Source organism: Ochotona princeps, chromosome 7, assembly GCF_030435755.1.
Source record: "Ochotona princeps isolate mOchPri1 chromosome 7, mOchPri1.hap1, whole genome shotgun sequence".
In the NCBI taxonomy this organism is placed as follows: Eukaryota; Metazoa; Chordata; class Mammalia; order Lagomorpha; family Ochotonidae; genus Ochotona; species Ochotona princeps.
In genome coordinates, this window is record NC_080838.1 from 74083107 (window position 1) to 74155195 (window position 72089).

The 72089-nt window shown below is 36.7% G+C and overlaps 1 long non-coding RNA gene across 1 annotated transcript; it reads right to left on the reverse strand.

Annotated features, from left to right (window-relative positions):
• Positions 1-10584: 10584 nt before the first annotated feature.
• Positions 10585-32703, reverse strand: LOC131480786 (uncharacterized). Its single transcript, XR_009245812.1, has 2 exons — positions 32589-32703; positions 10585-10942 (listed from the first exon to the last, which is right to left on the reverse strand). It is a non-coding gene; the product is annotated as an uncharacterized LOC131480786 (long non-coding RNA).
• Between the last annotated feature and the right edge of the window lie 39386 nt (positions 32704-72089).

Here is a 72089-nt window from a genome sequence, read left to right on the forward strand (position 1 = left end):
TATCAAGACTTGGAAGTCATACTCATAGAAATATGAGAGTACTGCTAAAAATGGGATCTTCTTGAGTTTTTTAATCACCCACGTATACACAGTGAACTGTGTACTATTGCTAATTGCTGTTGAAGTTCAGCTGCATTCATCCTGGTTCCCTGATTGAGTTCAGGGCATTCGTAGTTGGTATAATATTCTACCTCAGTGTGATTGATATATGAATTCCGGAGGCAACAAGTTACCTATTACCTTATTTCTGTGACAGATTTAGGGAAACTTGTTAATTTTTCTGGTGTGTTTTTCCTTAATACTTAATTTTAGGAATTCAAACATTATACATACTGTATTGGAAACTGGAAGTCTTTACTCATTTTTTGCAGAATCCATTGGGCAGAAAAAAAAAATAGAGCAATCTATTTGGCATATTCTTTGATACAATGCTTCCAATGCAGTCCAGGTGCATTCCCAAGGAGCTGGGTCAGAATTGAAGTGGCTAGAATTGAAACCAGCACCAAATGGGACAGCCTGCAGGGCTACAGTGTTGCACTCCCACCCATGATTTTTCACTACTTAGAGCATTTTTTTTGGTTTTAAGGAATTCATGAATATATTAGAGTCTCGTTGCCAGAAAAAAAAACTTCTTATTTGAATGGCATACTAATACTAAGAAAATAGAATAAATGTAGTTCATAAATATAACCATAAGAATATAATGATACTGGGCAGGCTGGTGATGGCTTAGTGGCTAAATCTTTGCTTAGCCTCACCAAGATCCCAGATGGGTAAAGCTTCATGTGCCAGCTGCTCCACTCCCCAGTAAGCTCCCTGGTTACATTCTGGGAAAGTAGCAGAGGATGGTCCAAAGCTTTGAGACCCTGCACTTATGTGGAAGATCCAAAGGATGTTCCTGGCTCCTGGCTTCTGGCTGCAGTTTGGCTCAGCTCCGAGCTTGGCAGCCAATTGGAGACTGATCCAGCAGATGAAAGATGGTTTTGTCTGTCTCTCCTTCTTTCTATAAACCTGCCCTTGCAATAAAATTAACTAAATCTTTAAAATTATATATAATATATAGTTTTAAAAATATCTAATATATAATTATACTTCCCTCTGTCCCTTCCTCTTTCATTTTGATATAACATTTTAACTTACATTATAATCAAGGAAATCATCAATCAAACCAAACTGGAGACATGGAAGCATCATATTACCAGATTTCCAAACGTAAAAACCATAGTGATTAAAGAGTCACAGTGCCATTATAAAAACCAGCACACAGACCACTGGAACAAAAGAAAAAGCCCCAAAACTAATACATGTACATACAGTTAATCTCTTCTTGACAAAATTCTCTGATCATATATTAGTAAAAAAATAATCCTTCAATAAATGTTGGTGGTATTTATTTAGAAGGAGATTAGATCCCCACCTCTCACAGATCTACTCAGAATGGATAAAAGATGTCAGTTGAAGACCTGAGACTATGAAGCTGCTGGAAGAATCTATGAGAGAAACATTTCAAGACAGTGTGGTGAGGAATGACTTCGTGGATAAGACCCACAAAGCACAGGAAACTTTTGCACAGACAATGGAAAGAATGCAGTGAAGAGATACCCAAAGGAGTTGGAAAAATTGTTTGCAGGCTACCTAACAAAGGATTAATATCAGAAATATGTTAGCAACTAAAAAAAAACAAACAACCTCAATAATAAAATTAACCAATCTGGTTAATGGCTAATAAATATATATATGTATAATATTTTATTGATGTATTATTATTTATAATCAACAATAAATAGATAATATTTATTTATTAGCAAATACACATGTTTAATTATGTATAATCAGTTCAGCCACTGTGGAAAACAGAATGGAGATTTCTTTTTGTTTTTAAAATATGGAGCACTTCACGTATAGACTTGTCATGATTCACAACCATATTTCTTGGTATTTACCCAGTACACATGAACTCTTTCTATCAAACAGAAGTTTGCACAGCTGTGCTTACAGCTGCACAGTCCATAACAGCTGGAATATGCAATTAAATGAGTTTACCAGCATCATATGAAAGAATAAATAAGTGGTGAAATTTGATATATATACGTATATAGGTGAGTCAAATTCTACCATTTGCATTAAAACAGATAAAAGTGGAGGACCTTATATTGAGTGACATAAGCTTTTGAGTGAAATAAGCTTGACACAGGAAGGCATATACTGTTTTTTTCTAATATGTCAGAGCTAAAATATGAAAAAGAAAAATAATAAGGAATGTCTACGTTTATTAGTATTGTTGCAAGTAGGATTTTGTCAAAAATTATTTCCTTTCTTTGCTAAATCAATGATTAAATTCTATCTTTGTTAAATCAGTTATAACTATAGTTATAGTTTTAAATCTCTGATTATTTTCAAATTTACTGTTTACCAATGAGAGGGAAATATTTTCATATGTTTTTCAGTTGCCAGTACTCCTGCTGAATTCTGGTCCTTTGAACCTTTTATTTGTTGAGCTCTTTATTTCCTGACCAGAATGTAAACCAACAAATTACCTTTCATATCCACAAAAAAACAAGGGGCGGGGGGAGGGTGATTAGGAGTTAGCTGTCTCTCCCCAAGCACAAAAATCAACTCAAAATGGATTGAAGACATAAATGGGAAATTTGAACCTTTGAAACAACTAGACAAAAAATGGGAAAACACTTCTAGACATCAGTGTAAGTGGAGATATTCTAAATTAGAGCCATAAAATGCAGGAAGTAAAAGCAAAAATGGAATCTCATCAAACTATACACTTTTGGCACAGCCAAAGCAATAATACGAAGCACACATGAACACACAGGTTATGTCTAATAGGTCAAAATGATTGCAAGTATGTATAAGGAACTTAGACAACTCAATAGCAAAAATCCATAAATACGTAAATTTAAAAATGGACAGTAAGTCTAAACAGACATTTATCAAAGAAAGGCATACAAATAGCCAAGAGTTACATGAAGAAGCAAATAAATAAAACATGCTCAACATTACCAATCATCAGGGAAATGCAAAGAAAGAAAAAGCACAAGACAACTGTTTGCTCCAATAGCAGTGGCTATGACAGAGAAAAGCACATAGAACACATGCTGGCAAAGACGTAGGACAAAGAATCCTTGTACACTATCGAAGGGGAATGCACAGCAGTTGTGGAAAACAGTTTTATTGGCATCCCTCAAAAAAGTAAAAGTAGAGCTGCTCTATGGTCTAGTAATCCAACCACTGGTTACAGAGTTAAGGGAAATGAAATTCATCAGCAAACAGTCACCTGACGTCCCATGTTAATTGCAAGACTATTCACAACACCCAAGACATGGAAACAACCTAACTAGTTGTCCACTAATGTATGGAAAAAGTAAACATGATACATATGCATAATGGAATACAACTAAGCCCACAAAAGATGAAATAGTTTATCAACAACAATAATGACATATGTATATACATGCATGGAAGTGTATATAATTATATATACATATGCATATACAAGATTATATAAGCACATATAAAAACATCATATAGTAACCTGTAAGTATCCAAAAAATTGTGTGTATATTAATATTTTCAAAATAAGCTCAAAAAAGTTAAAGGGTTATATATCATCATGAATTCAAAAAAAAAAATCACAAGATTGATGTGAAGTTCCTTAGAAATACCATCTGTCCTTGACTACAAAGAATGAATTCCAGTATTGCTCTTCAAAATTTTTGAAGAACAAATAATGTAACAAATTATGATTTCTACATGCCAACATATCACAGGCAGTTAAAACACAGAGAAAACAAGTAGTAATCAATGACTAATCCTGAAACTGAAGTTCAAAAGATAAGTCATGTGAAGAGCTATTAAGAGGGAAGAAAAAATGCAGACGCCAACTTTATTGAAAATGTTAGGCGTGCAGGGAATCTCATATTCTTATATTTGGAATGGTTCAGATGAATTGACCTGAAAACAATGCAAAGATACTACAGGAATATTTTTAAAATATAAGGAATCTAAGATGAAAAATGCAGGAAGAATGAAAAAAGAAACTTCCAGAGAAATTATGTTTTGAAATGTAGAGTAGATTTCTTTAAGTGGATATTTCTCCTCACAAACTCAACAAAAGTCAATTGAGCTGATAGTTTATATGTCTGAGTAAAAGGATAGTGAAACAATGTACATATTTAGAGCAAAATTATCTCATTATACAAATAATTGAATTAGCACTGTGAGAATTAAAAATACAAATATGGGAACCAAAACATCAATTCCATATTTATTTTTTAATTAATTTATTTATTTATTTTATGTTGCAGTTCCAAAGACTCTGGGACTTCCCCTCTCCCCTCTTGCCCACTGATTTTCCCTATTTTATCACAACAGTATAGTCCTTCAGGAAACAAATATAACAGACATAATCATTTTTCAAATTAATGTTTCTTTTTAAGTCTGAGGATAAGACTTCATTTTTACTTCAAATTCTTCGTATGTTATTGAAGATGAAAAATTCTGTGTGGGGCAAGTTATTTGGCCCACCAGCAAAAAACAAACAAACAAACAAACAAACAAAAAACCACGTGTTGAAACACCAGTGTAAGGCTGTGGCCTGCTGAGTAAGATGCCTCAAAGTGCTGTCAGGTTCCTGACTCCACCTTGCTGTTGCAGATACCCAAGGACAGCAGGGGATTTTGCTGTTGCTGAGTTCCTTCCAGTCCTGTGAGTGAGCTGAACTGAATTCACACCTCCTGGTTCTGGCAATGGGACAGACCCCGTCTTCGCGACCTGCTGGAGAGTTAATCATAACATGGAATAGTGTCCCTTTATCTTTCTCCTTCTTTGTCTCCCTTGCCCTGTCTCCTGAAAAAATAGATACATACACAAATTAATTTCTTATCAAAAAATCCCTTAAGTACTGTGGGTTAAAACTGATTGGGAATTATGTTTTAGAACACACAAGAATAGAGATTGAAAATATTTGTGATTCCTTTGAAAGCTCTTCTAAATGAATACACCTTTTTGAACAAATTTGTCTTATGCATTTTCTCACTATCTTTGAAACTTCTCTCAACAAATTTAAATGTTTTGAGAGGTTAACACACATATACCTATTTGGGATACAGAATATGCTTATTTTCTGAAAAACTGCCATTTTTGGCAGAATAATCTCTATGTCTTTAGTACTACTTAATTTGATTTGGCAATGTGAGAATATGCTCAAATGTTTTAGAAAGGTAGTTCGCACTTCTGTCCAAATCTACCTTTTATAATTAATGCTATGTTAAAAAATGGTCTGGTTATTTGGCTCACAAATAACACATTTTCACATTCATATGACAGGGGAAGATTTTTAATTAAATGGCATTTGTGGCAATCGCAGAAAAATGTGTAAATCCAGTACCATGTGTTACAGGCACATGCAATGACTTTCGAAAAGTTACTGAATTCAACAAGGCTCTAGAAATTTTGTGACCTGTGTTTGGCAGATTTTACCCCTAACATAAAAGCTACAAATGCAGGAAAGAAAGGAAATATACAGGATACCTTTAAGCATTTATTAGGAAAGTTTGGTGGGTTCTTTCCTCAGCTTAGTATATAATTCGAAATCCAGAAATCAGTTGTACATTGAGCAGTTTTATTTGCATCGTGAACATGAAAAGAAGGAAGGGAGAAGCACCTCCCAGGAGATACAAGAGATGGGACACCCCTTGGAAGGAAAGAGAGAAAGGCACCAAGGTTCCAGAAAATTCTTGGGCTTTTAAGCTTTCCCTGACTCCTCCTGGTTTGGACGAGAAGCTATGGAAAGACATTCCCATTGGTGCTCTTTCAATTAATTATGAAATGGCGGGGCGGTGCCTGTGCCATCCACTTGAAGGCAAGGTTTCTTGGTCAAGATTTTAGTGGGCATACATGTCTCAAGTGCAGCCAAATTTATAATGATTGGAGGACAAAAATGAGAAAGAGAAAAAAATACAAGAAGTGGTTTAGGAACAAAAATAACCTATGCATGCTGCATTTTTTTGTTGTTGCTGTGTATCCATGAAGATCAAATTACACACTTAAATATAAGCAAGCTTTTATTTGCCTAAATAATTTTCTCAAATTTATAAATTATGATGCTTATTTATTTATTTACAGTTTACTTGAAAGGCGAAGAAAGGGACAGAGGGAGGAAGAAACAGAGTATATCTACCTTCTTTCTATCAGATCATTATTCAGCTGCCCACAACCACTGCTGGAGGATAAGGAACCAACTCCTGGTTGACCTGCCCAAAGCTGACTACCTAGGTTGTATCACCTGCTGATTCTCAGTATATGTTTTAATATGAAACTTGTACTCTGATAAGAAATGCAGTAATGGGCCAAGCTAGATGGTGAAATAACTAATCTTCCCCCTTTAAGTGACAGGATCCCATATCAGTGCCAGTTTGTGTCCCAGGTGTTCCACTTTCTATCTAGCTCGCTGCTTATGGCCTGGGAAGCAATAGAGCATGGCCTGGCTTGGGGTACTACATTTGCATTTCTAGACCCAGAAGAAGCTCCAGGCTCCTGGCTTCGGATCAGCTAAGCCCCAGGCTTTGTGGCCACTTGAGATGTGAACCATGAATGGAGGATCTTTTCTCTTTCTCTCCTTTTCTCTATAAATCTGCCTTTCCAAGAAAAATAAACCTTTAAAAACAACAACAAAGGAATTTAGTCATCCCTAGAGTGTCCTAAGTATGGCACAAAATGCCTATAAACTGCAATGGTTTATTTTGTTTTGTTTTTTTGTTTTGCTTTTTGTTGCTTTTGCGCAAAGTGAGAGTTACTGAAGACAGAAACATTCCACCTCAGTATTCAGGGAAGGGCCTTTGAGAAGAAAGACCTACAGCAGTGGAGATGATGTCTTTCAAGCACTGTTCAGATGAGCAGAATCAACAAGAGGAAGGCTAGCAATCAACACCAGGAACCAGGAAATATCCTCAGAGGGCCAGAACTGTAACACGGTCTCCTCTGTTCATGATGCAACATGAACAGAAGTGTGTGTAGGTAACTTCTTCATATTCTCCTGGTAGAATTAGAAACTCAGAAGTTTGGGATGGGACTTCTGTCTTGTGAAAAACATCTTTTGGACAGAATCAAGCTTTTGGACACTTTTAAATAGCCTCCACATTTTCTCATCCCAACAGCGATGTGACAATAACTACCTATGAGCTGATATAATGGTCACTTTCCATCCCCACCCCAGAAGGGTGGAGCCTAACTGCTGTTGGGCTTGGGAGGGTGATGGCTGCTCTGGATGCTTCATGCTGAAAGGGTTCATCATTGGAGGACAGCAGTTGGACATTCTTCCAAAGGTTGACCTAAAGGCCCTTGGTGGAATGCAGATTTCCTCAGGGGCATCGTGTTATGACAAGGTACAACTGGGTGCTGACATCCCATAACAATGGACAAACATGACTCCAGTTTGGTTCCTTGACTAAGTTTCAAGCATAGCTGTTTCTGTAAACAGCTTACTAGCTGATTGATTTAAGGGGTGATCTAAACTAAAGTTGATTGGATACTTTCTTTCGTGGACCACCTTAGTTGTCTGGAAAACTATTGTGCACCGATGCAAGCTTAAAAACATCTGACTTCAACTCTGTGACCCAGTGATTCCTAAAGGATAAGCGGGAGCTGCCATTGATAAGCTTGGCTAATAAAGATTCCTCGTTATGTCCTATACTTCTGTCTGATGTGATCCCTCCTGCTCTCTGTAATACTCTGAAGTGCCATCTGGAGCTTGAAAAGTCTCATTATTTAGTACAGGTAACACAAGCCTAAGGACATTACTGTTTCTCCCAAATGAATATGTCATCTTTTAAGAGTTTCACAAGTTCAGCTGGAAGCCTTCATGTTGAAGACTTAGTTTTGGAACTTTAGGTGGAAAAGAATTCTCTGAAGTTTAAACTATTGTCAAACTAAAAGTGAGATCTGAGCACTTCAACCAAAACTATGGACTAGTTATAAAGTTTAAGCAGCTTTTGAATTTTCAAAGCATCTAAGTAGTTTTTGAATGCAGGTAGGAAATAGATGACTGATTTTTACACAATTATACTTTACCAGACTGTTGCAAGCCCAAGGAGTCTTAGAAAAGTGTTTAACCTAGAAGGTAAAACATTTAACAATGGTACCAACTGCTCTTTGCTAAAACATATCTTTTTAAGAATCACATTGTAGATGGTAACAGTTTTAGTGATGATTAAAAATCAGAAAAAAAATCCTGAATTGGGGAACAGAGACCTTTTTTATAATTTAGCAAGTGAGAAAACATTAATACTTTTGTCAGAACAATCAGGGTTCCCACCCTTGGCTAGAAAAAGGTTTTGAGGAAGATGAGAAAACACAGCCCTGCAGGTTTATGGTAAGTGGAAAAAAAATGTAGCTTAAAATCACTCCATCTAACATGATGGCTCAACTGGGTCATCCATCACTTTCAAGTGCCTGCACTCCATTTGGGTATTTATTCATATCCCAGCTGTTCTACTTCCCATCCAGCTCCCTATTTGTGACCCAGGAAATAAGTAGAGGCTGGCCCAAAGCCTTGGGTCCCTGCACCCACATGGGAGCAAGAGGCTCCTGGCTTCAGATCAGCTTTACTATATTGCAGGGGTAAATCTAAGAGACACACAGTGATCTCACAGAAAAAGAAAAAGCATTAATGGTGTGTTATATCTGTGAAAACAGACTACGTTGAAACTATGCTTTTGTAAACATTTAAAAACAAAACAGAAAGGAAGAAGGAGAAAGGAAGAACAAAAGGTAAATATGTTTAGTCTCTTCAAATTGTACCCAATTTCACTTTTCTATCCTTAAAAAACTTTTCTACACATTGTTTTCCAAAGCTTCCACTCAGGCGTCACTGATTCACAATTGTTTTGTTTGTTTGTTTGTTTTGTTTTCATTTCATTTAATCTATTATAGCATGTCTTTTCATCATGGAACTGGATTCAAACACCAAAGTTATCTGTACAGATGCAGAACTAACCCTGAATGTCCATCAGGAAAAAAAATGCATCCCGTTGTTTCTTTCTTAGTTGGAAGGCAGTATTACACAGAGTGAGTGAGAGACAGAACAAGAGATTTTCCATCTGTTGGTTCACTCCCCAGATGGTTGCAATGGCTGGGACTGTGCCCAGAATTCCATGTGAGACTCCTGCATACATGGCAGGAACCAAAGTCATCTTTTGTTGTCACCCAGGTATGTTAACAAAGAGCTCTGTCAGAAGTGCAACAGCTGGGCCTTGAACCAGAGATCATATGGAGTGCCAATACTGCTAGCAGTGGCTTTATCAACTCTACCAAAATGCCAATCCTCTATTATTTCTTAAAACTTTCAGAAGACCAAAGATTTTACCAATGAAATCTTCATTTCTTCTTCAACCATCTAATTTTATAATGTGTGTCTAATGTACATATTTTCTAGTAAAGCGGAATCACAATTTGTAGATAAGGGACTTATATCATTGTAATAATATGGGGAAAAACAGTTGGGGGGCAATAATTTTAAAAATTAAAAAGAAGAAAGCAAGAATCAGCACATTCAGAGACCGTATCATTCAAACTGACAGGAGTGGGGATGATTTCATTAAGCATTCAATGGCAAGGGACAAAGAAGGCTGAGGATACAGATAGACATATAGAAGCTCAACAAAATAAATATTGAGTAAAGGAAAGAATGACCATCTCAGTCCCTGACTGGATATTTAGAATGGAAGAGCAGTCAGAGACAAAACGGTGAACTGCAACTCTTAGCATTCAAGTTGAGGGTAACACAACTTTTCCTGTACCATGTTTTAATAACGATCCCTCTATTGTAACAGCATTCAGGAAAACACCACTACATAGAGCACTGCATCAATGCTGTAAAGGATATATTTTGTAAAACTCCAAGTCCGGGTGCAGCATGATGGGTCAGTGCCTCAACTCCTCTCCTTGCATGAGTCCTCTCCATGTGTGAGCCGGGATCCTATCCAGCTCCCTGCTGTGGCATGGAAAGAAGTAGAGGATGGTCTAAAACCTTGGGACATTGAACCAGCATGGGAGAGCCTTGAGAAGGGCCTAGCTTTAGATTGTCCCTGCTCTAGCCTTTGTGGCCACATGGGGTGAGACAGTAGATGGATGATCTTTCTCTCTGTTTCCTCTTCTCTCTGTTAATCTGTTCGTTTGCCTTTCCAATAAAAATAAATAACTCTTGACAGAACTAAATGAAAACCAAAAATTCAACAGGTTCTTTTTTCAAACAATTGATTCAATAACAAAAGGGACAGAAGAAATTATCTCTCTGAATAATCACTCATACATGATGAAGCTTTTCCCAGATTTTATAAATGTGTGAGTACAGATATAATGTTTAGAAATTAGCACGTGCTTAACTGAGAGAGGACTCTTCTTGCATCTTGATGTTCTATGCGTAGAGGCTCCAAGAAAGTAAAAACGTGGATTTACCTGTGCTTTTAAAAAGTGTTTGATTTATTGACTTAATGTTGAAAACAGAAGAATTACATTAGAATATGAATTGACTGCTGTATTGGAAGGAATAAGCACAACCTGGAACAGAAAATGCTGTCCAGAGTTTATTATCACCTCACATACGGAGATTTATTTGACAGATTCTAATCAGGACGATCATCTCCTCCCGGCACTGCTGCTGAGACGGGAGGATGACATTTTATTAAATTCATGTGCTGGTGAATTGTCAGCATTTATTTTGCTTGTATGTTCTGCAGCCTTCAGCATTATTGATCATGAAATTTTAATATTTTGCTTGGAAACATATGCTCGCATTTCACCAGCCGCCTCAGATTGATTCAGGCCTTAGCTAACCCCAAGAGATGGCTCTGCCCTTTCATGGTCTTTCCTTTTCGCTGTCCATTTTTCTCTTTTTAGCTTTCTTCATCTGAGTCCTCTGAATTTTCTCTTCCTGCAAACAAATTGCATTAGTTAATTAAGAAATACTCAAGTCTGTTTTGGTTGTATTTACAATATCCAAACTACTATGAATAAATATGTATGAAAAGATTGATATAAGAGCCATTTATGAAGACTTATTAATACTTGTCTGTATTTAAGCTTCCTGGGATGCATATAACGGTAGCACTGTGATGAAAACACTAATAACTTGGGGCTGCTGTGGTGGCTCAACCAGCTAACCCTCTGTCTGCAATCACCAGCATCATGTACAGGTGCTGGTTCATACACCAGCTGCTCCACTATCCAGCCAGCTCCCTGCTTACAGCCTGAGAAAGCAGTGAAGGATGATTCAAAACCTTGGGACTCTGCAACACTGCATGTGGGAAGCATGGAAAATCTCCTGGTTCCCGGCTTTAAATCCACTCAGCTCTGGCCATTGAGGCCACCGAGAGAACGAACCAGCAGATGGAAGAACTTCTTTCTGCCTTTCCTTCTCTCAGTAAACCTGCCTTTCCAATTAAAACAATAACAGCAAAACAGCAACAACAACAGCAAAGGAAAGTACTTAAAATTTTACAGAAATATTTTTAACTCATTCTTAGTGACTTCGTAGTATTAATAATAACAATTTACAATTAAAACAAATGGATTTTCAACTCTTTAAATTGTATGATTTTAGGCCTTTTTGTTTGTTTGTTTTTCTACTCTGAATGGCATTCTGTATATCTTTCCCTTTGAGCTGCGAAGTCATTTTTCTTTTCTCTCCTCCTCCATATTCACATCAGTGCTCGCAGAGAAGGACCAATGCTTTTCTTCACTTGTGTTAGTCTAATAATAAGATGGAAAGTCTGTTTGGGACATTGATTTTTATTCCTGACAGCTTGATTACTGTAATTCCCAGTTAGCTGGATGCTTCTCAGTCACTATACTAAAATGCAATACATACAAAGCTGAACTCGAAAACTGGTGGTCTGCAAACATGCATTGGGGAAGACAGAATCAGCATTAATCCTTCCTTGAGTCACTCCTAGAAGGATTTTCACATGGATTCTTTCTTTTAGAAAACATTTTATATCTTTATAGTAAAAAGATAATTAATTTAAATATCGTGCCATGGTAATACATAGAAGTAACCTGGAAATAGCACACAGCATATGAAAATCTTCTCTTCAACTACCTAGTTGCCAGGGGTCTTGTGATCAACATAGCCTCACAAAAAGATGACTAACATTGCACAAGGAATATCCTGTGCAACAGGAACCTCTTTAAGTGATTAGCCAATGTCAGGGGCATTTGTATGAGCAACAAATTATTTTCTTCATTCAAATCAAATGAGTGAATACATGCGGAAAAGAACAAAATTGAGATAGTAATATAACATAGAGAACACAGAATTCTATTCTGAAGGAGACATCCAAAACTTGTTTTTATAATACTGACCTCTATGACTAGTCCTAATCTATTCATATTATATATATGTAATTTTAAAGTAATATGTTGAAAATAAAATGTGCTGAACACCAAAATAACAACAGAATTAGGAATACCCTATCTTAAAAGGTTTTCATTTAGTTTGTAGAAAACAATTTTAATTTTGAAGGGGAGCATAACTTTACTATTAATAAGCTGGAATGAACAATATTTAATGATCCTATAATTGACAAATGTAAAAGATAGTTCTTTCTGAACAACATACACAAAGTTAGAAACTTTGATGTGTACAAATAGGGAAGATATTTGATACATAAAAAAGTAGGTTATTGTATAATTCATAAGCATAAAGACCTACAGTTCTTAATTTACAACTCTGAAGTATAGAAATGCTAGAAATCAATTTTTCTTTTTAATTTTTATTTGCTTATTTGAGAATGCATTTGACATCCAGATGAATCTTATCGAAAATGTGATATCAGTTGTATGTCACTGTCTCTCGGTGTTTATCCTGATTTGGTAAGACTATGCAGTGGTGTATATCTACTCCGGTCAGTAGAAGCAGTCATGTTTTATGATCTGAAGAGGAGCATCCAGGACTAGAACTAGCAACCATATGGCATGCCGGCTCTGCAGGCAGGGGATTAGCCAGCTATCCATTGCGCAGACCCCCCCAAATATTGTAATATTAGCTCCATATTACTTTTATGAGTGCATGAATTCCGAAATGCTTATAATTGTAAAGGTTTCAGATGAAGACTTGTGAACCTGTGCAGTGCTAGTGGAACTGCACACTGTGCTTGCTAATTTATTCCTTCATTCACTTACTTTACAAGCATATATTGTGCACTGACTGCCCCAATACTTAATTCAGGCACTAGAATTATAGTTTATAAATAGTTTATATGCTAAATGCAAGCATACATCTAAACAAGAATGAATTTCACTATGGCAAACAATGCGAAAACAATGCAAGGATGAGTAAGACCTTAGAAAGAGGAATCTCAATGCAAGCAGAGAAGGCTTCTTGAAGAAGCTGAAATTCAGATTGCAACAGACGTGTTAATTGGATTTAGGAAGAGCAAAGACTATGTGTGGAGGGTCAGCTAACTGTAATCCATCAAGGGTTTATCTTGGATTTCCCCAGGCATCTGATTAAATTGGAAAATGAAGAGACATCAGTCAAGAGCAGAAATGTTTGATTTTTTTCAGAAAATTCCAGGAGACCTGCATAAGATTTTATGCAAAAGCTGACATAATGATTGTTAGTGGCAAAGGTTTTTTTGTTTTTCATTAAATACTTGACATGAATAAAGACAACAGATGACACAAAAACCACTTAATGGATTGCCGTCGAAATGCAGTCAACGAAGATGAAGGCTTTCGTTAACACAGTAATCTGAAACTGTAATTCTTTGAAAACTTCCAAATAATATTCTCCTTGTGAGAGGAAAAGATGATGTTTGCTTTTGATTGTTAAGTTTAAATCAATGCAATAGCTGAAGTCAGTTGTTATCATCAGGGTGATACAATATATATGGAAAGACAACAATTAAAGACACAGCTCAAAGTAACTATGTGCTGAAGAGGAAAAGGACCTATTGCTTTGGAAATGTCTTTGACTAGAGAGGGACATAAAGAAAGGGAATTAAGCTGTTGTGGTCTTCGTGCTTCATTTTTTTTCTCTTCAAAAATGAATCCAAGGCATACAGTAATTTTATTAAATATTCGTTTTTATAGACTAAACTAGATCTGACTGCCTAAATTTATGCAGAATTTTAAAGGAAAGATTTACTTATTTTTTACTGGAAAGAGATTTACAAAGAGGAGAAGCAGATAACTTCTGTCCACTGAATTGCTCCCCAAGTGGCCATAGTGGCTGGAACTGAGCCAATTCAAAGCCAGGAGCCCAGAGCTTCTTCCAGGGTCCCAAGGCTTTGGGGCATTGTCTGCTCCTTTCCCAGGCACAAACAAGGAGCTGGATAAGATGTGCCGCAGCTAGGACACAAGCCAGTGTGCCCATATCACATCCCGGTACCTGCATGGTGCGAACTTAGCTACAGAGCAGTAAGCGGCTGAGGCAGGAGTCATACAGGCATTTAAAACCCAAAGACTTACCTTAACAGCTGATGGATTAGGTGTTAATGTTAATGAGCAGGGGTGACAGTTGACTTTAACACAGTGGCTCCTGTGGGGTCTTTGGGAGGTGTTTAGGTCATTGAAGGCTTGCCTGGGAAGGCAGTTCTCCAGGTTGTTCAGCTTTGGCTTCTCATTGGCTAACCTTGTGTTTTGTTGTCTGCTGAAGTTCTCCATTCAGCATTCACCAGACATCAGACTAACCGAGCTGCTCTATATTAAACAGTGAACCTCCACCTGAAAGACTAAGTAAACCTGTCCGCTTTCCCCAGGCTTTTTTTTTTTAAGATTTATTTATTTTCATTGGAAAGTTAGATATACAGAGAGGAGGGGAGATAGGGAGGAACGTCTTCTGTCTGTTGATTCACTTCCCAAGCAGCTACAATGGCCAGAGCTGAGCCAATCCGAAGCCAAGGGCCAGGAGCCTTCTCCATATCTCCCACGCCAGTACAGCATCCCAAGGCTTTGCATCGTCCTCAACTGCTTTCCCAGGCCACAAGCAGGGAGCTGGCTGGGAAGCAGGGCTGCCGGAATTAGAACAGGCACCCATATGGGATCCCAGCAAGAACAAAATGAGGACTTCAAGGTCCACATAAAATCATAAAAAAAGTGTACATTTAATTTGTTTACTGACAAGTGGCAAGTATATACAGATAAAAGTTATAGAAACAGGGATTTTTCAAATATTTTCAAGAATTTTGTGAATGATAAAGTAAATAATCACTAAAGTCATTATGACAAGCAATTTATATCGTGCAAAGTGACATTAAATAATTTCTTTAAATCTATTACCTCAGGCCCCGGCGGTGTGACCTAGCGGCTTAAGTCCTCGCCTTGAAAGCCACGGGATCCCATATGAGCGCCGGTTCTGGTCCCGGCAGCTCCACTTCCCATCCAGCTCCCTGCTTGTGGCCTGGGAAAGCAGTCGAGGACGGCCCAAAGCTTTGGGACCCTGCACCCGCGTGGGAGACCCGGAAGAGGTTCCTGGTTCCTGGCATCGGATCGGCGCGCACCGGCCCGTTGCGGCTCACTTGGGGAGTGAAACATCGGATGGAAGATCTTCCTCTCTGTCTCTCCTCCTCTCTGTTTATCCGACTTTCCAATAATAATAAAATCTTTAAAAAACAAAAAAGAAAAAAAATCTATTACCTCAATAATACTCAAACCTTTGAGCTTCTATTTACCTTTCTCAATGTAAGGGCTTTTTATTTATTTTAATTACAGAATTTCAAAGTGAGAGGGAGAAAGAAGATCACGTATCTATTAGTTCACTCCTCAGATGGCCTCACACGTGGTTATTTATTTTGATACTTAACATGGAGACTTGGCATTTGGCACAATGATTCAACATCAGATGGCTGAGGCTCATGCAGAGCACACACCTTGCAGTCCCAGTTCATTTCCAGTTCTGGTTTTCTATTTACCCGTACATTTGGCGGCAGTTGATAACTCAAGTGGCTGAGAACAGAATTTTTGACTCCTGATTTGAGAATGGCCCAGATTCAGCCATTTTGGGCATTTGGGTAATGAACAAGTATGTGGAAAATATTTCTGTTTCTATATCTATTTCTAGTTAACTAATTAATGAATTGTACAAAATAAAAACGATTTGGTCAGAATTGCCACTTTGTCTTGACAACAGCCAATCCAAAGCTAAATCCGTCCCTGTCGTTTTCTAATTTAAATGCAAATCCTGTGAGGCTGTATGGACTCTGAGGGACAGGCACTGCAATGCAACGTGCATTCCTTATTATAAGACCAACTTTTTTCAGTATAGATGCATGTTCTATCTTCTGAGGTTCTTGGTATATACAAAAATTCAAACAACGTAGTATTGTCAATATGATACTACTTCGGTAGCTAGAGTTCACTGTGTGTTGACTCACAGCCATTTGTTGACAGCTGTGAATACTCATGTTTACTTTTACGATGTCCCCACATAGTAACTTTGTTCATCTCCTCTTATTCTCTTTATCTGCTTATCAAGAATGACACACGGTGTGGTTTCACTGTAGCTCTTCTTTCATAAAATATGAATGCTATCATAAAGCCCAGTGTTTTTATAGAATGTCTTTTTCTGCTGAAGGGCCAGCTAAACTATACTATAATCAGAATGCTATGATCATGACTTATGTAGATATTTTTCTTGGCAAAAAACAAATAAATAATAATAATGATAAAGAACAAAGCACTGAAAACAAAAGCCAAAGGCAATGAATTCAGTGGCAGGCTTGGGTTAATTATGTCCTCCAGAGTTCCACAAAGCAATTTCAAAATCCCAGAGTGAAAGGTTAGGGCCTTAAGTGTTGAATGTAAGCCATTTGGATATGCTCTCAGACCCTGCATTGTCAGGGGTCAGTCTCAGATTTGTCATAAATCACAAATACATTTGACACAATACCCACTCTCTCGGATCAGCAAATCTGCCTATCCACAATGCTCCGCCAAATTAAAAACAAAAAAAGAAAGAAAAATGAAAATATTTTTCTGCCAAAAACAATTATTATTTTACAGATCTCTGAAAGTTCAGAACAGAAAATGTTTTTGTCTAACATGTAGGTTCTACAGAGCAGCACTTGAGCCAAAGCCATTGCCAAAGGAATAAGTGATTCTCCACAGCATTTCACGGGGAAAGACCCTCTTGTCTTCATAGTAGTGGTTATGTTTAAAGGTTCACCTTGTGTCCTTTGCTTCTTCTTGAATAAACTTTGCCAATATCTTAGTCCAATACACGCTTGTGTCTTAGTTACCAATGATCAAGAAAAAAGGAGGGCCCAGCACGATAGCATAGTGGCTAAAGTCCTCACCTTGCACGCACCGGGATCCCATATGGGTGCTGGTTCTAATCCCGGTGGCCCTGCTTCCCATCCAGCTCCCTGCTTGTGGCCTGGGAAAGCAGTCGAGGATGGCCCAAAGCTTTGGGACCCTGTGCCCACATGGGAGACTTGGAAGAGCTCCTGGCTCCTGGCTTCAAATCGGCACAGCACCGGCCGTTGTGGCTCACTTGGGGAGTGAACCATTGGATGGGAGATCTTTCTCTCTGTCTTTCCTCCTCTCTGTATATCTGACTTTCCAATGAAAGTAAATAAACAAAAATTTTTGAAAAAAGAGAAAAGGAAAGCATAATGTTCTTACAAGCTTGTGGATTTCTTTTATATTCCTGCAAGTATATTAAGAATTTAATTTAAATATTTGCCTGGAGAAATAAAACTGAATGTTGAATTTGACAAATGTAATTATGCTAATTTTAGGGCTATTTAAAATGAATAGTAAAACTAAGTTTTCTTTTCTTTTTCCTGACAACTTTTATGGGTAGAGATATGGGAAAAACAAAGCTAGCATACATTCAGCTTCCCAAAGCCTTGGGATCCTGCACCCGTGTATGAGACCTGAAGGAATTTTATGGCTCCTGGCTTCGGAACAGCTAAGCTCCAGCCATTGTGGCCGCTTGGGGAATGAATCTTCCTCTGTCTCTCCTCCTCTCTGTATATCCACCTTTCTAATAGAAATAAATTTAAAAACAAAAAAAAACCTCTCCCCTATTGATAGGGGAAGACATAAACTCTCAAATCTCTTAAATGGAAAATAATGATAATAAACAAAAATTAAAGAACATTTGTCTTAATTTTTTCATAAATAGATACTTTTGTCTCATTGGCTGGATGTTAAATTACTGGATCTTTAATATATGCAAGACGGGGGAACAAATACAGTTTTGATTATTTAGGCAATATGTCCAACTAAGCACAATACACAAGATGGAGAGAACAAACTTTAGGTTAAGCAGCCAAAGCTTTCCACCAGAAGATAACATAAGGAGAAAAGATTGAAAGAGGTTCAGACACAGTCAGACACAGTCAGTGGAAACATTATACAGTTATTTAATATTAATTGTAGCACACAGCATACATTCATGACTCCAAAATTGTGTAGTCTTGGATTTATAGTAATGCCAAACAATTTTTACAACAGGACAATTAGAACAAAATTTATCTAAAATTAAAACTTTTAAAATTTCATCTGCTTATTCACATAAATAGATTTAACAAAGATACAAGACTTTTAGAGGAAACTACATCAGATGTCACCCTTGTTTATTTGAGGGGTTTTTGCCCACTTAGAAGAAACATTTTGCAAAACTCTCATTTATAGAATCTAATCATTTGGAAAGCAAATGCTATTTAGCATGATTCAAATTCAGATGAAATGGTTGCAGACTTCTAGATAAACTATATTTCCCAGTTTACTAAAGTTATAGGGATGTCACACATTCAAGAAATTGTTTAAAACAACAATTAGTTTGTCAAAAACTCTTATCAGTAAAAACAGCTTTCATCTTTTCTTCTTTTTATGACAACAGAAACTTCACCTTCGACGTTGGTATTAAATTTAAATATAATAAAAGATTAATTAATTGCGAGAGCACAATATGAAACATAGATTAAATAGACTAGTGGGAAACACACAACGGCCTAGTGAGAAGCCATATTCATCTCCGTCCAACCCTTTAAAAGCATGTTGCTGGCTTCATTGTCACAGCGTTCCATAACAATGCAGCAGAAGCTTCATCCCAGGATGTCGTGGGTGTATTCCATGCCCTCCTGACCTGCTTTCATTGCTGCCTGAAACATTTCAGGGTGAACTGTCATGATCAGGCATGCTTCCCTACCTACTCATACACCACAAGATGGGTTTTTGCAAATCTCTGAAAAATCATCAATATGCCAAGCTTAAAGCCAAGCCATATGCCAAATAGCAAGAAATGATAAATACTGACATGAATGTTGGACTTAATAGTTATGATTCATTTCATTGTGTTGATATCCTTAAGTGTTTGATTGATAAATACAGTCTAAAAAGTTGAATTGTCATATAATATATATGTAGTCAATCTCTCTTTCAAAATTTCAAAATTTACATGTTAAAGATCCACTCTGATGAACAGTGGCGGGTAGTTATCACTAGTTTTAAATAATCCTTTTAGAGTTAACTTATCTTATTTATTCTCTCTTGAATCTCTTACAGTGTATTTTAAAAAAAATTACAAGCATATATTCTTTGATAAATGATTCTTTTGTGTATAAGGACCAATAAGAAATGAAATATAATTTTTACATCAAATGAAACAATAACAGTTTTAAATAATATCTAAACACTAAGTCTAAAGGCAAGTTTTTTCTGGTTTTCAAATTTTAATTTATTCAAAATAGTGGCTAATTATACGTCACATGCATCATTTGGTTGATGTATTTAAGGTCCATGCTCTGAATTCTTCCTAACTATTACTAGGCCATTTATCAATATTTTTAATAGTAAATTTTTTTGTATTCTAAATCTAGCTTTTTCATGTTAATGCCTAAATTAACTTCCAGCTGTTGTATTTTCTCTAACCCAGTCGTTAGAACCGAAGACTTGATTTTAAGGTTTAAACTTTAGACAAAAATGCTCTATGTTGCATTCTGATGTCTGAACTAAACTTCAAATGAAGGCAATAATATTTATTTTTCCCAATTATAAAAATATTAGTTTCTATTAATAATTCTGATGTTTTCAGCCTCATTAGCAAAAAAGCTTCCTTAAGTCTTTTCTGAACAGTTTTAATCAGTTGACAGTTGTACTATAAATCTGTTATGACATTGCATAATGAAATAAATTCTCATAATATTAGTTATGCAATGTTTATTAGATATAAGTGTAATATAAAAACTTTTTAATCAAGTAATTATTAAGGAACCCAGTTAATCATATACAGCATTTCAGATGCATGGCATCATGAATGGAGTTTCCACAAAATAACAAAATATTCATATAAGTAATTAAATAATCTTGTTATCACCTGTCTCAGTGGTGAAAACAATATAGACAACTGAGGCTTAAGTAATTATTTTACTTTAAATTTTTTGGTTCATAAAAAGTTTGTGGTCGTTTTACTGAGAGAAAAATGTTTCAGACAGAATTTGAGAGTATATCAGGATTAAATTTTCTATTAGGAAAGCAGAGAAAAAATAATGCTTACATCTCTCATTTACTATTTAATTGTACCAAACACAGCACTAAGTATTTCATGTGTAGAATGCAGAGTTAATAAAAACAGGAGATAAAACAAATTGAAACCCAATTTAACCTTTTCTTGATGCTAACAGTGGTGTATACCACAACAGTAGCAGTTTAAGTGAATTTAAATTAAACTCACTTCCATTAAATATTATTTTTCTTACCATTTGTAAGTTTTATTATTAATTTAAATTGCCTTTTCATTTTTCTTATCTCCTCTTAGCTCTAACTCTCAGATTTCCCCATCTATACTCATCCTTAAGAACCTGACTCCTACTTACCAATTCTCTATTTTTAAAAGAAGATTTTATTTATTTGAAAGGGAGAGGTATAAATAGAAGGAGAAAAAGCAAGAGTGGGGCGGGGGTTCCTCCTGCTGCTGGTTCACTCACCAAATGAGGCTGGCACAGGCTGAAGCCAAGAATGAAGATTTTGATTGGGGTCTCCCTCACGGGCTGTAGGGGCCCAAGCACTTAGATCATCTTTTGTGGCTTTCACAGGGGCATTAGGATGGAGTTGAATTGGAACAGCAGACAGAACTTCGATCAGCACCATGTGTGATGCTGCCATTACAGGTGGCGGTTTCACCCACTCTGTCACAATGATGGCCTATTTAGTTCTTGAACCTATCCTGGTTATATTGCTCTTTCATGAAAACTTGTTTTGGCTACTTGACTACAAATTAAGATCCATTTGGACAAATATTTGTCAATGCTAGGGTACAAATAGAATTTCTGTATAATATGCAAGTTAGGTATGTTTGAAGACGGTGCTTCTCTTGTTCTGATTACCTGCCAATTACAGATTCTTTTACAGGGATACACGATTCCTGCATTTGTATTCAATACCTTTCATAATTTGTGTTTGCTTTATGCTTTATTTATCATCTTGCTTTTCAATGCAACTGTTTGATCTATGATGAATACAAAACCCAATTGTTTGTTCTTTTTTTTCTTAAACATTGTATTATATCTAGCTGATACGAGCAGATTTATATAGGGAGAACTTATGATATATATGAAGGGTATTAAGATTTTTCTATAAACAAAGATAAGTGTGCCTAATACAAATATAACAGAATCCCTTAGGTGAGTGATAACTTTTCAAAGAAATGCAAAGTCACTCTGTGGGAGCTATTCTGAAATATTTCATCCAAACAGAGTGATAAAAGATAAAAGCCATGACAGGTGAGGACCAGACCAACAGGAGCATAACCCCACCTAAAAATCATTGATGAAATTGGTAGGCATAGCATTCGTCAGCATCTGTGCATGCCTGCAAGTAGGAAATATTAAAATAGGGACATCTGCAATGTCCATAGACATGGATGGCACAGAGATCCTCTGTGTAGACCTTGTGCTGGGATTGGGTGAGAATTGTAGCAAGGCTGGGCTAACCCTGGGCATTGATCGGAGTGAAAAAGTGGAAGTGAGACCGTGAGTATACTGACAGTCATGATAAGTAGCTTCTCCCTCTGATAAACAATGAGTTCTCAACCTAATTTGGATGTCACCTTGGACTCTCATGCCACACCTGAGTACTAGTCAGAGTGCCCAAGCCTAACCCTGAACACATCTTTGTATTTCCATTGAAGGTGCAGTCACTTCACCAAGCCACAGAGGAACAATTTAAAAAAAAAAAAGAGCAGAAAACCAATACGCATTTCCACAAATGCCTAAAAGTAAACACAGAAACACACATCAGAAACACATTAAAACTCCCCACAAGAAACATACATTTCTTAAGCATCAGAATATGAAAGAAAAGATTGGTGTCTTACAATGAATGAAAAAAATCACTGGGTTATTCAAAATCACATAAAAATCATTGACATAAAGAAGTACATATGCGATATGGATGAAAGATTGTGCAGAGATTGAAAATATGAACAGAACCAAAACAAATATTAGAAATGAACAAAATAATATGGCAAATAGCAAATACACTGGAAAGCCTCGTCAACACACTTGGGGAATCAGAGGAAAAACTACCTGAGACAGAAAACAAATCAGCAGAAACAGGTCAATCTAACATAAGGAAGGCAAAGACAAAATCAGTAAGCTCAAAACAGACATCCAATATTTCTGGGATATTATCAGGGAACCAAACATGTGTATCTTAGGAGTCTCTGAAAGAGACAATGGAAAACAAGAGCTATTCCGGAAACTAAGAGCAGAAACCTTCCACTGTGTGGAGAAAGGGGGACGTTCGAATACAGGAGGCTGGTGGAATTGCTAACAGGCTTCATCAGAAGCAACTTTCACCTTGACTTACCATACAGAGTTAAATTGCCAATAGTAAGGCATAAAGCGATACTCTGTAGGAAACGCTATAGCAAAAAGACCTGGAAGTCTTGAAAAAGAGCCATAAAAGTGCACACAATTAATGAAAATATGAACAAGTGGAATTACATCAAGCTATAAAGTTTCTGCACTTCAAGGAATCGAAGCAAAGTGAAGACACAACCAGAAGACTGGGAGAAAATATTTGCAGATTACAAAACTGTCAAAGGATTAACATTCAGGATCTATAGAGAGCTCAAGCAACTCAGTAACAGCAAAACAGATTTCCAGTTAAAAATGGCCAGAGGACATGAGCAGTCAGTTTTCCAAGGATGAGATACAAATGCCCAATAGACACATGATAAAATGCTCAGTACCTTTTGTCATCAGGGAAATACAATAAAACCACAATGAGGATATACCTCACCCGAGTTAGAATGGCTGTCATCCCAAAACTGAAAACAATATACCTGGTGAGGGTATGGGGGAAAGTTTCCTTAATCCACTGTTGATGGAAATGTAAATTGGTATAGCTATTACGAAGGACAATTTGGAGATCCTTCAGAGAAAATAAATCTGCCATACAACACAGTCATCCCACGTCCAGATATTTACCCAAACAAAATGAAGTTGGCATACAAGAGAGTTAGTTGCACACCCATGTATGTGGCAGTACAATTGGCAGTAGCTAAGATATGAAATCAACTCAAATGTCCATCAATAGGTGACTGGATAAAGAAAATGTGATATATACACACACCATGGAACACTATTAAGCCTACTAAAAAAATTGAATCTTGTCTTTTGCAGCAAAAAGGATATAACTGTAAAGCCAGAACAATAAAGTAGGGATCAACTGCAATGAACTATGTGCATAAAATTATAGCATGAGAAACTAAAAAAGCAGCAATATCTATTAGTGATAGCTAAGAAAGAGTGTGTGGGAGAAAGCAGAGAGGAAATATTTTTTATGATACTTGAATGAGTTGAAAATAACATGATTATTAATTATTTAATAATTATTATTTAATAATTAATACATAATGTTTGTTGTTTAAGTGACATTAAACTGTATTAAACTTGGAATTTCAACAGGGCTAGCATGAGTTAGGGAGTCCATGACTTTTGTTTAATATGTCTTATATCTGAAGGCACTAGAAAAACCTTCACTTGGGCATGTTTTGTATATGGCTGAAAAGAAGGTGGAAGTCCAGGTGTGAAGGCTAATACGAGGATATAAATTGGGGAACTCACGCACTCAGAAGTAGGTGGAAACAAACGGGGAGATGCCCATATCAAGGCGGTAGGGCCAGGAAAGGGCAGTGACAGAAACGTCAGAGACTTTTCTGGAAGCTTTGGGAATTTTGTTTAGAAATGTAGAAAAAGTAAATCTCTAGATCACGGTTATTTGTAATTTAGACATTATGGTGGAAAGAAAACGAGAGAACCAAAAGAAATAAATGTAAACCAGATAATGTGGAGATTCAAAGAAATATTTATCAATGGAAATACATTGCAAATTCTAGCTAAAAAACTTGACAGAGAAAAAAATCATTGAATATGGCATGAAGACATAATCAATGATATTTGAAACCAGAGTGTGGACATATTCAAATGCAACAGAATAGCAAGCAATTATTAGATCCAGAATTTGCATCTGAAACTAACAATTATTCAATTATTTTCTTTTCCCATGTTCAATTTTTAAAAGGGAAGCATGTTAAAAACATTATTTTTTTTTAAAGATTTATTCATTTTATTACAGTCAGATATACACAGAGGAGGAGAGACAGAGAGGAAGATCTTCCGTCCGATGAGTCACTCCCCAAGTGAGCCACAACGGGCCGGTGCTGCGCCAATCCGATGCCGGGAACCTAGAACCTCTTCCAGGTCTCCCACGCGGGTGCAGGGTCCCAAAGCATTGGGCCGTCCTCTCCTGCTTTCCCAGGCCACAAGCAGGGAGCTGGATGGGAAGTGGAGCTGCCGGGACTAGAACCGGCGCCCATATGGGATCCCAGGGCGTTCAAGGCGAGGACTTTAGCCGCTAGACCACGCCGCTGGGCCCAAAAACATTATTTTTTTTTTATTGGAAAGTCAAATTTACAGAGAGAAGGAGAGACAAAATGAAAGCTCTTCCATTCGCCAGTCCATGGCCCAATTGGCCACAACAGCCAGAGTTGAGTTGAGCCTAAGCCAGGAGCCAGGAGCTTCTTCTGGGTTTCCCACATGGGTGCAGGTTCCCAAAGCTTTGGGCTATTCTCTACTGTTTTCCCAGGTCACTAGCAGGGAGCTTGAACAGTATGGGATCCTGGCACATGAATGGCTAGAACTTTAGCCAGTAGGCTACTGCGCAAGGCCCTGTGTTCATTCTTAATGTTTGCATGTCTTTATTTTAATCACAAAGAAACTGAACAGAGAGGGTATAGTTTACAAGCATAGGCTCAGAGGCCAGAATTTTAATTTTGGATTTCTAATCCTCAGATATGAAAATAAATTTCCTTGTATTGTCATTGAATTAAATATCTTCCCTTTGTGATGTGATCAGCTCATGCATGTAGGTAAATGGCATATGAACAACAATCAATTTGAACTAAATAATTCCATTTGTAGATGTAAAAACCACCAAGCAATTTCACATCACATAATTGTATAAATCACTGTAATTACATTATGTTCATATGGTGCTAAAAATTGATAGGCTGACATTGAAGCAAAATGATTAATTTGATATGAAAGGATAACGTTACTAATCATAATATCAGTCCCAAATTTTGAAATTCATTCTCCTAGAATTTTATGAGTTTTCCTGTAAACAATATTTAAAACCCTACTGGAAAAATCCCCAAGAGAAAATATGGTAACAAAATACTTATTTATTTGTCAAATATTTTAATTTCCTGGTTACAACTTGTTTATATCCATTACTGAGATTACAAGAATATTTGGCCACAAAAAGTAGCAATCCTTTTTTATAGTTAACCTTATCGTCAGTGATTTATTCAGCAATAAACTCAGCCAGACTCTGAAACGTCGGTCACTCCTTGGAGCCTGAGATCTAACATCATGAAAAGCTTCAAAAGTTTTAAAATGACAAAGTCCCAGCTCTCTTGATACTACATATCATAAAGGGAGTATCAGAGGGAGTTTTTTTTTTATCTAGTTATGACCCTAGATTTCTTTTTCCCATTATTATTATTATTAATTATTATTTTCCATTATTGTGTAGGTGTAAGAACCTCCCCTCCTCCTCATGCTCCCCTCTTGCCATTCCCCCCATAGTATCACAGTAGCGTTGTCCTTTAGTAACAGTTACAATTTGCTTATTTAAGTGTGTTATGACATTGTGAGTATTGACAAAGGTAGAAAATCTAGTATCACATTGTCAAGGGGAATCCACTTTTTATTCAGAAGTAAAGATGTGCACTTCAGCACACCTTCACTGCCTGGTATGCTGTCTCCAATATAAAGTTCTTCTTTGAGAACACACACACATTATAAGTGTTAACCTCTGTAAATATTTGCTTTGTAGCGTTGCCTTATATTAGAGCGAACATATTATATTTGTCATTTTGTGACTGGCTTATTTCACTGAGCATAATGGTCTCCATTTGGGACCATTTAGTTGCAAGTGGTAGAATTTTATTTTTTTTTTAAATGGTTGAGTTGTGCTCCATTGAGTAGATATACCAGTTTCTTTATCTATGTCTCTTTCAATGGGGAGTTGGGTTGTTTCTGTGTCTTCACTGTTGTGCATTTTGTTGTTACAAATATAAGGTTACAAGTTGCTTTCTCATATGTAGATTTCACTTCATTTGGATATATTCCCACAAGAGAGATAGCCAGGACGGACAGTAGACCAATTTTCAATTTGTCTAATCATTCTCCATACTGACTTCCCTACAGCTGCACCCGCCTGACTCCTACCAACAGCGGAGTGGCTGTGTTTTCCCCCACATCCTTGGCAGCAGTCACTGGTAGTTGTTTTCTATATGTATGCTGTGCTCTCTGAAGTTAGGTGGAGTATTAATGTGGTTTTTATTTGCCCTTTTCTAATTGCTTGGGAGTTTGTGTAGTTTTTCATCTATTAGCCACCTGAATTTTTCTTTTGCAAAATTCCTGCTCATTTCCTTTGCCCATTTCTTCACAAAATTACTTGTTCTGCTGTCATTTAGCTTCTGAAGCTCTTTGTATCATGGATATTAGTCCCTAATTGGTTGTGCAGTATGCAAAGATTTTCTTCCATTCTGTTGGGTGTCTGTTCAGTTTATTGATCGTTGCCCTTGCTGTACAGAAGCTTCTTAGGCTGATGTAATCCCCTTTGCTTATTTTGACTTAGACTGTGTGTGCTTATGGAGACTTTTTAAAGAAGTCTTTGCCTAGGCCTCTATCTTCAGAGTGTTTCCTATGTTTTCCTCTAATAGCTTGATGGTTCAGGGATGCAGAATTAGGCCCCCACCCCATTTAGAGATAATTTTTGTATTAGATGAAAGGTAATTTGTTCCTTACTGTGCCTAAGATTTCAATGTATCATTTATAAGTACTTTTATGGACCCATCTTTCTTTTCTGATAAATTATTTTAATGTCAAAGATCTCCAACTATCGCTTTTCAATACTGCATGCAACAAATTTGTTGAAATAAAACTGTTGTAAGCTCATGTGTGGGAATAATGAGATAATCAACCTCCCTGAGAAAGTAAAGGATGTGCCAGGTTGAGGTTTGTTCACAGAGAAAAGGAAGTGACAGGATCAGAGGAACTGGTAGACCTTTAGTCCACAGGGGAGCCAAGTGCCTTCCCTCCAGGATTGACACAAGGAAGCAAGACAAGCCTGAAACCTGCCAGGAGCTCCCACACCTACTAACAGCCACTTTTATCAAAAGATTTACATACAATTTGTCACACAAAATAAAATCATTTCATTATGCTGTTAAGTATGATTTTATACTGAAAAAAAATGAGTACTTGATTTCCTTTGTAGGATCTCTAAAAATTATATTTGCATGCATGATAAAATTCTCATGAAAGATTTATTTCTGAAATTCAAATATTTTGACTTTTTGAAAATAATCTGACCAATTTATAGCTCTGAAATTCACTGCTTTAAAAATGTGAGAGAGAGATAGATCAATTTTCATCTACTTATTTACTCCCAAATGGCCTCAACACCCAAGTGTGAGCCAGGATCCAGGAAGCCCATGCAGGTGTCCCAGGTGAGTGTCATGGCCCACCTTTCCCTCTTTCCCCTGATACTTTGGCAGGAAGCTGGATTTGAAGCAGAGTAGCTGAGCTGTGACTCACTTGTATTCAGGTATGAGATGCTACTGCTGCAATAAGTGGTCTAGCCTGTTTTACCACAAGATAGGTCCCTAAATGTCACTTGAAAAATATTCAAATATTCACAATAAGAGAAATAACATAAGTAAATAAACATGAAAGTGGCCTTTCTTTAGGAAGTAGAAATCAAAACACATAAACAGGAAAAAGCAATCATAGAAAACTGTGACAATTCCATTCTCCTGAAGTTAAGCTTCAGCACACATGCAAGAACCCAGAGAAAACCTGGGATATCTTTCTATTATCAGCTGGCTCCCACTATATAGCATATAAAATACAGGGAAGCAAAACCCCTGTGAATGCAATGGAAGTGCAAAATTCTTTCACTGTAAGTCAGACATCTACAAACAGCAAAATTGCAATTAAAAAATACTACAAAACTGTAATGGATCTGAATAACAATTTGAAAGTAATTTTTCCAGTAGTTGGAAATTCATATCAAAGAGTAACACTGCAGGAGTGAGATCTGTTGTGTTCTTCAAAAGCTCTCAGTCTTTTGTCCATACCACACTGGTGCAGCACAATGTGACAGCTTTTCTTTCACATGTAAATTAGTGAAATAAATATTTGGTTTGCCATAACAAATGTTGTTTATTTTCACTTTATTTCAGAAGCAAAGAGAGACAAAGGGAGACAATAAAGAGAAACAAACAGAAAAACAGCGTTGAGGGTCTGACAATACGGCACAGTGGTTAAACTATCAATTGCAGTGTCAGTATCCCATATTAGAGCAGTTGTTCAAATCCTGGCAGTTTTCTTGCCATCTAGCTGCTTTAACTGTGAAAGCAACATGAAATGGCCCAGGTGGCTTGGGTCTCTGCCGTTCACTTGGGAGACCGGGATGCAGTTCCAGACTCCTGGCCTCTGCCGCATGGATATTTGGGAGTGAACCAGCAGGTGTGAGCTGTATTTCTCCTTCCCTGTCTCTTCCTGTGTGTCACTATGTCTTTCAAATAAAGTGAATAGAGAGCAATATAGAGAAAGGTCTTCAGCCTGCTGTTTTTACTCCCTAAGTGCTCACTATAGGCTGGGCTGGGCCTCGCTGCAGCCAGGAGACGGAACTACAGTTCTGTCTCCACCACAGTGGCAAGGGTCCAGGTATGTGACCCATCAATGCGGTCAGCCATAGGCATGTTATCAGGAAGGTGGACAGCAAGAATCCAGAGGTCACACCATGCACTCCAGGAGGAAATATCCCATGTGGTGATGTAAGGGGCTGCAAAACATATCTGCCACTACTAACTCACCTTTAAGGGTTTTCCCCAACTTTTTTTGTGAGTAATTCACACTCAATAGTAAAACACTGATAATAATATAATTAACCCTGATAGATCATTTCATTTTGTATGTGTACTAACAGATTCTGCAACATTTTCACATTGTTTTCTAAATTAGTTTCAGGAAGCAGATTGTTTCATCCATGACTACTTCAGTATGTGCTGTTCTAAACACGACGTTTAAAAAAGAACAAAATTATAATGCTGATGACAATTTGGTTTTCTTATGACTTTTTTCTTCTTTGAATCTTTGTACAAATAAAAAATTGGGGATTATGAATTACAATTTACTCAACTTTTCTTCGTTATTTATTACTCTCAGTCTGTAATTTCTAGTTTCACATTCTTTTATGTCCTTCTTGTATTTTCCTATAATTAATGAGTGTATTATCAGACAGTCTAGATTTACAAATTTCATGTGAAAATAAATTATTCCGAGAAATATTGTGTATTTTCATTGATGTATGAATTAGGTCTAGTTAAACTTGCAGCGTGCATTCTTTAACTTAGTTTTGAGGGAAGTTTAAAACATATTATTTAGAGACTTTCTCACCAAATAAAAACTAGCTTAGCTCTCACAGAATGGGATCCTTCGTGATTTAGCCCTATATTATAAGCACAAATGTCTGGCAATAATAATGATCCCATCATACAGTCCTCCAAGATCTACTCACACAGTCCTTCATTTCTCCTCCTGTCTTGCAGTCATTTCTGAAAAGCCACAAATTATAATCTTGTAAGCTATGAAAGGGGATTAGAGTCCGCTGAAGCCATGAGGGGGCATGCATAGCTACAATTATAAAGAATATAGTTTGTGTTAGGCTCACTGCTGTCATATTGAAGGTTAAAGGTGCTGCTTGGCATACATTCCACTTCAGAATTCTGATTTAAGTTCCAGCTGATCCAGTTTTCATCCAGTTTCATCTGCTTTACAAGACAGTGGAGGGTGGGCACAAAAACTTTGGCCCTGACACTCATGTGGGAGAGTAGGGCAGAATTCTTTGGGTACTGGCTTTCGGCTGGAGGCTCTGGCCAATTAGAAAAAAAAAATCCGTAGATGGAATATCTCTATAGATACATACATATAGAGACACAGATATAGATATTTTTCTGTCCCTGCTACTTTGCCTTTTTAATTAGTAATCATTACTAAAACTAGTACTCATCTGGACTGTTTTTCTATTTTATTCAGAATACTTACTATAATCTCAAATACTAAACAAGGCATAAAATACAATTTTTGGAGGAGGACAAGATGTCATGATTTCAGAGAATTCAAAGGCTATGGTATTGTAAACTCCGGTTGGGCTGAAATTTTCATGCTGGATTCCATAACAGACAATTTCCTCTCCATTGCAGCCTTGCCATGTGTGCAATGATACAGAGATTTCTAACACACAACATAATTCACTCAGTGATTAAGTTGTTAAATCACTCTCATTGACTTAACAGTGATTTTTAAGTTATGTGTAGAACAATTCATGATGTTGTTGGCATTCCTCCTAATAGGGCTCAATAATTACACAAGCCAAAACAAACTTCTGTTTTTATTGCAATTATTGACCTACACAGGCTTCTGGAAATTGCCGTTTCCTAACACCACATTTTCCTCTTACAAATCTTGCGTTAATGCCACTCATAACTGCTAAGATGTTTATTGATCCTAAATATTTGCTAATATGCAAGCAGTGACCACTCCATCTTTGGAAATCTATCCATTTTGCTCTTGCAAAAAAACATGGGAGAGAATTCACTATAACTTCTGGTTGTGCTTTTTCAGCAAGGGATTGCAGTCCTTTGCCAGGCATGATCAAAGCTGTGGGATAATACAATAGATCTGCCTGGAGTGCTGATTTTATCCAGATAACACACTTAAGTTCTAACTCTCCTCAAATTCATCACAACAATGCCAGCTGGATTATTTATATATAATGAATTATATAAATATATTATATAATAGATTTATATATAAATATATGTATAACAGTGTAATATTTTATACAAAGTAACTTTTTCAATATTTACAGGGGTAGATCATTGAAAATTTAGATAATTTATTTTAACTATTAAATTTTTCTGATACATTTAAGCCAGAAAATATTGACAAATGATGAGGTTTCCTCCTCATGATAAGTCAGGAAGTCGTGATCTAGCCAGGTTCCTTCACTGCTTGTCTGTCTAGGCAATTGAAACATAGCACATGTAAAGTTTAAAACTGACTGAATTGACTGTGGAGTAAACACTGAATTTAATGAGATCAGCCAAGCTGCCTGGTCATTTTATTGGTCTTGGTCATATTTAAAATAATGGTCTCTGTGTCATATAGATATGTGACAGAATTGAATATCAAGCCAGTTGACAGAATATACATTCATCCAGGTACGGCAATTTTGTCAGCTATTAAACTAATTCGTGTAAAATAAGTATTTTGCATAAGCATGTTTTAAAAATCAAACAAAATTTGTCTCTTTGGGCTGAAAAAAAATTAACGTTGTAGTTAAATACAGCCCACCAGTGGTTAACGCTATCCTTGGAAAGCACTCTGACAGCAGCATTGCCTGGAGAGACCCCAGTGTGGATAAGGGGCCCGTCGCCCTCACAGCAAGAAAGCACAGTTTTTGAGATTTTCATCAAGTGTGTAACATGAAAGTGTACCCCATGCCAACTTTTTGGCATCATTCTGTGCTACTTTTCTAGGAAATTCTCTTGATATAGATCAAAAAGTAGTGAGTGAAGTTCTTGTCATTTGCGTCCACTTGTGGAGGGAGTGTTTTTTTTGAAATGTGAAACCAAGATTGAGAAATTCCCCAGGTGCAGAAGACAGTAGAATATCAATTCTTTGTAGTTGAAACAAGCATTCTAAAATCAATAAACATGACAAAAACAAACTTTAAACAAACGGGACAGAAAGGAGATTATTTTTCCAGCAGACTGACTAACTTAAAACGTATCATTTTGCCTTTGTGTCTGTGATATTACATTTTTATATTGCATTACCTTATAGTACCAGAACTATAGCACCAGAAGTTTCTGTGGTTTTAACAGAAAAAGAAGAGCCCTTCTAGGCTATTTCTTCAGAGTCCTCCTAGGTATAGATTCAGCTGCACATCATTAGTGAGCAATGATAGGAAACCACCTTTACCATGCTTCATGTTTTTACCATGGATGGGTGGCAGCTTTATGGAAAACATGGTTCTCTTATTAAACAGAATTTTTTTATTTAAAATTTCCAGCCTTCACTGGGCTCTGGTAGGCTCACTACAAGAATTAAGGCTTTATAGGTAAATAAAAATCATATATAATTCTAGAGCACATATGATCTTGATTTCTACAGAAATCAAATGAGGAATAATTTGTTTATACAGAATGTTGTTTATATGATGTTGTAGAACTACTTTTTCTCCAAACAATTGAACTATCTATCTAGTCACAAGTCCTTAATTACTAAGAATAAATGATGCTGTGTGTATCCACAGCAGTTGTGGAGCCTGGGAATCATTAAAGGGACTTTTGGAGTTAAAAGTAAAAAGTTTTGAAATACTACAGGGATATTATAGCATATTAGCTAAACACAGAAAGAAGTAAACACCACCACCAACTCCATCAGTCATCAGAATGGCAGACCTAGACACGTGGCATCAAACTCAGACACCTTAGCCACATTATCTAGATTTGGGTTCCCTCCTGGCCCCGCCCACTGCATCTGTGTGATTTTGCAAAATCTAGAGATCTCTAATTGATTTTTAAACAGTTGAAAGAAGACTCTGACAAGCTCTCTCTGCCTTTTTTCTATAAAAACATTTCCTAATCCTCATCTTGGACATTGCAGGTAGATTCTATGTGCAATATTTTGCTCATTTTTAATACATTTTAAATAAATTCATTATGTTAAAGATGCTATCTTTTTTGTTTGAAAGGCACAGGTATAGAGAGAGAGAGAAAAAGAATGATAAAGACAAATATCCGCACATTGGTTCACTTCCAAAATGGTCAGAATATCCAAGGCAGGGCCAGGTAGAAGCCAGGAGCCTAGAATTCCATCCAGGTCTCTCACCTGGTTCACTTATGGGAAGCAGGTGTCGCGGGCAGTTCCTTAACACACTGTGCCACTTTGCTATCTCTTGAAGTACAACTTAAATACTATAAGAGGAAACATGTGAATGGTTAAATACCTGAAGTTGCTTATACTGCTGGATTCCTTACACATTTCACATACAGAATAAATGCACTGCAGTGTTTTATGTCACTTTTTATTATAAAAACAGAACATTTCTGTATGTTCCCTTATTTCTAGTTCCACTGTAAACTGGAATTGCTCTTCTTCCAATTTATATTGAGTTACTTTTCATTATCTAGGTTAGAGTACATGTTTTCTTTCATTGCTTTATTGTGTTGGGTTGTGAAACAATACCTTAAAATACTGAAATATGGAGCTTATCACCTTTGAATGTATGACTCTACTTTTCCATAGATTGTAGATTATTTCAGCATGTATTAATAGTGAAAATTTTTTAGAAATACCTAAATTTTCTTATTTCCTACCGTGGTTCTAAAAAAAACTGACATCTTATTTTGAAGCAAAACTTCTAATACACAGTGTTTAGATGAATGAGTGCCGAGCACAATGCACGGTAATTTACAAAGAAACTTAGATCCATTACGTAAACTATTTACAGGAATACCTTGAATTAATCACATACAATGGTGCATTCCTCTGCTTCTTAACTAACACATGAATTTTTACTAGTATTGTGTTTTCTGATTTATAAAAAGCCTACAACCCTATGACAGGCACATAGAGTCTGCTGTGGGTTTTATTCTCCATGTCCTTCTAGGCACACCTGCTATGAGGTCTTCACAGAACTGATTCCTGAGCTGTAAGAAATTAATTTTTTACTAAATGATCCTAATTCTCATATGTTGAAATCCTCTCATGAATGATTTTCTCTGTCAGGGATACCAATTTACACTTAATCACTGGTGGTCATATCATTTCAGACCAAAGTAGTTCTCCCATAGCAATCTGTTTTTGGCTCCAGAAAATCAATCCTAGTCGAATTAAAAACATGACTGCCTGCCTCCTCTAATGACCATAGAACATGAAGGTGCAGAAATATTTCGACCACAGTAGAAATTATTTTTTTCTGTCTATTGGTAACACTGAGAAACTGTCTGCTTCACTCTGCATTATTTTCACATGGGTGGGGAGGAACCAAGGACAGTAATTACAGACGATGGAGTCAAGAGATGGCAAGTTATTTCCTGCAAGTGCAAAGCAAAGCAAAGCAAAGGATAATCCTTACTTCTACCACAGGAAAGGGAAAAACGGATTGCAGACATTCTTTGAAGACTGGCCGGATTATAGTGCTGCAGTGCTATGCAGCCTTGTTCATGGAATTCCAAGTGCAAAAGAGGAGAGGGTCAGACTAATTCATCTGGTGTTTTTAGCTGAATAATATTATTGCTATGAATTTTGTTCATGTGTGAGCTAAATGTTTATAAACATTTTTTCAATTTTTAATCGATCCGTCATTAATTTGCATCACTGTGAAAACTAAGTTATTGAAGCACAGAGTACTAGTACTGAAATAACAATTTGGAAAACTTACTAATAAACCAACTTCATTAAATATGCATAGTTTGTAACTTTACAAGACCGGAGATATACTGTGAATTTTCTAGGATGGGGAAAGCCATTAATTAATTTTACGTTAATTTAATCTACAACCACTAGCATACATGATAAAAATCTATGCATTTACTAAGTTCATCCTATGACCTTGTACCTGCAAAAATAGTTTTTTGTAACTTTTCATTTATTTAGTTTGACTTATTTGAAAGGGGGATACGCAAACACAAGGGGTGCTCATGCAAAGAGAGAAAGAGAGGTCTTCCATACTGTGCTTCACTGCCAACATGTCTGGTACTGTAAGGGCACTGCCAGGGCAAAGCTGGGAGTGTGGGACTCCATCGGGTTTCAGGGTTTCCAGGATGTACACCGGTGATCCTGGAATGGTAGACCTGAGCATTGCTATTCTTACGATTCTCCGTGAAGTATTTCTAATAACATTTGGAAGGGTAGTACAAAAGCACCAAAGCACCGCTCACTTGTGCAATTTATATCAGAAGAATGCTCATGGAAAACATCACTCTAGTCTAACGGCAAATTCTAATATTTCTTTTAATGCTAATATAATGTAATGGCCAAGACTTCTATTACTTTTATCTTTGGAGTTCCATGGGTATCACAAATTAAAGATTTCAAACCATTATTTCAAATACACATAAAATGAATAGATGTGTTTTCTCAATACAGTATGTGCTACAAATTTCTCTAAGTGCCTCTCTGAATCACTACTCCGGAACTTTGATTTAATTATAACCTGGGCTAGAATGTAACCACAGCAAAATACTAAGATTTTGTAGCCCAATGAGAATCATTGCTCATTGAAGACAATGATTAGAATAAATAAAATATCACAGTGACCTATTTCAGTCTGTTTGGAAACCACATGCAAGCTTTTTGGTTGGGTTTAATTTTTTTTTTTTTTTTAATGTAAAGGAATTCCCTTGGCCTAAAAGGGGTTGGGGTTGGGGTTTGGCTAAGAAGCCAAGGAAGTTCTGTGTCACCCTCCTGTGAGACCAACTGTTTATAGAAGCCTCTTGGAAGCTTCTGTATGCTGCTGCGTGCAGTGGGAGTCTTGGGACACTGGATCCCTCCCAGTTACTCTCATCACAGCATGATGTACAGTGAAGTGGATTTTATACACAGCCTTCCAAGTCCAAACTTCTCTGTATGCAGAGTATGGTTATTGGCTCTATGTTTCCTTACAGAGCTGCTTTGCGTGTTAATGAGATCATGACTACTGCTTTCTTTGAATTCTTTGAACTAAGGAACTCTATAAATAAAAGACCCTATTATTTCACCACTCTTGTTACTCACTAAGGAAACGCTCCCTGAAAATACAGCCTTTCACTTGCTCTGTGTGTAAAATCTCTACTGCCTGCAATGGGAAGGCTTTGTAGAGCATAATTACAGGAATCTGCCTCTTCCACGGGGCATTGTACAGCAGTGCTCCAAAGCATTTCTAAAGAAAAGAGATGCTAACATCCACCCACACCTCACCTAACACTATGGGTGCAAAACACGGACTCCAGATGTCCACAGCCTGCCTCCAAGAAAGCCTGCTCCTTTCTCTCTACGCTACAGTTGAAATGTTCAAAATCCTCCCTGAAGAGGGATATCAGGGTTTCATCAATAACTCTATGAGTACTTTGGGGATTCTTGATGCTATTTTCATCTGAATTTTGTTTTAGAAGCTTTCTTTTTGTACTCTTTTGAATAGAGAGAGATTAACAAGACTTGCAGTGCAATTAATCTTGACAGGCCTAAGAGCTTTCTCCCCCTTCCCTATTTTCTTCACTTCATAAAAGACTAACTTGGTGATGAATAGGGTCAAAACAATAACGCAAATTCATACACTTCTCTGCATCTCTAATACTATTATGTTACAGTGTGAATACATTTTATTGGAGTGATTTAAGTATAGCACCAGAGAATAATTAAGGAATGAGTAAATGCTATATAAAAAAGCATTTTTCTAAAATCTGAGCATAAGGACCTTGGTACCATATACAGGTGTTAGAAAGTCTGTAGCTTAATAATGTTTGTCTTCTTTATTACTAGTAACATGCCATGGTCTTGTTTTATTTTTTTGCCGTAAATTTTTAATTAAAATTTTAAACAGTATCACTCATTCTCTGTGTTCTTCTGGTTCCTGCACATTTGTGGCCAAAGTTTGTTAAAGCAGTTTTTTTTTTCTACAGCACCTATTGGATCATCTGTTCAAAGAATACCTTCTTCTATTTCAACAATTTCAATATTTCTTTCCTGTTACCCTTAATATTTTTATTGTGTTCTGGTTTTATCTTCTCTTTTGTTATGTGCAACCTTGTTAACTAGCTATAACTTCTATACACAAGGTTCATTATATCTGGGAATATTGGAAATTAGCAGGACTCCACTCTAACATCAGTTCCTAAAAGCAGATGAGAAGGCAGCTGACACTCGGGCCACCTGTCTCCTCTCAGTCAGCCAAAAAGCAGAGTTCCTGAAGGTGAGCTGCTCAGAAGTCACAGAAACCTTGGCAAAAGCTGATCCACTTTTCATGAATTTAAGAGGAATTTTCTTACCTTCTCCGTGTTCTATGAAAGTGCTAAACATTCATTTCTTACAGTCTATTTTTCTGTGTCTGTTTCCCCCACCTCTTCTTTTACACCAAGTATTGTAACTTATTTGAATGTTTTGATATTAACAGATTTTGGTAATGGAAAAAATCAATTAAACTTGTACTTGAGCTATATATATTAATATATATAATATGTGTGTGCATTGGGTTCATAGTTACAATAGCTACATTGTGCTTTTTGTGTATGTATATATACATATATATGTGTGTGTTGTATTTATATATGCACATATATACACATACATACACATATATAGTTACTGTTATTATTAATTTCCTCACTGACTTATAGATCATAGAGTTAGCATCGTTTTCCTCAAGAAGGTTCTTGATTTTCATTTCCATTTCTTCACCGACACTTTGGTCATTCAGTTGCATGCTATTTAAGTTCATGTTGTTGAAAATATTCAATTTTTTTCTTCCTGTGTTGATTTTGTTTTATGGCTTTTCATTTAAGGGGATGTAAGGTAACTATGTAATAGAGACTATCACATCCAGATGTGAAGATACAATAGATACAATGCACTATGCATCCCTACTTTCAAATTAAAGAGGGACTCCCAATGAAACAGTCAAATTTATCTTGACATTGAATATATCTCTGCCACTGTCCATGCCTACAGTGTCAGGGTACACTTAAATAGCAGAATGCTGGAGTTAGGATGATTGTGAAGAACTACGCTATTGCAATTATATAGGGAAAGTCAGTGGAAGGGGAGTTGGAATTTAAGGAGGGCTGATGGGAAGTCCCAGAGCCTGTGGAACAGCATCATAAAAACAATAAGATAAATACATTTAATATAAAATATCTTATCTATAGTATTGACTGCATATCTTTTAAAAAAGTGTCCTGTTATTTGCCACATAAGCAAAAATGTACATTAATGATGTAAAGTTTAATATGTTTTCAAAAATATATTAAAGAAAAACAAACATTTTAAAATATGTGCTAGCTTCTCAGACTAGGAGATTCGATTAAAAAGAAATATGAATTCAAGTTTATTAAATTAACTTTTCTTACATTGTGTACTTTGGATCGTGGAATGTTGAAATTCTAATATTAAAAATCTCATACTTGGAAACTATTTGTTTATATTGAAAAATGGGACTAATATCTAAGGTAATAAAAACTACTTCATATAAACATAAACAGCCATGACTCAATTGCATCTCAGTCTATATACCGAATAACTTTAAGTCTGTAAATCTAACTTAGTTATTTTAATTTGTTGGTCTTAATTATTTATCTGAAAATATAAACAACTATACATACAGGTACATGCAAACATACCAAAAGCTTACATGCAAATATGCTGATAGAAAAATTAGCCCACTAAAACTAGAGGCTTTGACTTCAACTCAGAAAACAAATACAATTGAAGCCCAAAATTCACTGAAATTTTATCTATAATTAACTTAATTAACTTTAATACATTCGTAAATTGGCTATGCCCTAGCCACATTGTGCCATAATATGTGAACTCCTGAAATTCTCCATGATGGCTTTCAACAATCTCTTGAATAAGCCTCAAGCTTCTGAATAAGCCTCAAGCCTTTCACATTGCAAAGACCCAAGCAATCTACCAGCACTGCCCTGTGGCTCACAAGGAGAAACTTGTAACCAACAAGACTACACAGGGTATCCTGGAATACAAATCCTCAGCTCAGCGTCTCAAACCAATAACCAGACAATATTATTATGGCCTAAAGAAGCTTTTCATGCATGATTTTAAAATAAATAAACAACAAAAATGAACATTTCTTAAATCACTTCAAATCTTAAATTCTGAATGATCACAGTAGGTAGAAACATTGTGCATCTTGGTTGCACCAATGTCTAACCTTTACTGATGGCTTACTGTATGCTAAATTCACTCCCGAGTTAGTGTGCAATGAAATAAAAAAAATATGAGCAGTCATAAAACAGCACTGGTAGGAAATACTCTAATTCATCTTTTAAGGAAAAAGGAAGAAAAGGAGGGAAGGAGGGAAGGAGGGAAGGAAGATGTAGCAGAGGTCACTGATCTGCCAGAAAGGGGGCTCCTGTGGTCTGACAGCTCGGTGTCTGCATGCAGAAGTCACACTCCTCTCTCCGCACTGCAAGACTTCCTCAGAACCATAGACTGCAGGCAAGTGCTTGCTGCTGCTTTAGATGTGGTATACCCTGTCCCACTCACCAGTCTCAGTGACTGTCATTGTTGGGGGCTGCCCACTATTCTTTCCTATACTTTTCATTTATTTATCGATTTTTCATCTGTCTAATTTTCCTTACATTCGCAAAGACTTGTGTTGGCTCAACCATGTGTACACATACACACATAAATACATGCATATATGTGCTGTGAAATACAGCGTCACAGTGTGCGTATGCAGTTTGTACACACAGATTGTATGACTACATCATATGCACAGAGACTAATTGACAGGGAAATACTTATGTACGTTTGCACACATATATACATAATGTTTGATACCAAAGTGCGTATGAAATGACTTCAAAATGCTTATGAAAAGCATATCTTTTGAAAATTGAAAATATTATCAATGGCTTTTCTATTTTTTTGCTCTGAAATAAATGTCCATCTTTTTTCACAAAATCTTTTATATGCACACATATGCATATACATACTTTGTGCATCATGTGTTACATGATTTCATGGTATCTACAGGCTGCACATACACACACACATCCCTACATGGGCCTGTCAAGAAAAGTGAGTGTGATTTTTTTTAAATAGTAGAAAACTTACATAGTTCTCTGTGGATTTAAACAACATAAATAGTAATAAAATAAGCAAAATCTTGTTTTATATTTATTATTAGAGTGTCTTCAGTTGGCATTTGGGTTGTTACCCACCTTTTTGTTTTCCTAATATTCCATTTTCTTTTGTAAAGAACTTGGTTCTCTTTTTTTTTGAGACCTCCATTTAAAAGATTTGTCTTTCAATCACAAATCTCTTGCGACATCCACATTGTCCTTTCTTTTAGCATTGTTTCTTTTTTTAAGATTTGTTTATTTTTATTGCAAAGTCAGATATACAGAGAGGAGGAGAGACAGAGAGGAAGATTTTCCATCTGATGGTTCACTCCCCAAGGGACAGCAAGGCCAGTGCAGGAGCCAAGAACTTCTTCCAGGTCTCACACGTGGGTGCAGGGTCCCAAGGCTTTGGGCTATCCTGGACCATTTTGCTAGGCCACAAGCAGGGAGCTGGATGGGAAGCAGGGCTGCCAAGATTAGGAACTGGCGCCCATGTGGGATTCCGGTGTGTGCAAGGTGAGGGCTTTAGGTGCTAAGCTACCGTGCCGGGCCTTTTACACTTTTTCAGCCTTTTATTTCTTCAAGTATTTCCTCTCAGGTACTTCATCATTCCAGTCCCAAGCACTTTTCTGTATATGAACTATTGAACATAAATATTGAAGCAATCCAAGATAAACTTTACCTTCAATGTCAGGACCCAAATCCATCTCCTTGCAAAATCCAGCCAATGACAGAGATTTATACTGTAATTTTTCATTGATCTTTATCATTGATTTTTATGATTTTTTCCATTGATTCCTTCTTTTTATCAAATCTTGCTTGAAGCTCTTCCCATCTCTCTAGCTACCTTGTCCTGAAGACTTGCATTTACCTCAACACTGCCTTTGATAACTCTGGATGCTACATATGCAGAATATCTAAGTCTGTATTCTTACTGTCTCCTACTTTTCTTTACATGTACACAGACTGATCTTTCAAAAACGAAAATCTGATCCTGCTGCCCACCAGCTCCCAACATTCTGATGCTATCGCTGGCCTAAAGAATGAAGGTCAAGCCTTTTAGCACTCATTTCATGTTCTGGGCTATCACTCAAGCGTGATTACTTTACAGCCTCGTCTTTGTGTGTAAAATTGATTAGAAAACAGAGACTCTGCCTCAAATTTGTAGAAATCCTTGACTTTCTAGTAGTTTGGGAGCACTGCTTCCTTGCATATACATCTGCGAAAATTCTAGAAACAATAAAATTACACAATTTTACAATATGTGTGTTGATTGTCCTGTAAGCATACTTTTTGAAAAGTTATCATAACTCCATTGGAAATCAAATATCAATGGATTCTATGTATTCAATGATAGTGGTTTTATGGATAAATAATATGTTTAACCTCAGCCTTATACGAAAACTCCCCTTTTCCTCAAAAGTACCTCATGTAAAGCATATATGTTTGCTGCTTTTCCTTAATTAAGCACTTGTGGGTCTTTAGAAATTGGAATTAGAACGCATTTTCTGGAGTAAGAAATGCTTTTCTACAAGAAAATGATGAATTGTATGCATGCATGCATGTTTCTGAGTAGCGGAAAAGGGATCTTAGGTTCAGTTCCTGTTGGAGGCATTTGCTCTTCAATTTTCTCACCTCTGGTCCTTTAATCATGATTGGTCTGCCATCATTCTCACAGCATGGGACAACAAACGAAAATGCCTCTGCTGGCATCTCTTACTCAGCCAGGAACATTGTTCCATTTACTCTTTGTTATCACTGTCTTTTACCTTTCTATTTCTGTGAATTTCTGGTTTCATATACCTGCCGATGAAAATCCACATAAGGCTTATCTCTGTGTTGAATCAGCAGGTGTGTACAATCAATGTTGGGCATTTTACCTTATTTTTCCCTCAACCCACTTTTTACTTTCCGTTCCGGCAAAAATGGTATGTTCATTTCCCAGGCTATCCTCTTTTAGCAAATACCAGCTACCAGTTAAATCTGCTTGAGTGAGTGGGCGAAAACAATTCCCATAACTCTGAATAGGATTTGTTCCTTCCTCAAACTTTGAGCTTCTGAAAAATGATTGCATGATCTCTTAACTTCCTCATAAGATTCGAGTTAACAAACATTTGTGTGTGGTGAAAGAGTACTCCATAATTGGTAATTCATTGGCACTGTTCCCACAGACATATAGAAGTGTCAAATGTCAACTGTATCACCATACAAGAAGATTCATACGAAAAATGTTCTTTTACTCACGAAATGCCTCTGGGCATGAGACAGTATCTGAAGCTAGGATCTCACTAGGGAAAGTCATTCTTGAACCTGAATGTTGTTGACACACGTTTCTCATGTGTGCACGAGGCTGTTAGGTAGATACGCTCTTGGGAAGCAAGGGCTTTTTTTTTTTTTTAAAGATTTTATTCATTTTATTACAGCCAGATATACAGAGAGGAGGAAAGACAGAGAGGAAGATCTTCCGTCCGATGATTTACTCCCCAGGCGAGCCGCAATGGGCCGATGCGCGCCGATCCGAAGCTGGGAACCTGGAACCTCTTCCGGGTCTCCCACGCGGGTGCAGTGTCTCAATGTATTGGGCCGTCCTCAACTGCTTTCCCAGGCCACAAGCAGGGAACTGGATGGGAAGTGGAGCTGCTGGGATTAGAACCGGCACCCATATGGGATCCCGGGGCGTTCAGGGCAAGGGCTTTAGCCGCTAGGCCACGCCGCCGGGCCCATGGGAAGCAAGGGCTTTTATACTGGGCAGATGATGAGTCCTGCTCCTGTGCCTGAGACATCTTTTGAGTGGCTGCTTAAGCGCTTCTGTGTAAGACACACACCTGGTATTGGTCTACAGTCAGATTAGATCTGTGGAGCAATGCGGTTCTTCATATGTGGCCTCAGAGAGTGTTGAGCGCCAAGCAAAGGATCTCAGGGGAACTGCAGATGAAAAGGATATCCTGAAAACAAGTTTTAAATAAATTTTGAAATGCATATTAGTTCAAATTGGAGAAATCAAATGGATGATTGAAAAGGTAAACACTTTGACAAAAACCACACAATGCATTTCATGAACATTGGAAATATCTGTTGAATCTATCATTTATATCATACAAGAACAAATTTTTACATTCTGTATCTCAGTAGTATAATATTATATGTAATATATTATGTCCGTAATATAAATAGGATTTGATACCACATGATTAATCTGTTAAACAGACATCCCAATACAATATAGTATCTGCCATCAGAAACTTTTCAAATTCTTTAACTGAATGCTTTATCTAATTGAGTGTACAACTCATATAACAATCTGATCTAGTAAGATTGCTATAAAAATCAATGGGATACTCAATATAAACAAGATTTACTGATTTTAAGTCATTAGATAAAATTAAAATATAATTTTAGATGGCTAACAATGGAACTTCATTAAAACCACACTCCAGAAACCACACTTACATCACTGATAAGAAATGATTTGCACTTATAACTGACAGTCATACATAACCTATTATGACGGTCCTTTATATTAGTAAAATCAAGTTGCTTTATTTTAGCATATCTCTAATTTACTTCGCCTGTTTTGTTTAATAACACAGTTTAAATGAATCTTAGAATGTGGATAACAGCCTGCACTGGGATTACTTTAACCCATTTTGCACATAATGCCAGTCATTCTCAAACACACACGCACACACACACACACACACACACACACACACATTCATCAGACAAAGGTAGTAAAACAATGATTTTCCTCTTTTTTATATGATACTCTTTCAAATATGATATCCAGAGTAAAAATATGCTATGAACAGAAATCATAGAGACAATAAATAAAAATCAGTTAGGATTACAAATACGCAATTTAGAAAGATTCTGAATTACCTGTCATAACATGTTTAAGATAACAAAAATCAGGTTTGAAAATGTTCATAAAATGTTTATTGCTTTAATCAGCTTTATAGCAGTCTTGATCAAAAATTGAAATTTTTTCTACTAAAAATATCAGTGGTATTTTGTTAAGGGCTGGTTTGATGAGTAGCTGAAAAGAGTATTAGGGAAAATTAGACATATGCCTCAAGCTGCTGATCAGAATTAACTGTAGAGCAAAGTGATCTGCAGAGGAAAGAGGGCAGAGTAAGACTGAGGACAGAAAAAAAGGTCATTACGCATCTGACTGAAGAGCTCACAGAATAGGGTGGGGTCATGTAAATGAATTCATGAATTTCAAGAAATCCTAGAGACCAGCTGACATGTTCAAGTAAAACGTCATAAATTTATAGGTCATGAGAAAAATTTTAAAGGTTGTCCACTACCAACTAAATCTTTGACAAACAGTTTGAAATTATTCCCTGAAGAAAGGATGGTCTCTTCAAAAAATGGTCCTGGGAAAATTAAACTTGCATACGCAGAAGCATAAAATAAGACCGCTACCTCACACATGGTACAAGAGTCAACTTACAATGGATCAAGAATCTGAACTTAGGACGTGAAAACATCAAATTCCTAGAGGAAACATTGAAGAAATGCTACAGGATATTGGCCTCAGGGAGAAAAGAAAAAAAAAAAAACTTTGTGACTAAAATACTATAAACACAGGTAACTAAGACAAATATAGATAAATGAGATTGCCTCAAGAAAAAGAGCTTCTATATAGCAAAGAAACTACTCCACAGGAAAGGGAGAAAATATTTTCAACTCACTTATTGAATAAAGAATTAACATCCTTGATATACAAGGAATTCAAGAGACAGCAACAATAATGAATGATTTAGTTAAGGAAGGGCAAAGAGCATCAGGTATTTTTCAGCGAAGAAAATAAAAATGACCAACAATCCCATGAAAAAAAATGTTCAGGATTACAAGACATCATGAAAATAAAAAATAAAAAAACCACTGAAGTTACAACATCATCCAACTTAGAATAACTCATTAAGAAATTAAAAATTGTAACACTAAAAGGGATGTGGGGAAAAGGTACCCAAATACACTGTTGGTGGGAATGTAAACCAGCATAACCATTTAGACAGTACAGAGACACAATAATGGAGCCATTTCTACTCCGGAAATACACCCAAATAAACTGTAATCAGCATATGGAAGTTTCCTATACTCCCATGTTTCCAGCAGTTCAAATCACATTGAAACAATCTAGATACCTATCAGCTGAAGACCTCATAAAGAATATGTGTTGTACATATATGATTGCATATAAAAGAATTCAATCCTGAACTTTCTTTCCACAGCATTCTTCCTTTGAATATAGAGTAATTTTAAAATATGCTGTCCTAATAGTTGAAAGAAAAATAGAAAAATCAAAGAAGTTTAATTATATTCCTAGTACTGTAATAGTAAAATACATTAAATTCATTGTATTGAGTTCATTCTATGTTAATAAAACATAAAAATAACTAATGATTTCAAAGATCTGCTGTTACATGGACAGCTAGATTTTCAACAACAAAATTTGAAGAGTTGTCAACATAAATGTATGCAAAGTGATACAGCCAAAATAGAACGTTAAAGCAAGAAAAATTATGCTCTAAGGTAACCGTAGAAACATGGTGACCTTCAGAGATGTTATAATGAATGACCAAATAAATATCAAATATGTAGACTAATCTCATTAACTGATTTTAAATAACAGCAATGCAGATGACATGATTCTTTATATGGAAGAGCCAAAAGGCTCAACACAGAGACTACTAGAACTTATACGAGAGTTCGGTAGAGTGGCAGGGTACAAAATTAATGAACAAAAATCAACAGCCATAGTGTATGCTAACAGCCCCAAGTTGGAAAAAGATCTAACCAGCAAGATACCATTCAAAGTAACAAAGGAAAGCATGAAGTATCTGGGAATTAACCTAACCAAAAATGTAGGAGACCTATTTGAAGAAAACTACAAACTACTTAAAAAAGAAATTGAACAAGATCTAGAAAGATGGAGTAACATCCCATGCTCCTGGATAGGTAAAATCAATATCATTAAAATGTCTATACTGCCAAGAGCATAAATTTATAATTATTTTGTTTCAGTTAAATGTTTTGATTTTGTAAGGTTTTTATAGGAAGCATATGGGATAGATAATATATCATACATAGATAACTTCCTAACTATAGTATGTATGAAAAAATCATTCATTAAAAGGGTATGGAAGGCAGTAAGTTACTCCAGGGTTTCTGGAGTGAGCATCTAACCTGCTTGCTAACACACTCACTCACGTTCCTCATTGGAGAGCCTGAATTTGAAAGACAGCAACAGCTCCTGATGCCAGCTACCTCCAAGGCCTCAGGGGGCAGTGAGGAGGGCCCAGTGATTGAGATCCTGCCGTTGAAGCTTGAGTTGAGTTCCTTACTCCTGAATTTGGCTTCAGTTCATTCCAAGCTGCTACAAACACGTAGGGAGTGAATCAATAAATGAGAGTTCTATATGTTCCTAAAATAAAAATTTTAAAAATTATTGTGATTCCACACTGTTACCTTGCCCATTGAATAAAGCAAATGTACCAAGTAACCTTGAAGTTAGAAAACCAAGGATATATGCATAAGAAATATGGGAGAATACATGTAAAGAGAAGAAAGTGAAAGTAGGTGAATAGCTTTCATCGAGAAAGAGAACAGAAAGGGGAAAATCTACTATTACCCAACAGATAGATGGTGGGTGATTAAAAAAAAAAAAACACCTTGTAAACAGAAAACAAAATGAATTAAGTGAACCAAAAAAGAAACACGTGGGAGTGCCTTCACCTGTTCGAGCCAATGTCTCCTGGCACGCTAGCATCTTACATCAAAGCAGTATCTCTTTCTCCCAAGTTTGACTTTCTGCCCATGCAGTCCCACAAGGCAGCCTCTTTCTAATCTAAGCCCAGTTTCTTTCCAAAATCTCAAGGAGCTTCATCCTTTACTGAAAAATTGTCAACCGACAACAACAGCTTTTCCTCCGCTTAACAAACTTCCCGTAGATGGAGACCCAATAACCTTTAGAGAAGTTACTACACGTCAAAGAGTGAATGTTCTGATTTTTCCTACATGAGTAATCAGGTGGAGGGGGGAGAGGAAATTTCTGGGCCCATGGAACAGTATCATAAAACAAGAAAAATTTACACAGTCTTTCTATTGCTGCCCTCCTTGGAAAAATGTGTGACAAGCGTCTGATTTCCCTTTTTCATATAGCACAGTAATTTTCACCATCTGGAGCAAAGAAAAGGTAGATGTCTTCCGTTGTCTAAACGCTTGTCTGTTAACATGTTCTATAGAGACATTCTGAGTTGACAGGGATGTATATAGAGTTGAATCATGAGGTTATCTGAGAGCCAGTCCATTCTCATTTCTAAGTTGTCATAAATAATCCATTTGGAACAGGCTATACAGTTACTGCCACACATATGTTCAAGACACTTAAATTTTTCCTAGAGTTTAATAGTTTAAATATTAACTATGCACATATTATTCATAGTATACATTAATATAACTATGCACATAACATTAAATACACATAACAATTATCTCTATGTTGAAACACATTATTTCAAAATTATAAAATCTTATTCCGAGGGTACCGCTACGCTGCCAGTCAGCCTTGCCACCTTGTCAGGGCTGTGTCTATCCTCTTGTACACTTGCAAGTGTCTAGTGCTGGAAGAGACATAAGCACTTATGCAATCAATGTCACAACATTAATTTTATGCAGATGTTGAAAATTTTATGTTATGATAATACTAATGCTTAAGGGATTTATTATGCAACTACTGACAAGAGTATGCGATTTTTCTGAAGGATTCATTGCTTAGAAGTTGAGGCAAGAGGGCCCGGCACTATAGCGTAGTGGTTAAAGTCCTCGCCTTAAACGCACCGGGATCCCATATGGGCGCCAGATCTAATCCTGGCGGCCCCATTCCCATCCAGCTCCCTGCTTGTGGCCTGGGAAAGCAGTCGAGGATGGCCCAAGACCTTGGGACCCTGCACCTGCATGGGACACCCAGAAGAAGCTCCTTGCTCCTGGTCTCAGGTTGGCTCAGCTCCAGCCATTGTGGCCACTTGGGGCATGAACCATCGGATGGAAGATCTTCTTCTCTGTCTCTCCTCCTCTCTATATATCTGCCTTTCCAATAAAAACGAATAAAATATTTTTTAAAAGAAAAAAAGAAAAAAATTGAGGCAAGAAAACAAGCAATTCTAAGACAATATGGCAAGTGACACTCTATTGGTAAATACAGGCCTGAGTAGCCATACCTGATACATTTCATTGCGCCTTAAAGAGTGAAGTAATAGCATTCCTATGGAAATAACGTGAAACAAAGCCGAGGTGAATAAGAGCCATCTGAAGAGAAAGGAATTTCAAGCTGATAGGGAAATTGGAGATAAGAAGGGATTTTTTTTTTTGAGATTGCACATCTATAAAATAAAGAAAAACATGGAAATTAGAAGATTGAATATTCATATAGAGGCTAAAAATAAAGAATTTTCACATTATTTTAACAAGTGAAATCTACCAGCTGGATGAGACAGTCATTGAAATTTCTCCAGTATTAGTGTCACACAGTATGTTGATATTTTGAATGGTCAGTCTGCTATGTTGTAAAAACCCCTGGACCAGGAGATAGGCTGTGGCAGAGAAGAGCAGGTAAGTTCATGGTACTATTCAGGTCACATATGATGACGGAACAGAAATGGAAAAGTGTGTGTGTGAAAGAGAGACCTAAGTAGACAGAGAGATGACCAGAACGGTGAGAGACATCTTTTTGTAAAGTACGCAGGATAGATCAGATCACGGAGTTCGATGTAGTCAAGACCACCATGTGAAGCAGATGTTAAAATCACAACACCCCACCTCACAGATGCAACGTGTTCCACTTGTTTGTGTGGAGAACCTGACAAAATGGACAAATACAAAAGTGCACAATACAGTTAATCGGCCAAATGTCAGCCCTGAGGAGGGGCCGTCATTCAGATGGCTGACGGGACCAGAAGTGAGCCTTGTTCCGTCAGAATCTTACCGTTCCCATGAGACACTCTCAGGCAGTTACCAAACCCTATTGCCGCGGCTGGCCTGGAGTTCTCCGTCCTCTGATCACTGTGACAGGGAACGGAAGCCTGGAGAGACCTCGTTGCGTGTTTGTTTCTCCTGTAATATCCAGGGGGACCAGCATGCTGCCTGATCCGCCTGTGAGTCATCCTTGTTTTAATCAGTATCCCTTACATAAGCTAAGAGAAATTAATTGAAGCTATTACTTCACTGAAGAGAATTTTTCTTTTATTTGTGAAAACAGGAGAAAAATCTCCTTCTGACATAGACTAGACACATGCATGCCAGTTACATTTGAAGGAGCTTTACCTTGTATCATTGCTTTCAACAGCACACCTCTGTCGGCCATGCAAATCACGCTTTACCTGGGGAAATTGAAAACTCTCTGCACTTTAATTTTGAAGTGAAATAAATGCTCTCATATTTCTCTTTCTCCACCCCTTCTCTCTCTTCTTGTAATAAACACACAGACACACTCATATATATGAGATGCATATGATATACGCACACACTTATATAGGTGAAAGGGCCTCAAATAGTTTACAGAAAAAATTTTATTTTCTTTTAATTTCATTTTGGAATAAATTTTTTTTATCATCTCACCTGTTTCGTGTGTGTGTGTGTGTGTGTGTGTGTGTGTGTGTGTATGTCCTGAAAAAGTTGGATACGTGTGTTTAATATGCCATAGATCAGAATACACACTACATTTCGATCTTGGACTATGATTAGCACAAAGACAGAAAGGAAGAAAAGAAAGACTTGACCTTAAGACAGGAAAAAAAAAATCAGGCAAAACAGCATATATGGAAAATAAATGGATTGAGGTCATTCCAGTTGTACCCATTTATACCTATAATATTGCATGACTCTTAGAATTCTTTTTATATTTAAATTTTTTAATGATTATTATTATCCTCATCATCGTCAGTTGATAATACAGTTCCATAGGCCCTGAGATTTCCCTTACCTCCTACTCAGTCCCCTCCCCACCCACCCACCAAGTTCCCCTATGTCATTACTAAAGTATATTCTTTATACACAGTCATATGTCCATTATGGTGGGCTTGGACAATGGCAGAGGGTCCAGCATCCCATTGTCATAGAGTAAACAGTTTCATCGGAAGCCCATCTTTGTCTGGAAGTAGAGATGCATACTACATTGTATCCTCACATCTGGATATGTTAGTCTGCATTTCAGTTACTGTACATCCCCCTATTCCACCATCTTGATTCTCCACTGACTCATAATTCTATAAGCAACAGAAGAAAACAACTTACAATGTCTTCCTGTAGAGCAGTTGATTGCTAGGTGATGCATTTTTTTATTTTAATGAGAAAAAGGTTTTCATTATATTTTCCTTCAAAATGGCTTTGTATATCATCACTAAAATAGCCTCTTGCTCTCCTAACAGAAACATTTGGTGCTGTATTTTATGTTGTTCCAATAAAGAACGATACAACATGTTAAATACATGATCACTGAAATTGTTTACATTTGTCTTTCATGTTCATGTCTTACATTTTTATCCCACTTCTTTTTCCTCATTAGCAACCAACTCATTGTTTCCTTGCTGTCAACATAGCCATCCTATTAAACTAACTTGAATTTGATAGAATTGATAGAACTACACCTATCATTAACATTTCTATAGCTAAATGTATTTAATACTCTTTTCCAAAATTTCCATCTTAAACTAAATGAATATTAAAGAAACATCCATCTTCAAAAATAGAAACTTATCAGAAAATGCATTATATAATTCAGTACAGATGTGGCTTTTCAGCATTTTAAGTCTCTGAGTCTGAAACTGTTAGCATTAGCTTTTCTATGACAGTGATGCATGCAGTACTTAACACGATGCATTATTCTACTAAAAGTTGACAAAATAATACAGGCTATGATCATTCCCAAACTCCAAATTTCTTATAAAGCTTTAAATAAGTTTTAGATGATGTATTTAAGTTTTAACAATACAGTTTTCTCTGGGACCATATTCATTTTGATGGTATCTTTATGAAATTTAAATGTTATTTTCCTTCTGATTTGAAAACATACTATTTTAAAATCTTCTTTTAGATTAGCACCTATAATTAAATATACATTCCAATAAATAATTTCAGATTAAAATTCCCAAGTTCTGGGCCCGGCGGCATGGCCTAGTGGCTAAAGTCCTCGCCTTGAACGCCCTGGGATTCCATAGGGGCGCCGGTTCTAATCCCGGCAGTTCCACTTCCCATCCAGCTCCCTGCTTGTGGCCTGCTTTGGGACCCTGCACCCGCGTGGGAGACCCGGAAGAGGTTCCTGGTTCCCGGCTTCGGATCGGCACACATCGGCCGTTGCGGCTCACTTGGGGAGTGAATCATCGGATGGAAGATCTTCCTCTCTGTCTCTCCTCTCTGTATATCCAGCTTTCCAATAATAATAATAAAATCTTTAAAAATTCCCAAGTTCTGTTTACCAGTGCTTTAAAAAAACTTCTAAAACGTAGTAATAACTTCTCAAACTATTCATAAACTTAAAAAAGAAAGTTCATACTCATATTAAAAGCCAAATATTTCAAAAGAAAATTAGCAAAAAAATTAACTGCTCTGTGTCGAAAAATAGAAGCACTTTTGCCTGTAGCTTGACAGTCATGCTAGCGCATTGAAAAAGAAAGGGTTAGGTTTGGGGACAATGCAATGGCCTCTTTGCTTTGGTAAGTGGACCATGGCTTGTGGCCTTGATTTTGGCCTTCGAGTTAGGGTTAGGAATAGAGTTAGGGTTCAATTAAGGTAAGGGTCAGGGCCTCAGTTAATTTCTAGAGAAGTGGACTAGAGTGGCTTAAACAACAGAAATGCATATTCTACAGTTCTGGAGGTCAGTATTTCCAAGATAAAAATCACAGATGGGTTGAGTTTCCTTTTCTCTGTATGCTCACATGACGGAAGACAGCAAGAGGGGAAAGGTGGGGGTGCGAGTGCACAAAACGATGGGGCAGGGAGGTAAGAAAATGAGGTAAGACTATGAGGTAGGGCTAAGGGAACAAGATGAAGGAATGTGAAGAGAAAGAAGTGAGCTAAAGATAAGACAAGAGGACAAAGAAGCTTTCTAGTATCTTTTTATAAGCGCAGAGTCCATTCATGAAGCTTCCAGTCTCCTAAGCTAATCATCCCCTAAAGACAGCTTCACTTTGGGGGTGTTAGTTTGAGCATATGCGTGTTAGCAGACACACATTTCCGTATCACAGCACTTAATAAACTCCTCTATCTTTTCAGTTCTCTCACGTGTTACGATTTCCCAGGAATAAGCCATATAAAATTTCTGTGTATGCTTAACAGTATTAGGAAGTTCCCTACCGTAAGTATTTAACAAATCAGCCACTACTGTGTGCATGGTCACAATGACATTTCATACACCAGGGAAGGGAGAGTGATCAAGACAGACTAGATGATTGTCTTTTTAAAGTATATATTATAGAGAATGAAAGGAAAACATGTACACCGGTAGTCTCAATAACTGTGCTAAATATTAGACTTGGAGCAGAAGAGCTGTTATAGAAAGAGAAAATTATCCCCCCTCCAAGAAAATGGTCATGAGAAGTATTCCCAAGCTTTCAGATTCCAGAAGGATCTAAAAATGGACCTAATGTACTTAACACACTATACAGTGTCTTTGAATGTTAAAAACAGAAGTGACTACGATTATTTTTAAGAAAAGAAACTGTGGAGGAACCCAGAGAACAGTATGTCAATTCAGACGTGATGATTATATTTGATGATCATATATCAAAAGGAGGGGGAAAAGTGAATGCAAGTAGAGAAAAACTGTTACAAATAGAAAAATACCGTTCTACAAAAATCTAGAAGTTCAAGGACACATAGGTTTCTCACATGCCATGGCCTTGCCAGCGAAATAAGAGTAAAACTTAGTTTGCCAAATGCCAGCATTCTGTTTGACAATATTTGCATGGAACTCACTTATACCTTTTGTTAACTGCCCTTTACTTCTTTAATTTTAACAACACTTCCAGCTACATCAAGGTCCTAAGTTAGATTGTCTTTCAGAGCCTGTGATCCACATGTATTTTCCTGGAGGGGAGAGATTCTTAATGAGAATAATTCAAATTATTTGTATTATAAACCACCTTTCTAAGACTCACAGGGCAGAGTTGGCATTTGGCCTGGTATCTATGGGGCAGAATGGAACACTCACATCCAATTTTATACGATCTGAAGAGAGACCAGAGTATCACACATCCAATTTTAAAGTGCCTGGCTTCAGGTCTCAGTTCTGATGTTGGTATTTGAGCCAGTTTCCTAGTAATACAACTCTAAGAGGCTGTAGGTGATGACAGGTGATGGAATCTCTGCCACCAAGAAGTGAGACTTGCATTGATTTCTAGGCACCTGGCTTGGTCCTGAAATAGCTCTTTTTTGGTCCATGAAAAAATGGTGCAGGAGATGAAATAGGTCTGTGACTTTATCTATATTAAATAAATAATATTTAAAATCTCAATTTAATCTTATTTCTTATTGTATTGCACTTCAACTTCATGTCATATATTCATTCAAGTAAAATGACAGTTTTGGATACAATGAGAAAGGAATACTCTCTGTCTTTCTGTCTCTCTATATATACATATGTGTGTGCATGTATGTATATATGTGTGTATGTATATATATAAATGCATATATATGATTTATTTATTTTACCATGATACAGTTTTACATGCATGGGGACTCATCACTTCTCCGTTTCTTTCCCACCTTCATCTTCCTCTTACTATTTGTTCCCAAGTTGTTACAATGTTACAAATATTCATTTCACCATACAGCATTAACTTACCAACATATAAGTGTGTCATGACATTACAAATACAGGAAAAGGAAGAAAAGAAAGTAATGTGTCAAAAGTATAGCTAAAAATAATAACTGGAATCCTACTATTATTCAAAAATAAAGATGCATGCTGTATGTATCTATATCTACTCTTAAAAGAATGATAAAGCAGTTTAACTAACATAATAACTGTGCAAGAGAATCTAGCTGAAGTGTCCATTGATTCTATTGTTGTGGAATTTAAGTTTTCCAAAGTTTCTGACCCTTGTACTTAGTAAAGTCCTTAAAAAAATGGACAGATGCACAGTTAAAGTATCAGAAAAACGTGGATTCCTCAGACGATAACACAGCATTTCACACTGAGGATGAAGAAAAGATCTAAATTAGAAAAGGTTCTCTTCATTAAAGAAGGCTCATTTTGTGGCATATGATAATAAGTGATCCTCCAATGATAAATGAGTGAATGCAAGGTATATTCAAGCTGCTCAAAGAATGTATGTGAAAACAAATCAAAACAAAATTCATGATTTGTATTTTCACACCAATATTAGTGAATATTTCATTTCCATTTCCCATAAATTTCTTTCTTTTTCCTTTCTCCATTTATTATGATGATGATGATGACTTTTTATGATTCAGTTCCACAGGCTCTGGGATTTCTCTTATCTCACTCCCCAAGTCACCATCTCTTACACACTGGTTTCCCCTATAATATTGTAGTAGTATAGTTCTTCATAAATAATCTTAAGTCCATAATTGTGGGCCTGAACAAAGAAGGAGAGTCCAGCATCCTATTGTCAACATATATTTAACATGTCCACCTTTGATCTGGAAGTAGAGATGCATACTGCATTGTGTCTTCACATCTGGACATGATAGTTTTCATTACACAGTTACTGTACATCCCCTTAAATGAAAAGACATAAAATAAAATAAAAAAAAAAACAGGAAGAAAAACAGAAACTTACAACACCATGAAGTTAAATAACATGCTACTGAATGACTAATATGTCGCTGAAGAAATAAAAAATAAAACCAAGAACCTTCTTGAAGAAAATGATGCTATTGTATGACCTATGAGTCAGAGGAGAGTTAAATATGAGGAAAAAAAACCTTTTTAGAAGAAACAAAAACATCAGCATCCGTGAGATATACTTGCCACGGATGTGTGTTGTGTGATGTGTCTCCTGTAGGCAAAAATAAATGGGTTTTGCTTTTTGATCCAGTCTACTAATTTATGTTTGATTGATGAATTTAAGCCATTCACATTCAGGGTTAACATGAATGGGTGGTAATTTGGTCTTGTCATTTTATTTTATATTATTATTTTTTTAAATCTGCATTTTTTTATTGATTACATTGTATTATGTGACACTGTCTCATAGACTCTGGGATTCTCCCAACCCCTCCCCATACCCTCCCCCCATGGTGGATTCCTCCACCTTGTTGCAGTATTACAGTTCAAATTCAGTCAAGATTCTTTCATTGCAAGCATAGAGTCCAGCATCTCATTGTCCAGATAAATTCAATGGTTTCTTGGGGAGACCATCTCTGGTCTGAAAGCAGAACTGGCAGAATATCATCCGGATCAATTAAAAGCCACAAGATAACATTAACATCAATTTACAACATTATGGAATTAATTGGCATGGTATTGAGTAACAAATATGTTTAAAAATGAAGTTCTTAATCACATTCGGTGACTACTTCATTGACATTTCAATTTTAGTTCATACTCAGAACTGGCTGCTATACACCCTAAAATGGCTATAGGGTACTATTCAGCTGTCTTGTGACTATTCTCATTTCAGCATTCAGCAGTTTATAGTGTTGAAGCTTAATTTTGCTGAACTTGGCAGATTTTCTTCCAGCTTTCTGATTGTTTCACCATTGTGGTGAAAACAATCTTCAGTTCTCAGAGTCTTTCTTCTGCTTCATTCATTCTATTATTGAGACTTTCCATTGTGTACTTCATTTCTTATAGTTCGGCTTGACTTTGTTTCAGTGTTGCTATTCATTGAACACCTGTATGTGCTTCTCATTGTTGATAAGAAGCTTAATAACAAGTGTTTTGAATTCTGTATCCCCCATTTCCTCAATGTATTCCTCAGTTAACTCTGAGGTTGGCAAAAGCTTTTGCTGCTTCGCAGCGGAGCCTTGAGTAATATTCATTGTACCTATGACTTCTTTTGCTTTTCACCATTGTACTTCTAGTTATCATAATCTTCTCCTAAAGTCTGGTTTCTAGGCTGTGTCACCCACAGATCTACCATTCAAATTTTACTTACTATGTTTGTATTCAGTTATTTGTTTACAGTCACTTGTATCACTCCCTCCAACCAGTTTCATGTCTGAATTCTTGTATTAGGCTTCCACCACAGTCTTTGTAGCCACAGAGTATGACTCATCACTCTCCTCCTCCCATGATATGATATGGTGATCCCATGATTTGGCTGCACCGTTGTCTGTACAACTTTTCTTCCACTGCTAATTGGGGCATCCCAAGATTAGGGAGACACCAGATGTCCTAAATAAGTAGGTTGCTGGTGGTGCTGATCTTGCCATAACCTGCTGGCTGTTAGGGGCACTCAGATGTATTTTGACCTGTAGGATCCCAAAGTTAGTATTATTTCCCTTTGGGACCAGTGCAATGCACTGAGCTGTAAGTGAATTCACTCTCAGCTCAACTCACTGTTTTCCCTCCAGTCTCAAAGCCTGTGCTACACTGTACAAAATGATGCCTATTATGCCATTAGTGGACTTCTTGATCTGCTGACTGTTAGGTCTGGAGATACACGGACCTATTTTGGGTGGAACTTGTAGGATACCACGTTGGTGCAGCGTCCTAAGTTAGAAATGAGTTTGCTCCCATCGCAATGCATGCACAATTCTATCCACAGCCTTTGCCTTGCTACATAAAACGGCAGATGCTGCTGCTTTGGTGGGAGTCTGGGTTGTTAGATCCACCATGTTCTTGCATTACCTTTTGGGGCATACTACTCAGTCTCTGTTTCTGGTCAAACCAAATAATCATGATGGTCAGTTCTTTGGTTTCTCCTATTGAGCTCCCAGTGAACTCCACTCCCCACCTGGCTGCTGGTGAAGCTCAGGCCACCGGTGTAGTTCAGTTCCCTGCTCATTGACTGCCACTGTGGTATCTGGTCACTGCCACACCATGTCATTGACTCTGCTGCTTTCCTGTTTCTGTCAGTCTCCAAGTGCCCCATAGATATCATCCTGTTCTCTTCTATTTTCTGGAATGTGTCTTCTCTGCTTCACCTTGTCTAATGTTTCTCCATCTATTTAAACATGTCCTTACCCTATTCTACCATCTTGATTTTCCTTTCTATGAATTTATTGAAGCATCTTTTTACAATTATGGTGTTACAGATGGAGATTTGGTTTAGAGAAAAAGAGACTCCCATGAAACAAAAGATAAAAAATTTTGACTTGCTCAAGCAAGAATACAGGTTCCATTCCCTGGAAATCTTGGTAAAGTTCACACAGTCAACTCTTTTAGATTCAGTTTCTATGTCTGGGATGAAGTAGGGTCTCCCAAACACCTCTAGCCATGCTTTCATTTTTGTCTGATGACTTGTGTACCTATGTAACAAAGTAAAGAATATTGTGTGCTCTTAAATGCCAATTTTCCTCATAGGCAGCTTTTGTAATATTTCAGAAGTGATACCATCAGTAATGCAATCAATTTCCCAAATGACTCAAAGACTATAAAACATGGCTAGATGTCCATTCTCACATGCTTTCAGATTAAAACACTGAATTGAAAATTTGTAACTACACAACTAAAGAAAGTCATATATGCAAGACTATCATTGTTTTACTCTCATGTTAATGGGAAATGACCTGTAACCGTCTAAAACCAAACTACTAAGGGTAGTTCATCTTCTCTAAATTCACATGAGACAATGGTTTATTCTCACTTGATCTTAGCCAAAAGGCCGAGAAGTGATTACACAATGGTTTATTCTCCAGTAGGGAAATTGATGTGTCTTAAATATAAAGTGTGCAGAGTTAAAACAAGCTTTGCTTTTTCTTTATTTTTTTTTACATTACATCTTTGTGGTCTTACAATGTTTTTCAAATTGTACCATATGAGAAGTGAGTGTATGTTTTTGTCTTCTTTGAATGAGTTCTAAGCATCTAGAGTTTTTACAAAGCAGTTATTAGTGAATATGTGTGTTCTTTGTAGCATAGTCATGTTAAGATGAGCTGATATTGATAAAGTGAATTCATTCATACTGACCAAACAAGAGCAGTATTTCTTCTACTAAAGCTATTGATATTTCAGTAATTCATGGGTTAGTAAACAAGATTTTAAAAAGCCATGTATTATACTATCTATAAGGAAAATTAGAAAATGCAAATTTAGTGTAAATCTGTTGTAAATATGAAAGTCCAATCCTTCTAGCTAAGTTGAACTACAGTAAGAGTCTGAGTTCAAAAGTCTTAATTTCAGTTTAACCTTAAATTTATTGTTTAACTTCTGAAAGAATGTTGGACTTCTAACTCAGCCCACCAGTATATGCAAAATGAAGATAATAACTACAGGTTATCAGAAAGGTTTTTGTATCATACAAAATAAAGTTCTTAATAGTACAAAAATAGGAACATATGCAGTAAAACTTATTATTTTAAAGACCAATGATAGTGTATTCAAGTCTCAACACCTAATGAGTGTTATTCCTCTTTCAAAGCCATATTACAAATGTCATGTCTATACACTTTATCTTACATTCTACAAGATGCCACTATTTCAAAAGAAATAGATAAGAACAAAATGCTGCCAGGTAAAATACGGCACAATTTGGCCACCATTTGGCAGAGCAGTTAAGATGTCTTTTGTAAACTCACAGGCCATGTCAGAGTGACTGATTTCCATCCTGGCCCCTCCACTACTGACCCAGTTTCATGCTAATGCATACCCTGGAAGGCAGCCACTGTTGGATCAAGTACTTGAGTCCTTGTTACCAAAGCGCAAGACCAGAATGAGTTCTGGAATCCTGACTTTAGTTCAGTCCAGCCCAGGCACTTGCAAGCATCTGGGAATAAGGCTGCCAAAGAAGATCTCTGCATGTCTTTCTGTCTCTTTTCCTCTGAGTATCAGAAAAAAGTGAAAATAAAGTGTGTTTAAAGTAATAATTATTTCTGATTACTTGATTTTAAAAATTTTGGCATTTTTGAGAGGATTTTACGCAAATTTTATTTTTATCATGATTTACCATTTCTTTTGTTCCAGAAACACCACAGAGACAATATATTTATTTCTTTGCTCAAGGAATTTTTAAGTTTTGAACGTATTTGTATTATGGAAAACTTTGAATGTGTGCAAGAACAGCCAGAGAAGTTAGTAAGTCTCAATGCAAACTTCCCTTAGTTTCAACATTTATGAAATAATTCTCTGTGGTGATTGGATCCAGTGAAATATATCTTAGCCAAATATCACAAAAATTATTTGTGGTATTATTAAATATATATATAGTGTGTCTAAGTTTTATCTGATATAATTAATGCAAAATCATGGAAACATTGTTAAAATATGAGTGCATCTTCAACATTATCAAATTTCTAGTGAGTGCAGAAAAATGCTTAAAGTTCAATGAAATTTTAAAAAGCCAAATATTGTAATAATGTATTCTATTTAAGTAGTGAGAAAATAAATATTTACATATAAATCTTTTTAAGTTTATGCACATGGAAAACACAAAGAATGAAAGGCTTATTTATCATTCAAGTTACTTTCATGAAATGTAGTTAAGCATGCCAATGCTATAGACATTGAAATGAAATAATGTGCTTAGTAAGGAGTAAAATATGATTTAAATACCAGAATCCTCCTATTATCTATGTAATGTATGACATTTGGAGATCATATAGATAATGATGTCTTTGTAATATATGAAAGTATGGATGCTTCAAGGATACTTTCATTCACTTAGCATTTGTAAACAGTGTAATTCCTGTTATCGGACATCCATATTACCAAAGATTGGTAAAAATTGAGGATCAAAACTAGCTGTTTATCATGGTGTACTGTGACACTCAAACATTGAACGGACTTTCTAAGTGATGAAGTTAATTATGTGCCTTCTGTGCTCAGTACACGCAATTCACGGCTATATGACTCACAGTTCCTGCTCACAGAGGCAGCTGCAAGATGACTTTCAGAGCCACATGCTTTGTTGTTTGGTTGTGGGGAGACTTTTTTTCAGATCCTGTCATTCTACTGACTCAGCACCTGTTCCAACCTTGTCTTGCTGTGCATTTCCACACATCAGAGGGGAGTTGCTACAATGCTTGACTCAGGTGTTAGCAATGTTTGAGGCTTTGCCTAGTAGAGTCACTCACAAAATATTTGGAGATCAGAAATAGAGCACCGTGGCATGAATGTCTAACATCAGATGCTTCTACTGGTACCTATGGCTAATACATTATTGACATTTGTAAATGGCCCCTGGCTTGCCCAGCAGCTATTTCAGGGGTCTTAGTTCCCATTCCTTGATTTTAAGACCTTCAGAAGGCAATGGTGTGAATGTGTGTTTTGCTGCTGGAAATTGAAGAAGCGAAGCCATACCTCCAGAGAGAGCAGTGCACCAGCACTCCGTTATCCCAGAGAAATGAGCACATTGATCTGGCAGTGGCTTCCTGCCTTGTTGGTTTCCTAAGATTTCTAGAGACCATCATAAGCATGTCATAACAGCACTGGAAAACAGTTCCATGCATCTTTTCTGGACAATCAGCTTAGTGTGTTTTTTTAGTTCATCCTGCTACATTTATAAGATGCACAATAGTCTCAGTTTGACACCTTTTGTTGAATAAATAAGAATATATTTTATATAAATGCTTATGATTATTGTTGAAGATGCCATGTAATAAATGTGTAGCATGACATTTGCACATTACTTATAGTTTAAAACAGTTTATTAGAGCATAACAAGAAAAATTTACTTAGATTGCAGTGCTACAGGCACAATGCTGTATACCAAACCCATACAACTCATTCATTGTGCATAACTGAACATTATGCCCGCTGAACAACTACTCGTTTAATACTAGTCCCAGCCTTAAAAACGAGCATTCTACCCTCTGCATCTGTGCATTTGATGGCATTTAGTATATAAGTATAGGAGTGGCATCATCCAGTTTTGCCATTTGTGATGGGATTATTTAGTTGGGAATTTTTCAGAAGGCCCATCCATTCTGTTACACCTAAGAGGCATTTTTCCCTTTTACACACTGTGTTATAGCTCCCTTTAGATGTTTATCTTGTTATTAACCATATCTTCTTTATTCACTCACCCACTAAGGGCCATGTATGTTAATATCACATATTGACTACTGAAAGTAATGCTGCAAAGACTAGAATGCCTTGTTATAATCAAATTTTCTTTTTAGGAAAAAAAAAGAGTCCTTGTATTAGAATAATGTTAATGTTGCATGAAAAACAACTTGGAAATATTTATATTTCCAAATTGCAGCATTGCATTTTAATTGATAGTATAATTCATTGTGTTCATTGTGTTGTGTACTTTCATTTAAATAACTTGTAATATACCAGTGGACAATAATTTTATATTATAAATTTGCTTCATTTTCTTGTTAAAGTATATACACGTAACTTGTTGACATGATTCAGTATGTTCAATCACTATAATACAAACTCAATTTAAACACTTAAAATTAATACCATATTAAAATTTCTGAATACTTTGAACAATGTAACATACCCATAATCTTTGAACTAACACAACAGAACACTTCTCTCTATCATAATATATATTTTTGTCCAATCTTAATCTATATACTTAGATATATTTTTGATTGTAGACTCCGTGCATGTTTTTTCTTTTCCTTCAGTACCACATTATTGGATTGCTATTGCATTGCAGCCCACACTAACACAAACATGAATAAGTAGCAATGGACTTCTCTTGTGTAGCACAGTTTAATCAAAGCTTTCCCTTTTTGAATTCTGTCATTAATACTAAAGAGTGGTATGTCTATTTTTGCAAGTAGAAAACTTTGTATCTTGTATTTTCCTTTTTTCTCACTTTATTCTTTTAATTTGCATAGCTGAAAACAGAATTTGTTGGTCAAATGACAGGCCTATCCATGCAATTATTTATACATGCCTCATGCTGCCTTTCTGTTTGTGTCACTTTTTTTTTAAGATTTATTTATTTTATTACAAAGTCATACACAGAGAGGAGGAGAGACAGAGAGGAAGATCTTCCATCCGATGATTCACTCCCCAAGTGAGCTGCAACAGCCGGTGCATGCCGATCCGAAGCCGGGAACCAGGAACCTCTTCCGGGTCTCCCACATGGGTGCAGTGTCCCAATGCATTGGGCCATCCTTGACTGATTTCCCAGGCCACAAGCAGGGAGCTGGATGGGAAGTGGAGCTGCGGGATTAGAACCAGCACCCATATGGGATCCCGGGGCGTTCAAGGTGAGGACTTTAGCCACTAGGCCATGCCGCCGGGCCCAACTTTTTTAAAGGCTAAAAACAGTGTAGGGGAGTACCTATGTAAACACTGCATGGCATATATCTGGAGTTATCACTTTTTCTCTCGTAATTTGGTGGACAAGGAAATGGACATAATCTTTTTTATCTCTTAAAGTGTGCCTACTTTAGCCAAATACCATACTTTAATATCTATCATTTTCTTAGCAAGAAAATTTTGCTGCATTATAATGGTGTCAGCATTTACATTTACATAACATGATAGCATTAGAATCTAATAGAGTAGTATTTTCATTGCATGATTGAAACCGCTAATCCAGTAAATGTAGATGTTCTTTACAGAAAAATACGTCAGTACTCAGAAACTAATGAAGTCTGCCAAAATGAAACACTGGCCAGACATGCCCGTGAATGAAAACCTGGGAAATGTGAACATATGCTGAATAGCTCAGCATATTGGAAGGAAGGATACACACAGCGTCCCATGATTGCAAGACAACATTTGACTTCTCGGAAAGCACGTAAGGCGCTCAGAAAGTTAAACTTGTCGGAATGGGCAAGAATAAGAGGAAAAAGTAAAATAATTCTTTATCAATGCTGATAAAATAATTATCCCTCAAACATATTCTCATGCTTGATCCTCTAAAATCTATAAACATATTAAGTGGACAATAGAAATTTGAGCATTAAGCAGCATGAAGTTTATTAAGAACAGACATGCCACAGAAGCTTAATAGCTTCTTTGGATTCATTGTTAATTACAAAATTAGGGCCTGCTGTGAACAGGCTCTAGACGCAATGTTTGGACTCTCAGAAGAGCTTTGGATTATTATCAAAGTAGCCTTCACTGCTGTAACTTCTAACACGTCGTTCTTAGGGAGCACATTAGAAGTCAGATATTGTTATTAGCTTATTCTACCAAGTACAGACTGGAATAAAGGTTAGATAACCATTTATGAAACTAAGTAGCAATTTAGGTGTAACAAAAATGAATACTGTTCTGAATCTGTGACAGGGTTTTTACTAATTACATCTTCACTACAGATTTATCCAAATAATTCTATTTAAAGTAAAATAATATGTTTGGAAAAAAGCATTTTGAAAAAGAATGAAAATGGATCAATGGGAACATTGATATTTGAACATTAACACACATGTAGAGGAAAGCTTATGTGTACTTTATAATATGATAAAATACTGATTCAAGAGACATGAGACACATGCTGAAAAATATTTTAATTTTAAATTTTCACATAAATCACTTAAAATTAATTAATGTAAAAGTGACAGCAGCAGAGAGAATGCTTTGATTTTATATGAAAGCTGAATCATTTTGGACTTTGTTAACATGGTTGCTTTTAGAAAGTCCTTATCATCATTCTAATATATTGGATATCATCGCCCTCCTGTTTGTTTCTGCAGTACTAACAGTTAAATTAAAACAAAAATTTAGACTTGACAGATCCTATAGATTCTATTTCAAATATGAGGTAAAATCTTCATGACTCTTTTGCTAAGAATATAGAAAAATATCTAAATCAAGTTATTTCATGTTTTTACCCAAAACTCTCTGGTGGCGTTAACCTGTAAAACCCAAACTAATTTCAGTATTTGGCTTCCACTTATGTTTCTAAATCCATTTCTTACCACTCACCATTATATCAAAATTTACTTAGCCCAGTAGATTTCTTGAGTTTTGAGCCTAACAAACCAATGATTTCTCCAGAACATTTTCACATATGCTTCATTTTATTTCCAATCTCTCTTTAGCTAATTGCATCTATACCATTTCATTGAAGTTCTGTGAACATATGCCCTCTCCCTAACTTTCTCCCGAGAACATCAATTTTGCACCAACAATGTCACGACTTTTTCTTACCACATAGGATACAACATGTAAGTTTTGGCCCAATGAATCTACAAACATGCATTAGTTCTCCAACTTCAGAGTAATATTTTACAACATGTGTTAACAGTCTACCTTATTAAAAATTAACTACCTTTCACTGAGTATCCATAATACATTTCCATATTTAATAAATACAGCAAACTTGCAAGTAGTCATCATTGTCTCCTTTTACATATGAACAAACATGTATGAACAAACTGAAGGGTGAGGTGTACATGTCTGCTTTATAGTAACAGCAAATAGAATTGAAAACGCAGGTTAACCACACAGAGCAAAACCTAGCCAAAAAACAAAGTTATTGACTAAAAGCACTTGTATGTTGAGGTTTTAAAGAGGATGGCTGTTGATACAGTTGGGCGCTGCCTTTTCGTGCGCAGCGTGAGTCCAGGTGGAGAAGGGAAAGGAAACTCACGCAGTTGGAGCCAGAGGCACAAGCATGGAGTAACACAGGAGTCAGGTGCCGAAGCATACTCACTCAGGAAGCCTGCTGAACTCCTCCTAGTGTTTTCTGCTCTCCTAGGATATCCAGTTTCTCCAAGGACAGGCAACAGCCTAAGGCCCTGCGCTCACTCCCACCACATACTAGCCTCCTCATAGCCCAGACAGAAGGAGAGAACCTGATCTTGAGCTCGTTAGGAACACCCGGTCTGAATGTTTCCACCTCTGGCCAGGTGCTGCTTAACAAGCACAGCACTCTAGCAGAGTTTGTTCCTGGACCACTTCCTTCAGGTCCTTCCCGGACCACTCTCTCGCTCCTTCTCAGCCTGCTGATTGAGGAACCTCAGTATCAAAATCCCAACCATTTGCTCATGGCTCATTGCTGCTAAGAAACTGTGTGAGCTTGCAGGCCAAATGACCTAAGTAACCTTTAGTAGTCTGTGTGAACTTTAGCACTGATGCACGCCAGTTCTTATGAGTCAAGGTCCACCTAAGTCTGAGTATCTCACAGGTGGCTCCAAGTAATTAAGTGGGTGCTTACCTTAGTTGCTCAAGGCATGGGCTGTCCAGCAGAGACAAGTAGGGAACGTGTGGTATTCCCCCTCACCTTGCAGGTTATTGTGAATTGCCCCTTTTCAAGTTATTGTGGACTGCCCCCACAAAAACCCTATGAATGTGCTGTTCAGGGCCATATTCCAGTGAAGGGTGTTGGTCCCAGCCGGCCGGCTGGCCGGTGAATCAACCAGCTGCCTGCTCTCAACCAAGAACCCAGGCTCAGATGTGCTGAGCTTGAGAAAACCATCCTTGTGCACTTGGATCGACTTCAGACTCCTGGTGATTTCTGGGGATCTCAGAATCTGGGCACAGCACTGGTAACACATGTCCTGGATGGTCTCCAGCAGAAGGTAGACCCATAATGACATCTTTACTCAGAGGGGGTTCCTGGGAGCACAATGTGAAGCCTCACTCTGCTTGCTCAAACCTCGCACGAGGCATCAAGGAGTTGCGACAACTCTGATTTATACACTGCAGCTCCTTTTGTGTTTTGTGAAGAACAACTCAGAAATGAAAAATTCCCTGAAAATATATCAAGTATATATTGGGGAATTTAGGTAGAAGAGAAATAACTGGAAGGATACAAAGGAGGAGGGAGGGTGGGAAGTATTATTATGCTCTTAAAACCATAGGCATGAAATATATTAAATGCCTTCTCTTTAAATAAGTACATATTAAAAAAATGAAAGCTTAGTAATTTCTTACAAATATTTTAAAGCTGACCAATAATATGTATATTCAGTGTAATTCCAAATGAAATGCAATATTTTACTCTACATATAATTAATACCTAATAAATTTACATATGGTACGATAATATCCTTGAGATAATATTAGAAAAAGAGACAAAGATACATTATTTTTTAAAACTTAACATTTCTTCTTCTGGTTCTTGGAATGGAATGTTAAGCAGAGAGGATTGATATTGTTGAATAAAGTATATAGAGACAAGGATTTAACAGGAAAAGCCGAATTCTGTGGTACTGGCATCAGACTGTGGATGGAGGTTCCTGTCGTGCTTGGTGCGTGGCCAGTATGTCTCCCTGCTTACAGCCTGGCAAGCGGAACTGACATGGGGGATCTGGAGGGAGCCCTCGGCTCCTGGCTTTGGATCAGTTCTGCTCCAGCATTAGTGACTGTTTGGGGGAGTGAGCCAGCAGGTGGAGAGGGAATCCCTTTTTCTCCCGTCTCTCCTTCTCTTGGTAACTCTACCTCTCAAATAAAAATAAAGTAAATCTCTAAAAAAAAAAAAGAAATTTATCAATTATGATGTGAAGAACAACACAAGAGTGTCCGTGCTGAGGATGCATGCTACATCTGTGGCTTCTGCACAGGTTTTTATGCAAGAATAAGAGAGTGAGTCAGGTCTGCTTGAAAAATATCAAAAGTATTAGTTAAAACAAAAATACCAGACGGTATTAAGGATCCACACAAATTTAAAAGTGATGAATGTGAAGACAGGGATTAAACACATTTTTCTATGTTCAAACCTTTTATATGTATATATATATATATATATATATGTATATATATGTATCAAGACACCACACAGCGTGACATGCATGAGTACCATTTTAAATTTCATTTTAAAAACATAAGACAATAAATAATTTTGTTAAAATATAATTGGTTGTTTAAAACGTAATAAAATTCATTTTACTGTTTGTATGTTTGTAAAAGCACACCAATAATAAGAGTGGTACTCGCTGAGGCCATAAGACAAGAAAAAGAAATCAAAGGAATCCAAATGGGAAATGAAGAAGTCAAGCTTTCACTATATGCAGATGACATGATTCTTTATATGGAAGAGCCAAAAGGCTCAATACAGAGACTACTAGAACTTATATGAGAGTTCGGTAGAGTGGCAGGGTACAAAATTAATGAACAAAAATCAACAGCCATAGTGTATGCTAACAGCTCCAAGTTGGAAAAAGATCTAACCAGCAAGATACCATTCAAAGTAACAAAGGAAAGCATGAAGTATCTGGGAATTAACCTAACCAAAAATGTAGGAGACCTATTTGAAGAAAACTACAAACTACTTAAAAAAGAAATTGAACAAGATCTAGAAAGATGGAGTAACATCCCATGCTCCTGGATAGGTAAAATCAATATCATTAAAATGTCTATACTGCCAAAAGCAATATATACATTCAACGCAATCCCAATCAAATTGCCCAAAACATTCTTCACAGATCTGGAAACAATGATTCAAAGGTTCATCTGGAAACACAAAAAACCACGAATAGCTAGAACCATTCTCAAGAACAGGAAGTTAGCAGGGGGAATCACAGTTCCGGACCTCTGGACATACTACAGGGCAGTGGTTATCAAAACAGCCTGGTACTGGCAAAAAAATAGAGAAGAAGATCAATGGAGCAGAATAGAAACACCAGATGGGAACCCACAGAAATACAGCCAAATAATCTTTGACAAAAAGACAAACGACAACCCAGGCAAATGGGAAGGTCTGTTCAATAAATGCTGTTGGGACAACTGGTTGATAGCCTGCAGAAACAAAAAGATAGACCCACATCTTTCACCATATACTAAGATCAAATCCAAATGGATAAAAGATTTAAACCTACATCCAGAAACCTTCAAACTTTTGGAAGAAAATGTTGGAAACACACTGCAACACTTAGGGGTAGGCCCTCACTTCCTAAAAAAGACTCCAAATGCAGTAGAAATCAAGACCAAAATAAACAATTGGGACCTCATCAAACTAAGAAGCTTCTGTACAGCTAGAGAAACAATCAACAAAGTAAAAAGGCAACCCACAGAATGGGAGAAGATCTTCGCACACGACTTAGGTGATAGAGGGCTGATCTCCAGAATATACAAAGAGCTACAAAACAACCAAAATGTCAAAACAAACAAGCCACTCAAGAAATGGGCATGGGAAATGGGCAAACACTTCACAAAGGAACAAACCCAAATGGCAAATAAGCATATGAAAAAATGCTCTAGTTCCCTGGCAATAAGGGAAATCCAAATTAAAACATCAATGAGGTACCACCTAACGCCAGTAAGACTGGCCCACATGAATAAAAGCACCAACAACACTTGTTGGCGAGGTTGCGGGGAAAAGGGAACCCTACTCCACTGCTGGTGGGGCTGCAGGCTGGTACAGCCTCTATGGAAATCAGTATGGAGAACATTCAAACAACTCAAATACAACATACCGTATGACCCGGCAATAGCACTCCTAGGAATATATCCAGAACACTTGTTTTATGAGAAACCAACATGCACTCCTATGTTCATAGCAGCACAATCAGTAATTGCAAAAACATGGAAGCAGCCAAAATGCCCATCAACAGAAGATTGGATAAGAAAGCTATGGTTCATCTACTCCATGGAATACTACTCAGCTATTAAAAAAAACAAAATGCAGTTCTTTGTGGCCAAATGGGCCAAACTGGAAACCATAATGCTAAGGGAAATGAGCCAATCCCAAAAGGTTAAATACCACATGTTTGCCTTAATTTAAGATGATATGATCTTATGTATAACATGTTATGTTTTGAATGTTATAGGTTGTGTATAAACTAAAATTGAAATGTAAGTGAGGTGGTCACAGAAGGTGGCTGGGAACTCGTATTTACTTCTAACATATTGGTTACTCATTACTATGTCAATTAATTCCATGGTGATGTAAATTTTTGCTGATGGTATGTTGGAGCTTTTAATTGATCGGGATGATAGTCTGCTGGCTCTGTCTTCAGACCAGAGAGGGTATACCTAAGAAGCCGTTGAACTTGACTGGACAATAAGATGCTGGACTCTATGTTTGGTATATGCTTGCAATGGGGGAATCTCAACTGAACTTGAGCTGTGGTTATGCAACAAGGTGGAGGAATCCACCATGGTGGGAGGGTTTGGGGAGGGGTGGGGAGAATCCCAGTACCTATGAAACTGTGTCACATAATACAATGTAATTAATGAATTTAAAATAAAATAAAAAAAAAAGAGTGAAAGGAATATAGGTTATGCATTACAATAAATACTCTGATAAATTTAAATAAATTATATTTGAAGTTATTTAAGATTTAATAGTGGATAGTCATATATTAAAGATAAATCCTGAAGTATCCCTTTAAAGGAACACTTGAAATCTTTATCTAAATATCCAAATGATAAACACTGTATGAACATTAACATGCATGTTAATGTTTAATACATGCTAATGTTAATACATGCACAAAATATAAAAGCCAAAGCCAAAAGGGAGATAACTGAAATAGAAACAGGCAAGCCTACAATTACACTAGAGTTTTCATTAGCTGTCTCTATTACTTATATAAAAAGTACAGGAATTTAATGAGACATTAAAGGTTTAAATGACACAGAACATTCCCTCCCCTGAGAATACATTTCTTTCTAGTGCAAACGGAGCATTCAACAGCACGGACATTTGCTGCACTGGTAAGCAGGCCTCTGTGCATGTAAAATGACTGAAATTATACACAAGATCTACTCTAAACATAATGTGATTAAATAATAAACTCCCCCAATTCATAGAATTCTATGAATAATACACTGTTTAAAAATTCAGAAGGAAAATTGAAAATATTTTCTTTTGAGCAAAAAAATAAGACATTATAGATTCAATTTTGAGGGGCTTGCTCTTTTGGTGGAGGTATGGCTATAGCTTAAAATACATGAAAAAAAAGAATTATCGGCTATCATTATAAACTAGTAAAAGAGTGAAAATATACAACTTGGTGCAATTTTAAAGCTGTGGGACACCTCATGCTAGGTTGGTAAAATTAAACAAGTTGCAAAATCATTGAGTTTTTTTCTTTCTCTAAGGCCTATTTATTTATTTACTTATTTATTACTTTCACATACTTGAGAGGCACGGGGGAGACAGAGAGAGGGAGACGAAGAGAGAGAGGGAGAGAAAGAGAGAAGTCCTCATCGAATCGGTGATTCATGCTGCTAATGACGCAGCAGCCAGGGCTGGTTCAACCCAAATACAGGAGCCAGGAACTCCATCTTGGTCTCTGAAATAGGTGGCAAGAATCCAAGGGCTTGAACCATCAGTTAGTGGTACAAGGGCTTGAACCATCAGTGGTACAAGGGCTTGTACCACTCAGGCACACCAGCAAGACACAGAGTAGCTTAAGCTTGAACCAGTGATTTGATACAGGATATGGCAACTGCAGACAACTCTGTCCCCAAACACATCCATGTTAACGTATTGTAATTGAAAAAGAAAAAAAATAGTCACATGTTTCAATGATACAATTTTATGTACCTGGCCAGCTAACTAAAAGCACATCTACATAAACTATTTAGAAAAAGCTTTAGCAAATTTACTTCTAATAGAAAAGATCAATGAAATTACTTGGAAGGCCATATTAAAGACAAATCATAGAAAGAGAAAAAAATCTAGAATGAGAACAAATGCCTAAAGAGTTTGCAGGAAACAAAATATGCATGGATTTCAGAACAGAGAAGCAAAAATGCTACAAGCAGCTATACTATATCACACAATGAGATCAAATAAAGGGCTATATAATAAAGGGCTAGGATCATTTGGGCTTACAATTTCACGTTATTAATACCTTTGTCAAGGGAGTTACGTTACACTGTTCAATATCAAGCAGATTGCTGATTCTGCAGAGTGAATGTCAATAAAAACAATTGGAAATAATATGCCAGTGGGCTGATGGCGGGAAATTTGGACAATGTTATAAGAGAAGGAGGCTACCACTTGTTTGCAGTAAGATTTCTGCTGCAGGCTTTGGTATACTGGCTAAGACATCATTTAGGATGTCTGCATGCCATATGAGAAGGCTAGGGTTTCAAGTATGGATAAACTGTGACCCCAGCTTTTGGTTAAGATACATACTGCTTGAGTCCCAGCCACCTCGCAGGAGTTCTAGTCTCCTGGTGTCCATTAGCCTGGTCTGTTTCAGGCATTTAGGTGGTAAATCAGCTGCTGCGTTGTTCTCTCTCTCTCTCTCTCTCTCTCTCTCTCTCTCTCTGTCTCTCTCTCTCTCTCCTCTCTCTCTTTCTCTCCTCAAAATACAATGCAAGTAAGTAAGTATTTTTTCTTTACAGAACAAGAAAAAATAACCAAGGTTTATGTAAGGACTAATTGAAAGATGAAACACAACAATGTTAAAATGATGTTTTCTGTAAAAATTCGTCTCTGAGCACATATGGAAAATCAAGTTAGAAACGAAACTAGGATTTAATTCTCTTATTCTTGCAGTTTAATAAATGTCTTTCTCAGCATTTTAGATAGTACCTATTTACACAAAATACAAAGAACACTATTGAATTCCATAAACTGAAAATCAATGTCATAATGCCTACCTTCAATATTATTTGAAGTTTTAAGTAGTACCAATTTTAGGATGGCACCAAGCCTCTGTGCCTGTTTCTTGACGTTGCGGC